The 72,089-nt window shown below is 42.5% G+C and overlaps 1 protein-coding gene across 1 annotated transcript; it reads left to right on the top strand.

Moving 5' to 3' along the window:
• Window positions 1-16,917: 16,917 nt before the first annotated feature.
• On the top strand, window positions 16,918-70,002 carry LOC311222918 (arrestin domain-containing protein 3-like; the record flags this gene model as incomplete). The annotated part of the gene is made up of 5 exons (XM_084307584.1): window positions 16,918-17,202; window positions 54,392-54,433; window positions 54,641-54,701; window positions 58,925-59,081; window positions 69,886-70,002. The coding sequence occupies exons 1-5, from the start codon at window positions 16,962-16,964 to the stop codon at window positions 70,000-70,002; spliced, it is 618 nt and encodes a 205-aa protein (XP_084163710.1). The 5' UTR covers window positions 16,918-16,961.
• Between the last annotated feature and the right edge of the window lie 2,087 nt (window positions 70,003-72,089).

The raw sequence follows: 72,089 nt of genomic DNA, 5'->3' as shown, positions 1-72,089 counted from the left end.
CAGTCTTAGGATAATCAGACCTGTTTTCACAGAGATATCAGCGTGTGCCATATGTGTGTGTGTGTGTGTGCGCTGATCAGGAAATGAGAGAATCGATTTTTCAGCTTGCTTCTCTAGCGTGCATAAGTACACATATACTATCGATAATCTAGCGTTTATTTGAAAACGATTCAGAAATAGGCCGAAAAATGACAACGTTTTTTGTGTATTCCAGAATATTCCAGTAAAGGCCGTTTATCACAGAATCTTTATATTTTCCTGAAATTTTCAAGAAAACGAGGGTTTTTCAAAATGGTATAAAACGGAAATGAACCGATTAAAAAACAATCCGTTTCGACAATGTTGACTGCAAACAAGTCATTGATAAGCGACGGCCAGATTAGACACATAGCCATAATTTAAGACATAGTTTATGCGTTCAAAACGCTATCATTGAAGTGGGTGCTGGCATTCAAACATGTTTTGAGACGGGAACCTGTGGCAACCAAGAAAAAAATACCTGAATATTTTCGAAACTATTATTATTATTTTTCTTTTTAAATAAACACTATTTGAATGAATGAACACATTTTATTTGTATAGATTGAACTTTTCACAGGGAAGAGGAAGGTGGGAGAGGGGTTGAAAATCTGTTATGCAAGAATAGCAGGTCTGATAGATGTTGCTTTCGCGTTTCGCTTAGACCAAGTGGAAAAATAATCAAAACATACATAAAGCTCAATATTGAATAATTTTTTTATTATATATAAAAATATATTAAAAAAAGCCCAATAGCAGAACACAGGGAGAGAGAGAATGGAGCGTTTTAGGTAGGTTTTCATTCCTTTGGGTTCCGAGCAGACAAGGCAATAGAGAATATACAAGAATGTGCGACATTGGACGAGTAGTGACTCTTGCTTGAGTTTCTCAGGAACGCCCGGGCGGGTGGTACGTCAGGAGACAGCGTCGGCCGTGAGTGGTGGTCCTGGGCACAGGGAGAACAGAGGTTAGGACATGGCAGGCAATACAGACAGAGCAGGCAAGCTGGGTACGTCCTCGTACCTAGGTTAGATGGAATAACACTGAGACGATCAGGAGCAGGATCCGCAGGGTTGATATCCGGGCCGGTGATGAGCTGACGACTCTCAGCTGGGCTGATTGTTGCCAGATCACAGCGTGGGGAAGATGGCGTCGGAAGCTGCCCATATAAGGGCGTGGAAGCAGGCGGAGAGATGGAGGCTCTCACCGTGATTGTGACACCATGTGTTTTATTCTGGTAGCAGGTGCCCCAGATCAGGTCCATTCTGGGTCATCTTTGTTGGTTGAAGCCTTGGGGAGGGATGGGGGTAACCTACCACCAGGAGGACTAATAGTTCCAGTTATGAAGGTAGGCAATACAGATGTACATTTGAAGACTCACCATTTAGTGGATATAGTGGCGGGAAATAGGCCCATTGTATTTGAATGTGTAGGTCCCCAGGAAGAGCAGGTCTTATTATGGGAATGTTCTCTCTCCAGTGAGTGGCAGGAGAGTCCCTCTGAGATAGCAGAATTACAGATAGTTAGATAGGGCCTTACAGATAGTCAGGCAAGGCAGGTCAGGCAGCTACTAACAAAATAAGCCCATATGTTTGCAAGGGCAGACTTCAACTTGGGTTGCACTAGTATTCTACAGCATGAGATTGTCATGGTTTTTGCCTTATTTCACCTCTCTGTGAGGGATAGCTGTTAATCCCTGTTCCCTGTGGTTAATTGCCTCATGGGTCGGCAGGTGTGTGGGCTTGATTGCACCTGATGCAGTGCAGCTGTGCCTATGGCCATGTGGAGTCTATTTAAGTTTGGAGATTGCAGTGTCAACTGCTTTTTCATTTTCCTTGTGCTGGCTATACTTTTGGTCAGGCTTCTTATATTTAAGTGTAGTGCTGCCCTATTCAGCATTTAGCCTTCTTTTGTAGCTATACTCGTTTGTCTACTGGCTTAGTTTACACTTTATTTTATAAAGGCTGAGTCCTTTATGGTAGTGTTTTCTTTTGTTCTTTTGGAACTGCCCTTTGCACATACACTCCCTTGGTGGAGGTTTATTGTTTTATGTTTGCAATATAAACTGTTTTTAGGAGTTGCGTTTGTGGCTTATTTATTTTCTCTACAATACCTCTTTAATGAGTGTCGTCCTGTTTTTTTGGACATTACTTATTTTCTTGAACACTCACTTTGAGGCTTCAACCTGTAAATGTTGTTTTTTTCCCCTTCTCCTAAAACGTCTGCGTAAGCAGTTAGTGGTTATCCGTTTTACGTATAACTTTAAGAATCCCTATTATCTGCTCATGACCCACACACACACCCACAGCCCTCACAGAATGAAAAAGCCATGAATGGGTCAGCGGATAATACTGGTCTCGAACGTGCACTTGCTGCACAGCATCAAGAATTACTTTCACATATGGAAGCTATCAAACAATTACAAGAGCAACAAGCCCTCATGGTGATACAGCATGGGGAGATGTATGAAAGGTTGTGCAAGATGGAAGGTTCCATGCGTAATCTGGCTGACAGCATAGCCAATGCACAAGTATCTTCCCAAATATCTCCTAACGTCCCTCAAGCACAACACACAGTACCCCAGCCATTTCCTCGTGAGGCTAAAGTTCAGCTCCCCTCGCGCTTTAGCGGGGAGTCAGGTAAATGCCGTGGTTTTCTGGCACAATGCCAAATAGTGTACAAAGGCCAGCCTTCTCGTTTTCAGTCTGAGGATTCACGTGTTGCCCTAATTCTATCCCTGTTGGAGGGACCTGCCCTCGATTGGGCTTTTCCACTCATACGGGCTCAGGCCCCAGTTTTAAACGACTCACAGGGACTCATGAATGAGATGGAGATCGTTTTTGATCATGAACTCTACAATAAAGAGGTCGCCATGAAGCTGACGCGCATGCGCCAGGGCACCAGTAGTGTAGCTGCGTTTTCCATCGCTTTCAGGACACTGGCTGGGGCTACAGGCTGGCCTGAGGGACCACTCATCACTTTGTTCACCAACACGTTATCTAATCAGGTTAAAGATGCTTTGGCGGTTGTGGGATCTCCAGACAATTTTGACACACTGGTCACTACCGCCATACGTGTTGATAACCGGATCAGAGACCGTGAGCGTGAGAGGCGGGGCCAACATTTTCGTGTGTCGCTGGAGGAGGTTTCGTCCTTTCCTCCACAACCTTCAGTGGCCAGCTCGTCTGAACCTATGCAGGTGGACAGCACTTCTGTGCGTGACTCCAGGCAGACTGGTTCTCATGTGGACTGGTGCCGGTACTGCAGGAGAAAAGGTCACACGAGGGTGGAGTGTCCGAAACTGAAGGGAAACGGTCAGTCTCACTAGTGAGACATCACATCACCCCCTTTCGAACCTTTTTGCCTGTGGTTTTAGGCTGGAATAGGCTGTTAAGGTTGACGCCTTTTTAGACTCAGGGGCAGTGGACAGTTTCATCGATTCTAGATGGGCTGAGGACTCTAAAATACCTGTACATTCCCTCCATAAGCCCTGTAGTGTCACAGCGCTTGATGGACGGCCATTGGGTACAGGCAGTGTCACCAAAAGAACCAATTATTTATCTATGCGGGTTGCTTATGGGAACCATTCTGAGCGCATTCGATTATTTTTGGTGGATTCCCCCACGTATCCCATTGTGCTGGGTCATTCTTGGCTTAGTAAACACAAGCCACAGATAAATTGGGGTGAGGAGAGGGACACTGTCATGTAGTGGGGCTCCCAATGCCATAACCGTTGTTTCCAAATTCCTCAGTCACCCATGAGTTATGATCAGTTTAGTGAGAACGGTTGTGATCCTGTTGAAGCAGTGGGCGGTCTTGGTTTCCAGAGCCCACTCTCTCAACCATTGCACTCCCAGCCATCTGTCGATCAGGATGGGAGTTTGGAATGGGATCCACAGTTTGATTGGGACTCCCTCGGTGAGGACAGTTTAGACAGTTTAGAGGCTCTGTGTGAGGACTTCTCCTCGCTTACTTGTACAGCTGACCCCCTCATGGAGAGCACCAACATCATGAGCGTGGAGTCACACCCGTTACCAGAGGGAGTTCCCACTGTCTATGCTGACCTCAGTGAGGTGTTTAGCAAACAAAGGGTCACCATCCTGCCACCGCACCGACCTTATGATTGCGCCATCGAATTGCAGCCGGGCTCTATTCCCCCTCGTGGTTCCTTGTACTCGTTGTTGGTCCCAGAAAGCGCAGCTATGAACACCTACATCAAGGAGGCTGTGGCTACCGGTTTTATTAGACCTTCCACTTCACCTGCGGGTGCTGGATTCTTTTTTGTGGGAAAAAAGGATGGAGGACTGAGACCCTGCATCGACTACAGAGGTCTGAACAGCATTACAGTAAAAAACCGGTATCCCCTTCCCCTGATGAACTCGGCGTTCGAACGCCTCCAGGGGGCATCCATTTTTACCAAACTTGATCTCCGCAATGCCTACAATCTGGTGCGCATACGCCAAGGGGATGAGTGGAAGACCGCGTTCAACACTCATAATGGTCACTATGAATACCTGGTGATGCCATTTGGTCTTACTAATGCCCCTTCAGTTTTTCAGGCGTTAATCAATGACGTGCTCAGGGAGATGTTGGAAACGTTTGTTTTCGTCTACTTAGATGACATTCTGATTTTCTCCAAGTCCATTTCTGACCATGTCAAACATGTCAGGCAGGTCTTGAGGTGCCTTTTGGATGCACAGTTGTTTGTGAAGGCTGAGAAGTGTGCCTTCCATGTCCGCTCTGTGTCCTTTCTGGGATTCATTGTATCTGAGGGGAGGATTCAAATGGACCCCAAGAAGGTGTCAGCAGTGACAGACTGGCCTACACCCGTCTCGGTCAAGCAGGTGCAACGATTCCTAGGATTTGCAAACTTCTACCGTCGTTTTATTCGTAATTTCAGTTCAGTGGTAGCACCTATCACTGCACTCACCAGGAAGCCAGCACCTTCCCATTTCCAGTGGACTCCCAAGGCTGAGGCAGCGTTCATTGAGCTCAGGAGAAGGTTCAGTTCTGAGCCTATCCTCATTACTCCTAACCCATCCCTGCCATTTATCGTCGAGGTGGATGCTTCTGAGCTTGGAGTCGGAGCTATTCTGTCTCAATGCTCATCGTCCGACGGTAAGGTACACCCATGTGCGTACTATTCACGTGGGCTCTCGCCGGCTGAAAGAAACTATGATGTTGGGGACAGAGAGCTGTTGGTGGTCAAGTTGGCATTGGAGGAGTGGCGCCATTGGCTAGAGGGAGCTGAACACCCATTCACAGTCTGGACAGACCATACAAATTTGGAATATATCCAGGGTGCTCAGAGGAGAAACTCGCGACAGGCTCGCTGGTCACTGTTTTTCTCTCGGTTTAATTTCCTCCTGACGTACCGTCCCGGGTCTAAAAATATCAAACCGGATGCTCTTTCCCGGTTATATGATGGATCAGAGGAGGACCGTCCTCCTGAGCCCATTGTTCCTGCAGGACAGATCCTAGCTCCTGTGACATGGAGCATTGACTCTGCTGTGCGGAGGGCACAACGTTTGGAACCAGATCCGGGTGGGGTGCCCCCGGGTCGGTTATTTGTAACAAACGGCATTCGTTCTCGGGTGTTGAAGTGGGGCCACTCCTCTCGGCTGACGGGACATCCCGGAGTGCACAGAACTCGTGACTTCTTGGCCAGAAGGTTCTGGTGGCCTGGTATGATGAAGGACATTCGGGAATTTGTGGCAGCCTGCCCCGTTTGTGCACGGAACAAAGTTTCTCAACAGTCACCACCAGGGCTGCTTCATCCTTTGCCCATTCCTAGTCGTCCGTGGAGCCACATCGCCATGGATTTTGTGACTGGTCTGCCTCCTTCTGATGGTCACAGCGTCATCATGGTGGTGGTGGATAGGTTCTCCAAAGCAGCTCACTTCATTCCGCTGGTCAAGCTGCCATCTGCTCAGGAGACCGCTCAACTGGTGGTTGACCATGTCTTCCGAATTCATGGCATCTGCCAGGACGTGGTGTCGGACCGTGGACCCCAGTTTACTGCTCGGTTTTGGAAGGCATTCTGTGCTATACTGGGTGCGACGGTTAGCCTGTCATCAGGGTTCCACCCGGAGAGCAATGGGCAAACAGAGCGCACCAACCAGTCTATGGAGAGTACGCTTCGCTGCTTGGCCTCCTCCAATCCGACCACTTGGAGTCACCAACTGGCATGGGCAGAATATGCACATAATTCATTGTGCAATGCATCCACTGGTCTCTCCCCATTTGAGGTTCAGTTTGGGTATCAGCCTCCACTGTTTCCTGAACAGGAGAGGGACGTGGGGGTGCCATCTGCCGAGGCGTTTATCCGTCGGTCTCGGGCGACATGGAAGAGGGTGCGTTCGGCTCTTGTGCGTGCTGCGGCCCGGCACCAGCGGTCGGCGGATGTACACCATCGCCCTGCGCCTTCCTACCGTGTGGGCCAACAGGTGTGGCTTTCCACACGCGACCTTCCATTACGGGTGGAGTCGCGCAAACTCGCTCCCCGTTTTGTGGGCCCTTTCACTATTGTTCGCAAGATAAACCCAGTCACGATGCGTCTTCGGTTACCCTCGTCGATGAGGGTACACCCTACATTTCACGTATCCCGCCTTAAGCCGGTTCGGAGGAGCAGGTTGGTTCCTGCAGAGAAACCTCCACCTCCCCCTCGATTCCTTGATGGCCAACCTGTGTATACTGTACGGCGTATCCTGTCCAGTAGGCGGGTTGGTAGGGGTATACAGTACCTGGTGGACTGGCAGGGTTATGGGCCAGAGGAGCGCACGTGGGTTCCGGCCAGGGACATCTTGGACCCTGAGCTTGTTCGGGAGTTTCGGAGGGTCCGTCTGGAGCCGCCCCCTAGAGGGGGGGTCCTGTCATGGTTTTTGCCTTATTTCACCTTTCTGTGAGGGACAGGTGTCTATTTTTGCTTTATTTCACCTCTCTGTGAGGGATAGCTGTTAATCCCTGTTCCCTGTGGTTAATTGCCTCATGGGTCGGCAGGTGTGTGGGCTTGATTGCACCTGATGCAGTGCAGCTGTGCCTATGGCCATGTGGAGTCTATTTAAGTTTGGAGTGTCAACTGCTTTTTCATTTTCCTTGTGCTGGCTATACTTTTGGTCAGGCTTCTTATATTTAAGTGTAGTGCTGCCCTATTCAGCATTTAGCCTTCTTTTGTAGCTATACTCGTTTTCGTCTACTGGCTTAGTTTGCACTTTATTTTATAAAGGCTGAGTCCTTTATGGTAGTGTTTTCTTTTGTTCTTTTGGAACTGCCCTTTGCACATAAACTCCCTTGGTGGAGGTTTATTGTTTTATGTTTGCAATATAAACTGTTTTTAGGAGTTGCCTTTGTGGCTTATTTGTTTTCTCTACAATACCTCTTTAATGAGTGTCGTCCTGTTTTTTTGGACATTACTTATTTTCTTGAACACTCACTTAGAGGCTTCCACCTGTAAAGGTTGTTTTGTGTTGTTTATTTTTCCCCTTCTCCTAAAACGTCTGCGTAAGCAGTTAGTGGTTATCCGTTTTACGTATAACTTTAAGAATCCCTATTATCTGCTCATGACCCACACACACACCCACAGCCCTCACAGAGATACCCTTAAAGGGGAACTATCTTATAAATGGCCTTTTTGAGTGTTTAGCATTGTTTCCTAGCTATGTGAACTTATATTAATATGATCTATGTCCAAGCGGTTAGGTGGCCGAGCGGAGATTGCGTTCGTCACCAACCCCAGAGCTGTGAGCTGGATTCGCCTGTTCGAATCCAGCTCACAGCTCCGGGGTTGTCACCAGCTTGGCTGGCCGTCTGCACCAATACAATTGGCTGTATTGGAGGGTGGGAGAAGCTGGCGGGGTGGGTCCGGGTCGTTGTAAACAGCGACTCCTACAGTTCGGTCGGGGCGCCTGCTAAGCGCGGATAGGACTTGAGGGGGATAGTGTGGTCCTCCCACACGCTACGCCCTCTCGATGAGAATCCGCGCTGCCAGGTGAAAAGAAGCGGTGATTGGCTGGACGTGTGTCGGAGGAAGCACGTGGTAGCCTCCACTCTCCCAGATGATCTGACTGTGGGGGGTAAGTGCGCAGCGACCAGGAAGGGACTGGGAATTGGCATACGACTAACATTGGGATGGGAGAAAATCGGAGGAAAAATGGAGGGGGAAAAAGACCAATACAAAAAAAAAAAAAAAAAAAAATGATCTATGTCTCTAATTCTCATATTGGCACATTCTTCCAATTCTCCTCTCACAATATTCACCCTCACTGAACTGAGTCATCTGAAAATGTGCTGATTTGTGATGTCAGAAAGACACCGCTGCATGATAATGGCGAGGTACAAGATGAGCTGCACACAGTGGTTGGAGCCCAGGCTCAAAACGGCTTGAGATCTTGAGGTAGAAAAATGCTGTTTTTGAGGACTTGATTAGAAATACAAAACAATGAATAATAAAAAAAAAAAAAATTACAGAGGTGTTCCATAGACTCACAGGAATTGTGTAAAAGTGCCCAAATAGTGAAAGAAATAGTAAAATAGTTCCCCTTTAAGGGGAGACACTACAGGTGAATAGGGTAAAAGAATTAACTAATAGATATCACAATGAAAATTCCCCAGTTGATTACTTATATTAAGACAATACTTTTTTGTATTACAAGTTTTCTGAAATTGTATGTTTAAATATGCAAATGAGGCATTATCTACTTAAATATGCACTAATTTACATATAATTCCAGGACAGAAATCTGAACATTGGATAAAGCCATTTTCAAAATTATAATTTCATTTAGTTGACATATTAGAGCCAAAGGTTATTACAGAGGGGATTTTGGATATCTCTTTTTATCATTCCATAAATCAGAAAATACTCCATTCAGTCAATTTTTATGGTAAAATTCCATATTTCGGCATGTTTTTAGGAATAAAATGTGATATAAATCAGGGTATGAATGCGATATCAACAAACCCTTCTGTAAATACCTTCAGAACATAGATATGAATAGAACTGGAAGGTTTGGTGTATGTGAGTGCTACTGAAGTGGAGATTTCTGGCTCAGAGTATGAGGAAAAACTCTTAAAACTCATTTTTGGGAAAACGCCTTCAAAGTTCTGTATTGTAAAATGCCATACTTTTTTTTTTAAACAGATATTTACAAACACAATATCTAATCAAACCATTAGTAATAGACAACCTAAACACATGCCTGATAACTGAATAATAATAATAATGATGTTATTGAACTGAACAGAACTACACACAGGCTACAAACAGTGTAGTACAGTGTAGTACCCCCTAATAGGCAAAACATATTTAAATAGATATCACTATGAAACTTTCCCAGTTTGTTATGTACATATAAACTAAGAAAAAATATATTGCAAGTTTTCTGAAATGTATGTTTATATATGCAAATGAGGCACTTCCCCATTAAATATGTGCTCATTGCAATAAGGCAAAATGAAGTAAAATAAACAACTAAATGTGTGTTATTGACGTTTTATTGTCATTAGTTTCATAGAAGACATGTTTAGGAAGCAAAATATAACAAAATCTCAAAATCAACAAAAAAAGTATATTTGCCTATTCACCTGCAGTGTCTCGCCTTAACAGATGATGCCCCTGTCAGCCGGCAGTACAGGAGAATACTCCCTAGTCAATACAAAGAAGTTAATAATCACATTGGAGAGCTTTTACAACAAGGTGTGATTAGGGAGAGTAGTAGCCCTTACTCCTCCCCCTTGGTGATTGTGAAGAAGAAGGACGGCTCCATCTGTTGAATGCCAATACCAGAAAAGACTCATTCCCTCGACCACGCATTGAGGAGTCTTTGGATTCCTTGAGTGGCACCAAGTGGTTTTCAACATTGGACTTGACCAGTGTCTACAACCAGGTGGAAGTAGCAGAAAGTAGCAGCTTCTGTACTCTATTCAGTCTCTTTGAGTTATCACGGATGCCCTTGGATGGGCTCTGTAATGCCCCTGGGACCTTTCAAAAGTTGATGGAGAGGATTCTGGGTGATCAGCGGTTCGAATCGCTGTAGCAGAGTGGAGACAAAATATGACTGAGTTGAAATCCTTCCTGGGCTTTGGAGGTTTTTACAGGAGATTTGTGAAGAACTTTGCTACTTTGGCTGCCCCCCTTCATGCACTTTCAGCTTTGGGGTCGCCAAAGAACAAAAAAAAACAGCACTGGGATACTACCTGTTTCAAGTTTGTTTATCATTTGTCACAATAAAATACAGATACTTTATGATGAAATGCTTGTTTCTGTATGAGCCCATGAGTGTGCTTCATACAGTAAAAAAAGGTAAGTAAAAAAGTAATTAAGAAGTAGGTAAAAAGTAAGTAAAGGAATGTTCAATATACATACAATACAGAGTAAAATGGGTAACAGTGAGGTACAATGCAGAAATGAGGTACACAATTTAGGGTAAGGTGCAAATGAGGTATGAATGTAGTGCAAATCTCTTTAATAATAGATAAATATAATTGAGTGTTAAAGTGTCTAAAGTGAGTAAAGTGGGTATTAAGGTGAGTGTTTGTTTAAAGTGAGTGTGTACATGTGGATGTGTGTGCCGTGAGTGTACACATCTGTGAAGATGCTTTTGAGTCTTCAGAAGTCAAGCCTACAGATAGAATAGAATAGAATATACTTTCTCTGCAGGTTTCCAACTTTAGTGTACGAGTGCAGTTGTGGAGAAGCACAACTTGTGTGGCGGGGTGGGCTTTATTGTTGACTGAAGTGTGTGAGCCACTGCTTTATATGTTAGATTAATCAATTGTAGTTTTATCCCTTCTACTAGTATTTTTCCAATTTATTTAACTATTCTGATTCATTGTCTGGTCTTATTGGGATGCTCTGTGTGCCAAAAGCACTGTTGCCATTAATGATTGTGTGTCAGTCTAGATCAGGGGTCAGCAACCTTTTTGACATGAAGTGCCAGTTTGAAATATAGTTGTAACTAGTGTGCCTGTGCCATATCAACAATATTCCATGCATCGTAATTTTTTGTTGTAATGATAATTTTTACATTATTACATCATTATTGTTATTATTATTATTTTATTATTTTTTATTATCTTTTTTCCCCCTCCTTTTTTTCCGATTTTTCTCCCATCCCACTGTTAGTCGTTATGCCAATTCCCAACCCCCTTCCTGGTTGTTGCGCACCCCCCCCTACTGTTGGTCCGGGAGGCCGGAGACTGTCACATGGCCTGGCAGCGCAGATTCTCACCGGGAGAGTGTAACTTGTGGAAGGTCAGGTCACACTACCTTTCTCCAGATCCTACCCTCGCTGTGCAGGCGCCCCGACCGAACTGTAGGGGTCGCTGTCCACAACGCCCAGGACCCACCCACGGCTTCCCTCCCCCTAACTCAGCCAAACGAGTTAGTATAGCGATCAGCCCAAGCCAAGGCAATGCTGACTCTCCGGGAGTCGAGACCGCAGCCTCTTGCATTGGTGACTAGCACAATCTCCGCTACACCACCTGACCGCCCGTTATTGTTATTATTAACAATATTATTATGATGGTTGTATCAACCCTAAATCTGAGTTGGGGCGGGGGTGCAATGCAGACAAACAGTTTTGCTTTACTGAGCTCCGTTATCTGGGGGCTGTAGTTGGTCACTTTAAGCTGCACACCGGAGCATCTTTTAATCCAGCTGTTTGCTGTTCTCTGATATTTTCTGACATTTCGTTGATGCGTCGCTCGACACTTCAAGCTGACATGGGGATATCTTTTATCCTTGATTTGATTGTCTCTTTGTTTGGCAAGCCTTCAAACAAAACATCTGAGCTAGAGAGAAAAGCCTCCTTGATATACTCGCCATCAGTGAATGGCTTTCCACATTTCGCAATGCAATGAGCAATGCGATAGCTTGCTTCAGTTGCGTGGTTTTTAGCAGTCGTGAACACTTTGAGGGTGCTGGCTTGCTTTCCATACCTGGCCACGGCACGTTTAATCGATTCTGCCTTAACTTTTTTGATGCTTCGTCTCAAAATGGCGTTTCACACCTGACGTTCTGCAAACTACATTTTCTAAACATAAAGTACACACAGCACGGTCCTTCTGACACACAAACCCGTAGTCGTCTGTCCACGCGGGCTGGAATGCCAGAATTTCCTTTGCTTAATGTAATGCTTTCTTAGCGGGGGTTGCCATCATGAAAGACGGCACATACAGAATGCAACCGCAGCACTGTGTGATTACCTGGGAACTGCGCGCGGGCGCGGGAGGCCAGCTGACTGCTGACAGCTGAGCTCCATGGGAACATCTGTATAGCTGTCATAGGGGTGTGCAAAACAGTCGACTTACAAAAAAGAACCTGTGGGAGGATTTCAACAAGATAAATGCGACAACAGTGCAAAATATTTCACTATAATATTTCAAAGCGAAGTAAAAAAAGAAATACATTTTTATTTTATTTTTTATGCTGCCCCCTGTGCCAATGAAAATGCCCCCGCGTGCCTAGGGTTGCCTACCCCTGGATCCTTGTTGTAACATCTCTGGAGTAAGACATAAGGATCTAGCCTATAACCACTATGTTGTAACTTATTTTCTATCTAATGTGCCTTGTTCTTAAAAAAAAATATTTATAAATAAAGATTCCATCTCTTTTGATAATTCTGCCATAGACTGGTTGTGTCCAAGGGGTCCTGGACCTGCAGTAATAGTTTAACAAATGTCACATGTTGTCAGAGTCACATATGCAGCAATAACTTGTCATGACGAGGTAGTCATCTTTAGCCTTAACCAGCATGGTTTATTTCACATTTGTACCACTTGACTTGCTCTCAGAGAGAGCTAGACTAGAGCACAGTAGGGCTGTCTTAAATACTTCAAAGCTTCGTTCGATGGGCATGGTATTCGAATATGAAAATAAAATTCGATTATAAAAAATAAAAATAAACAAATCTTTTTTATAATTTTTTTTTGCAGAATCAACTCTGCCTCTCTTTGTTAACTGACAGATTTGTGTTCATTGTGCTGCTTTTATAAAGCCTCAAATGACGGCTTACAATATTTCATGAAAGCAAAGTGTTTTGTTTGTCTAAGATTTAAAAAGGTTTAAACTTTACAGCACTGACAAAATTGAACAAAGTGCTGTACAAGTCCCACAACATAAAATATATTTTTTTTTAAAAAGATTATAATTTTTTTTTATCTTGAAGCTTCGAATTAAAATCGAATCTCTGCCCACGAAGCTTCGAATTCAAAAAAAATATTCGAAGGTCAGCCCTAGAGCACAGAGATATAGAAAGGGGGGGAAACATTCCCTTAGACCGCGTCTCATTCTGCCGACAGCGCCCTCTTGCTGTGGATGATAAGTATCGTGCAGTTACATGCAAACATACATCAATGCTTTACTTATCATCACAGTTACATTGTTGATGCTTAAAATGTCTGAGCTTCCATGTCAACATATATAGTTTTGTTTTTACTTAATAGCGAATGTGAGATCATAGAAAAAATAAAACAAGCGAGCTAGCTGGCTGCTGTCATTGCAAACAGCTAGATATTTCGGAGTTGCAACAGGCTAACGTTGTTTGCAGGAACAAAGGCATTCATTTCTATGCTTGAAATGTCTGAGCTTCCACCTTAAAGGAAAACTCCAAAATTTTGGGAAATTAGCTTATTTAACATCTTCCCTGGAGTTAGACAAGAAGATACATACCTTTTTTGTCTCTGTGCGTGCATTTAGCTTAGGGAACAGTCGCTCCGTTAGCATAGCTTAGCTTCATCACTGGAAGTGAGGCAGGACAGTAGCGTGACGTTCCCTACAGGTTTGTTGATATTCTCATTCCTTCAAAGGATCCGAACTGATTATGGATACCATGACTTAAATCCTCTTACCTTGACGATTAAAAGCCTCCCCAATTTAGAAAACAGTAATCAAATGGCTGGTATTGATAATATACTACTAACTACTGGACGCTCGGAGCTAACCAGAGCTGACGCAGAACAGGAGGATGGTAAACGTTTATTTTGTACATTATCTAACGTTAACACGAACCTAAACTAACGTTACAACTAACCTAAAGTTAGTTTAGGTTCGTGTTAACGTTAGATAATGTACAAAATAAACATTTTCCGCTGCTATAAACATCGCACTTTTATTTTGAAAACCCCAGAAAGGAAGTCATTATATTTGCTTTACCATCCTCCTGTTCTGCGTTAGCTCCGGTTAGCTCCGAGCGTCCAGTATTTAGTAGTATATTATCAATACCAGCCATTGGATTACTGTTTTCTAAATTGGGGAGGCTTTTAATAGTCAAGGTAAGAGGATTTTAAGTCATGGTATCCATAAACTTCAATCGGTTCGGATCCTTTGAAGGAATGAGAATATCAACAAACCTGTAGGGAACGTCACGCTACTGTCCTGCCTCACTTCCAGTGATGAAGCTAAGCTATGCTAACGGAGCGACTGTTCCCTAAGCTAAATGCACGCACAGAGACAAAAAAGGTATGTATCTTCTTGTCTAACTCCAGGGAAGATGTTAAATAAGCTAATTTCCCAAAATGTTGGAGTTTTCCTTTAATGTATGTTTTTGTTTTTAGCTAATAGCAAATCTGTTTGTTGTCTTTGAAAATGCTATATCATGGATACAAATATGAAGTGTAGTTTTTAGATATAATACACATAGGCCTACATGTAATTAAAACAATTATAATAAAGTTCAAGTTTCAAGTTTCAAGTTTCTTTAATAGTTGTCATACAGAAGTACAGAATACTTTCATACAAAATGCTTCTTACTGTTACGCTCCAGAGACTGTGCTAGACAAGATAGTATCAAATAACATAGTATAGCATGTAATTTAGAAGAAGAAAATGAGGTCACAGTGTTCGGTATAGACATATGTACAATGTTCTGAGTTACCATATAATATACAATACTATGCAGTGTACTAATGTACAGTCCTATATAGTGCAAAGCAGAAATGGGATGAGGTACAATTTAGGTACAATTTACAGTAAGGTGTACGAGTTGTAGTGCAATCCTTCATCAATAAATATAAAGTGTGGGGAGTGGGTGCTACAGTGTGTTTGTTTAAAGTGGGTGTGTGCTATAAAGTGTGTGGAGTGGGTGCTACAGTGTGTTTGTTTAAAGTGAGTGTGTGCGTGTGGATGTGTGTGCTATGTGCGTTTGGTGGTTGTTGTTGTGTAGTGTTCATTGTTCGTTTAGCAGCCTGATGGCCTGGGGATAGAAGCTTCTTCTGAGTCTTTCTGTGCTCGCCTTGAGACTCCGGTATCGCTTGCCTGACCGCAGCAGTTCAAAGAGGCAGTTGTTCGGGTGACTGGAGTCTTTAATGATTCTCTTAGCCTTGCCCTTGCAACGCTTGTTGTAAATGTTCTGGAGGGCGGGGAGCCCCCCTCCAATTGTGCGTTCGGCTGAACGTGTCACTCTTTGTAGTCTGCTTCGGTCTTGTGCAGTGCTATTCCCAAACCAGGAGGTGATGTTGCCGGTCAAGATGCTCTCTATTGTACATGAGTAGAAGTTCTTAAGGATCTTCTGACTGACTTGGAACTTCCTTAGGCGCTTTGCCTTATTTGTGTGCTTGCATTTGTATTCCAAACCAGTTCAAATTCAAATATATGTCAGTAGAACTACTCTTTACACCTGCCAATTCATGAACCAAATATAAACATACTGGCTGCCCCACACCCATATAATTATAGAGACCCCACCACTAAAAATAGAAAGAGATACAGTATGTTCTCTCAGTCTCTGAACTCTTGAATTGACTGAGCTCTTGAGGGCTGAGTCTAAAGTGGTCTAAAATGTTCAATCAATCAATCAATCAATCTGGGAACATAGGACCCGGGGAACATAGGACCCGGGGAACATAGACATGCTCCCAGTACAAGTAGGCCTACATTGGAGTTTAATTGTATTTAACTGCATACTGTAAAAGAGAGCCTATGATTTACAGAAATTGTCAACAAGCTTGTTTTCCTTCAGCAAGCCAAACTCTACTACACGAATAGTCGATTACATTAATATGGTCAAGGAATCCTGTTTGTGGCAGAAAGTTTGAGAAAATAAAATCTGGAAGGTTTACATAACCTCACTTGTTTGTACAGTGTCCCCCCCCCCCCCTCCAATGTACAGTAAATTACCGTATGGTTGTCAATATTCCAATGTACAGTCTTGCTTGTACAGTTGTACAGTGTCCCCCCCCCCCAACCCCTCCTACCCAACCCCACCCCCCCCCCCCCCCACCCAACCTCCTCCAATGTACAGTTTTTACGTCAAATGTATATACTCCCTTTTCTGGACTATTTTTGTATCACAAACACTACTGTATTTGCAAATCTGGTATGTCATAAATGTATAGATGTAGCAGTAGGCTACTGTCTATCTGTATGTCATGTATGTCATATGTCCTGATGAATTGAAAATGGGGGACCCTGATGTAAACAAGACGAAAGTCTTTCTCTGGTCTGCATCCCCTTAACAATTGTGTGTATTGAGCTATACTGCATTGTACCCATTCTGCAATCTGTTAATACAATTATCAATCAATCAATCAATCAATCAATCAATCAATCAATCAATCAATCAATCACTCACGTTCGTGGTTCAGCCCATAGATATAGATATCTATGATTCAGCCCCTGACAAACCAACGCGGAAGTCGCAAAACTTTCATATCTAGATGATGATCCCACAGTCCTGGAAGGTCGTTTTCGCTTTTAGCTGCAAAGTCGAAAACGCATCATATTTGTTTACCAAAAATCCCTTACAATATTTGACCACTCCCGTCGCCCAATAATTAGAAACATACAAGTACAAACGTCCTTCTACTATGGGATGGGCTCTCTGGGATCTAGACACAAACGAGTCACGACTCAAAATAACCCCGCGAGCTCAGGCGTTGCCTCTGTGGTCCGTTCTACACAAGTTGAGCGTGCTTTGCAAACTTTAACAGTGCGTTAGATCTGCATTATGACGGATAATATCGTATTGAATTGTAAACCGGTCAATGTAGATTGCACGTTCACTAGTGGTGACTACGTTGTAGGTGATATTACGTTGGAACTGTCCGGAGATTTCAAGATAAATACTCTCTCAGTGAAGTTCAAAGGTAAATCTCTAGCCCAATGGAGCGAGCGTCATGGGAGAACCACGACTTCGTATCATTCCAAGGACAAATACTTCAGCATCACACACTTTTTTATTAAACAAGGTGAGTGGTCATTCGGCAGTTTATTTCAATGTTCCAAACTGTTTATGATTACACCAGTGCTACTACACTTATGATTAATTGAAAATGAGGGACCCTGATGTAAACAAGACGAAAGTCTTTCTCTGGTCTGCATCCCCTTAACAATTGTGTGTATTGAGCTATACTGCATTGTACCCATTCTGCAATCTGTTAATACAATTATCAATCAATCAATCAATCAATCAATCAATCAATCACACAAGTTTTGTTTTGACGTGGCGCGTGCGGAGCCCTTGAAACATAATTATGTTATCGCACGTACGGTACATTCTACTACCAGCTACGCCAGGAACTACAATTGCGCGTGTTGCAATAACACCAAGCACCATGATATGATGTTAATAGCCTATACTTGTTAATAATCGGTATTGACCGTATTGATAACTGACACCCAACTCTGTCAACATTGGCTACGTGTGCCTTTCATGCACCCGATTGGTCTCAAACTCGACCCTGGGTGTTGACTATGGGTGGTCTGTTACTTGTTTATCTCCGTTTTTCAAACAGGAAAAGCATGGCGACTTGATCATAACCCTGACCTTTTTCAGTTTTTCTACCTTAGAACCGGTTCCCTAAAATATGTTCCTGAGTCTGACAACATTTTCAACAACAGATTCGGGTGGAGGAAGTCCACAATTCGAGTAGGGTATATCTGCAGAGCCGCAAGCCCAACGTCTGGGCGGGGCGTCGGGGCTTGTACTCTGTTTGAGGCGGTTCTTCGGGGCTTGTACTCTGTTTAGGCGTGTTCAGTGGTGCAGTGGCAAATTGACAGTAGGTCAAACGCTCCACGCGCGTGCGCGCGCATGCACAGTTTTTTTTGGCTGCTCTCGTCCTGCAGCTGGATACTATTGCCTCACAGCGCGGCCGTCAGCGCGCGGCCCAGAGAGCGCCGCTGGCTCTGCGGCTCTGCAGCTGCATGCTTCTCCGGGAGTCCGGTTGGATAATGCCATGTAAAAAGCGATTGCGCGTACTTCAGCCTCAGTGACTGAGGTATAACGCCGTTATACCGAGTTATACCAGCACTGCACCACTGGGCGTGTTCGAGATAGACCACCGCAACACTTCCGGGATTCTGAAATCAGGGAGGAGATTGCGGGGGGATCATATGAATGAATGTGGACGAGAGCCGTGATGTAAGTGGTTGCCGATACGGCTGTGGGGGTGCTAGAGACATAATCGAATAGACGTTTATGTGCCTCACTCTCCTGAACACGGCGTGACCCATTCCTAATCGATCAGAACTAAATCGGCAGAGAAAAAGCCCATTTTAAAGCACCTATTCCGCATGGACATGCGCAGATTGCCCATGGAGTCTGGACGACACGAGATGACGCACGAATGAATGTGGACTGTTCCATCAGAGGGGCGAGCGTCGGTGGCCAGTGTCCTTTCAGCCGAACAGGATAATTAAAACATTATCCCACTAAATGGCCAGACGCGTCTTATGGCGACATCTACAATTACCTCATTGAGTCTCCAGCAGTGGAGGCAGGGGCGTACCTGACGGCGGGGACATCGGAAAGTGTCCCCCCCACGTTTTACCGTCCAAAGAGCTGAGTCTGACTACCTGTCCTATTATTATGCAAAGAGCAGTAGATGGGGGTCGCATTCTTGCCCTGCATGGGCCAAGTACCCACTCGCTAAAGTACTTGTCTTTGCATAATAATAGCTCGGGTCGTCAGCCTAGGTGTGTGTTAAAATACGTCAAACATATTGTTTACACTGTCTTTCTTCTATTATAACCCTCCCAAATCATATTCAGAAAGTATCACAGAGACTTCTATTGACCAAGGAATTAGTTATTATTTCGCGGTTTATTCACATAACGTTATATTGTTTACACTGTCTTTCTTCTATTATAACCCTCCCAAATCATATTCAGAAAGTATCACAGAGACTTCTATTGACCAAGGAATTAGTTATTATTTCGCGGTTTATTCACATAACGTTATATTGTTTACACTGTCTTTCTTCTAATATAACCCTCCCAAATCATATTCAGAAAGGCACACACAACATATTCCAGTTAACGGTATATTTTTTTAATGATTCGTTATGGCGTAATCAATACTTCCATGCGTATAAATTGCGTTCGCGACCTCCGTGTTTTGGGGGTAGTCATCAGAAACCTCGGATCCGGGATTCGCTCCCATCCGTCGGGCAAGAACTGTGGGTTTTCAGCCTCTCTCTCTGGAGCTTAACGGAGTTTCCTCCGGAGTTTCTGGAGGAGCTTGTCGCGGCTCATGCGCATGCGCACGCTCAACCAATCAGAGGGGCTTCGCTCAACCAATCAGAGAGGGGTCTGCAGAAATGCGGCTACGAAATGTAGAGACGCCACCGAGAGAGAGAGAGAGAGAGAGAGAGAAGGCGGAGGTGGCGAGGGAGCGTTCAGCGGAGAAGTTTACAAATCTGCAGAAATAGAGTTCAACCAATCAGAGAGGGGTCTGCAGAAATGCGGCTACGAAATGTAGAGACGCAGAGGGGGGGGGGGGGGGGGGGTGCGCCCCCTAACCCCCCCCCCCCCATCGACGTCACTCGCCACGCCCCCAAATCTGTCCCTGGCACACATTGAGAGAGAGTTACGCCACTGAGTGGAGGTTTCTCTATGACAACACGTGAAACACAAATTCACTCATAATTCATAATTATTATTTATTTACATATACCTATATATATATATATATATATATATATATATTAGAGCTGGGCCGTTAACGGCGTTAACGTGCTGCGTTAACGCGAGACTAGTATCGCGCGATAATATAATTGACGCCGTTAATCTTTTTCTCAACATTGGGTCTGTATTGTCCTTAAATACTTGCCGTAGTTCACAGCTGTGGTGCCCGGAAGTGATTGCACATATGTACCGGAGCTGTAGTCAGAATAATGTGTTAAACTAAAGTAACTTTAGTGGTCCGGTAATCATTGTTATACAGGTGAGGTTAAGAAGACCTCAGGATATAACACAATTCGGCGATGAGGACGTCTAAATCTGCGCAATGCAAGAAAGAAGAAGTCCGCTGAGAGCTTTGTTTACAATATTAACGTTAGCTTAGCGAGTTAGCATGTTAGCTCACGTTAACCGAGCGGCACTTGAAAACATCTACAAGAGGAGGAAATCCACTTTACACACTAAAGGAAGGATCGACTGGACTATCGTGAGTGTTTACAACAGAAATGGCTTGGGTTATTGGAAATATTGGACCGTTTGATGACAATGTAGAGCAATATGAAATGAAAATGGGATACCCTGATGTTAGCATGTTAGCTCACGTTAATCAGGCGGCACTTGAAAACATCTACAAGAGGAGGAAATCCACTTTACACACTAAAGGAAGGATCGACTGGACTATCGTGAGTGTTTACAACAGAAATGGCTTGGGTTATTGGAAATATTGGACCGTTTGATGACAATGTAGAGCAATATGAAATGAAAATGGGTGATGCCTGATGTAAACAAGACAAACGTCTTTCTCTGGTCTGCATCTCCTTAACAATTGTGTGTATTGAGCTGTACTCCGACTGTAGTAGCTGTTCAGTGTTCTCTTGGATGTGGACCTGAGACTGTAGTAGTTCAGTGTTCTCTTGGAGGTGGACCTGAGACTGTAGTAGCTGTTCAGTGTTCTGTTGGACCTGAGACTGTAGTAGCTGTTCAGTGTTCTCTTGGAGGTGGACCTGAGACTGGTAGCTGTTCAGTGTTCTCTTGGATGTGGACCTGAGACTGTAGTAGCTGTTCAGTGTTCTGTTGGACCTGAGACTGTAGTAGCTGTTCAGTGTTCTGTTGGACCTGAGACTGTAGTAGCTGTTCAGTGTTCTCTTGGATGTGGACCTGAGACTGTAGTAGCTGTTCAGTGTTCTGTTGGACCTGAGACTGTAGTAGCTGTTCAGTGTTCTGTTGGACCTGAGACTGTAGTAGCTGTTCAGTGTTCTCTTGGATGTGGACCTGAGACTGTAGTAGCTGTTCAGTGTTCTCTTGGAGGTGGACCTGAGACTGTAGTAGCTGTTCAGTGTCCTGTTGGACCTGAGACTGTAGTAGCTGTTCAGTGTTCTGTTGGACCTGAGACTGTAGTAGCTGTTCAGTGTCCTGTTGGACCTGAGACTGTAGTAGCTGTTCAGTGTTCTGTTGGACCTGAGACTGTAGTAGCTGTTCAGTGTCCTGTTGGACCTGAGACTGTAGTAGCTGTTCAGTGTCCTGTTGGACCTGAGACTGTAGTAGCTGTTCAGTGTTCTCTTGGAGGTGGACCTGAGACTGTAGTAGCTGTTCAGTGTTCTCTTGGATGTGGACCTGAGACTGTAGCTGTTCAGTGTTCTGTTGGACCTGAGACTGTAGTAGCTGTTCAGTGTTCTCTTGGATGTGGACCTGAGACTGTAGTAGCTGTTCAGTGTTCTCTTGGAGGTGGACCTGAGACTGTAGTAGCTGTTCAGTGTTCTCTTGGAGGTGGACCTGAGACTGTAGTAGCTGTTCAGTGTTCTCTTGGAGGTGGACCTGAGACTGTAGTAGCTGTTCAGTGTTCTCTTGGAGGTGGACCTGAGACTGTAGTATCTGTTCAGTGTTCTCTTGGATGTGGACCTGAGACTGTAGTAGCTGTTCAGTGTTCTCTTCATTCATGGAACTGTTACACTGAGCTTGCACTGAATTTGTTGAGAAACCTGCTTCTGCAGCAGTCTGTGTGTGAGCAACCAGTCAGCAGCATTGTGAATTCAGAGATTCACTAAAAGACACATTGAGAGACAGGTTTGTGTGTGGATTAAGAAATGAAGGTGCACAGAAGAAACTACTGACAGAGTGTGATTTGACACTGGAGAGAGCTGTCAATATCAGTGTAACAATGTTAATGGCATCAAAGGAAGGGCACAGAAAATTACGATAAATCTGGTTTTAAAAGAAACACTGGAAATTACAAAAAGAAGAGACATGTTCATGCTGTTGAACAAGGAGATAGAACAGCTAGTGACTCCTCAGATGAAGAGGAGAGGATACATCTCCTCCTCTGGTCATTATTTGGGTAGAACACACATTTTGAATGCATTTGGCAGATTTTTTTTTTTTTTGAGCCATTTTAATCTAGATTAATCTAGATCAATTCCAGGATTGCAGGTAGATTAATCTAGATTAAAATTTTAATCTATGCCCAGCTCTAATATATATATAATTATATATATATATATATATATTTTTTTAATTATTATTATTTTTTTTATTATAAATTATTATTATGTTTTCCTCTGAAAAAAAAATGCCAGTGAATATTTTTTCTTCAAAAATGGCCAAAATTGACCGCTCTGAGCAGGCCTGCAGAATATCTGCACAGGTTGACTAGGGTTAAATAAATAATAAATAACAGCGAATCAAAATAGGCTATTAATGTCATCTAAGCACGGTCTGTGCAGTTAAACTCTTGCCATTGAATGGGGGATTGAATGATTGACAGCCTTGACAATCCAATAATACACGGAGGTTGAATGATTGGCAGCCTTGCAAATCCAATCAGAGATTGCTGCATCGCACAGTCAAAACGGGTCCAGCTGCAGGTTCGGAGGATAGGTTTAGCTCGGGCCAATCTCAAGTTTCTCAAGTTTCTTTATTAGTTGTCATACAGAAGTACAGAATACTTTTATACAAAATGTAACAGAAAGAAGCATTTTGTATAAAATTATTCTGTACTTCTGTATGACAACTAATAAAGAAACTTGAGAAACTTGAGATTGGCCCGAGCTAAACCTAATCTCCGAACCTGCAGCTGGACCCGTTTTGACTCTGTGAAACATAGCAAGCTAGTAGTTTAGTAAACTGTGTACAGCTATAACAACACAGGCTAAATTAAACTTTGCGCCAACATTAGCAGGGCTGTACGCTAAGCTTTTTCACTAGGGGCACACTTGCCCCTAAATGAGAAATTTAGGGGCAAAGAATATTTTTTAGGGGCAATTTTTTAAATAACTATTTTACCATTATAGTAGGGCTGGGCGATATGGCCTCTAAATGATATCGCGATATTTTTTGGCCATATCACGATACACGATATACATCGCAATATTTTGACATTTCCTCTAAAGCACTTAAAAATGCTTGATTTAACCCTTTGATGCATACAGTCACGCCAATATGATGATTATAATAAGTCCCTGCAACATATGTTTGCATTATTAAACCATGAAGATGCTTTAAAAAATAATTTAATGAATGTACTAAGAGTAGTCTACTGACACACTAATAAAAAATGTATTTACATCTAAGACCATTTATATAAAAACTTTTGGGTGCCTTTTTTTTGCACAGTACTGTGTTTTCTATCCACTTTAGCCAAACACACGCACACACACATATATATATATATATATATATATATATATATATATATATATATATATATATACACACACACACTACTGTGAGAAAATAATAATCACACACACAAAGGGATAATGGCTTATAGCAGACTTAATGATTTTAGAATATTTCAGATAATGAAATTAAATGTTTATCATCAACTATCCAGTTAGTATTTATACTGTCTGTAACGTTTGGCTACTTTAAATCATTGAATGTAGAGAGAGCTGTACTGTATTGTACCCATTCTGCAATCTGTTAATAAAGTTTTCAATCAATCAGAGCGAGAGAGAGAGAGAGAGAGAGAGAGAGAGAGGGGGCGAGAACGAATGAGAGAGCCAGCCCCCCCCCGGGTTTTGTTCTAGTTTCGCGTTTTGATCGTCTAAGCTGCCGTAGGTGATGACGTCACACTCGAATGTAAACAGGAAGCGTTTAACAGACGGAGATGGAAAGTGGAAGGATGATATACAGTAACAGAAACGAATAACCAATAAATATGAAGTTATGTTTAAACTTCTGTTGTCAAGCGTTGTCAATATAACTCACCCCCTTTCCTCCCGAATGGAACTAGTGTTGTGGAGTCCGCTTTGACTGGTGTCCAGGGTTAGCAGCAGCTAACGCTAGTTAGCTTAGCATAATCCTAATGGGTACCGTGGATAGCAGCTAACGTTAGCCCATTGCTCGTGTCAATCAAATTGCATGGTATTAAAGGTCCGCGCTGGTCTGTCTAATGAAATTACAACCGCAACATTATGCCCTGGTTGTAGGCTAATGTTTTATCCAATTTGTATGGATTAATTTAGGAGTAAAATGCGAATGAAGGGTTGCAATCACTACTCGCAAGCTTGCCCCCAGATGATATTTTCCACTCGCACCGGCCAGATTAGGGGGCAATTTGCGACGAGATGCTCGCAGTGTACAGCCCTGATTAGGACCGAAGTATATACCAGCAACTGATCAACATGAAGAAGTGTACTTATGCATCTGGATCAGAAAAAAGTTGTGGATGAAAAAGTAAGTAGGCTACAGTGTTTGTAAAAGCTTGTATGCTAACAGTAGCTAGCCACCTTAGCCTACATCACAATGATTATCACCAAGCTAACTTACTGTACACACTGTAGGGCTGGGCAATTAATCGAAACAGAATCGCGATATCGATTCATAGACCTATGCAATCTCATTTCTAAGTTATGACGATTTTTCTTTTATTAAAAAAAAAGTTATATATATATATATATATTTTTTTTTACTTTTAAAATTATTTTATCTGGGTTGAACATGATTTGTGGAACTCCCTCTGGTGTTGTGGTCATGGTATTCACTGACCTTTGGGAAGTATTTCGACATGCACATGGGTATCTTAGTGGTGTAGTGTATCTTGTAGACCAGGCCCATTGCAAGTTGCTGTACTCTGTTGTCTACTCTAAGCCATCCTAGGTTGTCAAAGTGGGCAGGGGTGAGGTGGGTTTTAGGAGTAAGGTCAAGCAGTAGTCTGACCAGTTTGTTTTGTGATGTTTGTAATCTTGTTTTTAGTGCCTTTGAGGTGCTTTGGTACCATGAGGTGCAAGCATAGTCGTAGTACCCTTGAATGAGTGCTCCTGTTAGAGTCTTCAAGGTATTCTTGTTTACCAGAGAGGAGATCCGGTACAGGAATCTAGTTCGTTGGTTGACTTAGTTTTATTACATTGGATCCCATTTTGTCACAGGAAAGATTTGCCTCTATAGGATGGAACCCAGGTAGGTAATTTCATCTTTCCTTTTAAGATAAGATATTCCTTTATTGATCCCCTTGGGGAAATTCAGGCATCATAGCAGCATGGGGGAAGGGGGGGGGGGGGTACAGGTAGTGAAAACAACACAAGCAGTGTAAACAAATAGGTCAATATAATTTACTATCTAACTAACTGAAATATATTTTCAAAGTGTCACATAAGGTGCAGTATGCATAAGGTAGTGTTATAATTTACTATCTAACTAACTGAAATATACACAATTCATTATTCACAGTATCACAGTATCCACATAAGGTGCAGTATGCATAAGGTAGTGTTATTGTCCTACTTGGGTTCCTATTAGTTCTAGGTTGATGTCTGGCAGCAGTCCCTGCCCACTAGGGCTGTCTTAAATACTTCGAAGCTTCGAAGCTTCGTTCGATGGCACAAGCTTCGAACATTTAAAAAGAAATCGAAGTAAAAAAAAAAAAAAAAAACTGAACAACTTTTTATTTTTTTTTTTTTTTTTTACTTCAGTGTGTGTGTGTGCATGGGGCCATTGGGTGTGGCCGGGGGACAAATACACTGGAGGAAAGTAACCCAGCTCAGCACTGCCCAAATTATATCATCACTATTGCCTGTTTAATAATAATAATAATAATAATGACTTGGATTTATATAGCGCTCTTCATGAGACCCAGAGCGCTTCACAGAGTCCATTATTCGTTCATACACAGTCATACCGGTGGTGGTAAGCTACAATTGCAGCCAGAGCTGCCCTGAGGCAGACTCACGGAAGCGTGGCGAATGATCAACGCCTACGGCCCCTCCGACCACCACCAACATTCATTCACATGCATACACATTCATACGAGGCAAGTAGGTTAAGTGTCTTGCCCAAGGACACAACGGCAGTGGGATGGACATGGGCTTTGAGCGGGATTCAAACCACCAACCCTTCGATCATTGGACGACCCGCTCTACCCCTGAGCCATGCCGCCCCACAGGAGGAGGATGAGGATATCATCCTCAAACACATATACACCACCTACACGCCTATTCTCAGTCCTTGCCCCACAATGGTGGAATGAACTACCCACCCCAGTTAGGACAGCCGAATCCCGTCCAATCTTTCGCCGTCGACTAAAGACGCACTTCTTCAACCATTATCTGAAATAAAATAAAATAAATCTAACCCTAACTAACCTTACTGTCATGCACTTGTCCTAATAAACTAACCTACACTGTAACACGCAACACTTTGATGAATATTGTTACTCAGCTGATAGGGATACAACTCTGTCGTACAGAACCTATAAGTCGCTTTGGATAAAAGCGTCAGCTAAATGACTAAATGTAAATGTGAATGTAAATGCCTTGTAGAATTCCACACATAAGAAAGAAAGATACTGGGATGAATAAACAAAATAGGAAATAAAATGTAGAAATGCATGCAATACATAAATAAATATGAATCTCCATATATGAAATAGAACATTTAGATAAGGTGCTACTGAGATGTTTTGGTGAGTTCTTTGTTTTTTTGTGGAAGTAGCCCTTCTTAAAAATGCATGAACATTCACTGATAATTGGTCTGTAGTGGAGTCTACAAGGTCTACATTGCCGGACCTTGTAGACTGACTGAATGTTTAAGACTGATCTTAAACATTCTTGATTTGGGGGATTGGTAGTTCCCATGAAATCTGAAGTTGTTCAAACGACAACAGCGATCCACCTTGAATTAAATCACAGCCGTGTTGGCTGTGTCACAGTCATGAAAGGGGCTACTTAATTCATTAATCCAATCCACTTTATTTATAGAGCACATTTAAAAACAACAAAGTTTACCAAAGTGCTGTACAAGTCCCACAACAAAAGATAAAAAAAAAAGAATTAATTAATTTTTTTTTTAATTCGAAGCTTTGAATTAAAATCGAAGCTCAGCCCCGAAGCTTCGATTGCCAAAAAAAAATTCGAAGGTCAGCCCTACTGCCCACTGTTGTGGAGCCTGATGGCCACTGGTATGAAGGACTGTCCGAGGCGGTTAGTTGAGTGTCGGGGGGGGGGTATGAGTCTGTGGCTTCCTTGTCACCTTCACCTAATATGTTTTGATCTGGTCAGGTGCGCTGTCACCTAATATGTTTTGATCTGGTCAGGTGCGCTGTCACCTAATTATGATTTCATCTGGTCAGGTGCGCTGTCACCTAATATGTTTTCATCTGGTCAGGTCCGCTGTCACCTAATGTTAATATGTTTTCATCTGTGACCACTGACACACAGTGGGGGATGTTTTAAAAATATAATTTAATATATAATAATTTGTGCTTCACCTAAAAATTTTGTCAGCAGCCTCCACTGGTCTCCAGGTAGACTAATGTTTATATTTAAGTGCAGCGGTCTGTAGCCACTCATATTACCACAGAAGCTCCGCCCTCTGATGGAACAGTCCACATTCATTCGTGCGTCATCTCGCGTCGTCCAGACTCCATGGGCAATCTGCGCATGTCCATGCGGAATAGGTGCTTTAAAATGGGCTTTTTCTCTGCCGATTTAGTTCTGATCGATTAGGAATGGGTCACACCATGTTCAGGAGAGTGAGGCGCATAAACGTCTATTCGATCATGTCTCTAGCACCCCCACAGCCGTATCGGCAACCACTTACATCACGGCTCTCGTCCACATTCATTCATATGCTCCCCCCGCAATCTCCTCCCTGATTTCAATGTAACGCGGAAGTGTAGTGGTCTATTGGCGAGGCAGACGTGGATCTGCGCAGTTTTTACTACGGCCTCGCCAAGCGCGTTGCATGGCGGTTAGAATAGGCGTGTTCGAGATGGGATAGGCGGACGCAGATCTGCGCAGGTTTTACTACGGCCTCGCCAAGCGCGTTGCATGACGGTTAGAATGTTGTCCGACTTGCTCTGAAAATCTGACGAGACGAGGCGCGGAACTCTCGCGGGAGCGAGCCACGCACAGCCTTCAGAGCGAGGCTCCACAGTACCTCTCACGGCACGGGCACACTGCTGACGAATGAACACGGACGGATGGACGGGCGGCTGCCTCTTCACTTCCGCTCCCATGTTAACGGACGATAGTAGGCACACTGGCCGCAAGCGGGAGCGCGCCTCGCGAGCGGCAAGCTATCTTTTCACTTCAATCCTATTCGAGGCGGCGCGGGAGGCGTGCGCCACACGCATTGTCGCTGTCCCAATGTAAATGTGCCTTCCTCGGTGCGCTTCCGCGCGCTCAAGTCGTAGGTCCAGTGTGCCTGACCAGGCGCGCGATCCCACGAGGGAGCCGCGCGTAAAATTCATTCGTTAGCAGTGTGCCTGTGCCGTCAGCCGGCTGCTCCCGGCTGGGAAGCGACTTGCTACGGTCGCGCAAAGCGCCTATTTGCTCAGAAAAGTTGTCAGTCACCAGCCACGTGACAGCCAGGGAGTTATGAGTCGTTTGATTGATTGATTGATTTAAAACTTTATTATGTTATGCGTTATCATCATATCATCATGATAAACTTCAAGCTGTCAGACACACACACACATACACACATGCGTCGTCTGTTTTTATATAATTCTGTTTTGCCTCAATATACACAGTATACATATTGATGCAAAACAGAATTATTCAGCAGTGTGTTGTGTGTGCGTGCGGCCGAAATCCATCTCGAACACGCCTAATGTTGTTCGACGTGCTCTGGAAATCTCACGAGCCGAGGCGCGGAAATCTCACGGGATCGAGCCACGCTCAGCCTTCAGAGCGAGGCTCCACAGTACCTCTCACCCGACTGCGTGTATGCCTTCTACGACGGAACTGCGTTTCCGCGTTCGAGTTTTGCGCTCTGATTGGCCAGGTCATGTGACATGTGCGCCAATCGTGGGACAGCAAGTTCTGCGCCTATTTCCGGGTCTAACAGCCTGCAAACTACCTGGCGTTCTATTGCCATGCTCTAAAACAAACTCTAACCTTAACCAACTTCGAAAGAGTGCCTAAGCTTAACCGTCGGAATCAGGGCAGGCGTTCTATCGCCATGCTCTAAGACAAACTAACCTTAACCAACTTTGAACGAGCGCCTAAGCTTAACCAGTGTAGAAACTTGCGGTCCCATGATTGGGCGTACATGTCACATGACCAGAAATGACCTGGCCAATCAGAGACGCGGAAACGCAGTTCTGTTGTAGAAGGCATTCAGGCCACCCAACTGCTCCGCGTGATTTTTTTCCGTAGCTGCATTTCTCGGAGAAGCTCTCTGATTGGCACTGACTGACGCTCTCTGGTTGGCCACTGACGCGCTTGCCCAATCGCGTGACGAGCTGTGTCTTTGCCCATTTCCACGTCAAACAGCCTGCAAACTACCTGGCGTTCTATCGCCATGCTCTAAGACAAACTCTAACCTTAACCAACTTCGAAAGAGTGCCTAAGCTTAACCGTCGAAAGAACTTGCCGTCACGCTCTAAGACAAACTCTAACCTTAACCAACTTCGAAAGAGTGCCTAAGCTTAACCAGTGTAGAAACAGGCGTCGGTCAATCAGAGAGTGTCTCAGAGAAATGCGGCTACGGAAAAAAATCACGCGACTGCTCCACGCAAATCCATTCTCGAAGACACTCTGACGTCATGAGACCGCCGCCATCTTGGTATGAGGGTAACAAACGGATTTCTACCATCAAATGCATGCGTTGAGCTCCGTTTTTATTACATGTTTTATCACATTTTTGTTCATTTCATAACATTTTCATATGATTTGTTTTGAAAATATTGAGGCCAACATGGCATTTCACTATTTCGAAAGCCTTTCTGGTGATTCTAAGGCGAGATATGAGTCAAAGAAGCTCGCCCTGATTGACTTGACATCATGTCCATACAAAACACCTGCATACTGTACATGGCCATCTCTCAAATACCCAAATTGAAGCTGCTGTGTTACGTTTTGTACTAATAACAAACACAGAAATCCAAAATCGCAAGTTTTATATAATACCAGCTGATGCATCACAGAGGAAAAAGTGGCTGGTGGCTAACGTTCGGCTAACTCCCTCTGGTGTTGTGGTAGCTACATGCTAAGCTAACGTTAATTACATCATATCTAACCGATAGGAGCTTATCTTATCTAATCTTACGTGGTGGTACCACGTGTGCCACTACCCGATCAAACATCCATGTAAGATTAGATAAGATAAGCTCCTATCGGTTCGATATGATATAATTAACGTTAGCTCAGCATGTAGCTATTTGTCTAGGTTAACATAGCTAACGTTAGCTGCCAGCCACTTTTTCCTCTGTGATGGTATAAAACTTGCGATTTGGATTTCTGTTTTTGTCATTAGTACAACGCGTAACACAGCAGCTCTTTGGCATTGTGAAGGACTGAAGAAAATTCCGCTTGATTGTCTTTAATTTGCCGCTTTAACAATCCGTTTCTCCACTAAATGAAGCGTACACAATGTACCAGGCGGGACAGTTTCCCCCCACGCTGCAGTTGCGTAGCAACAACAGACAGGAAGTTGACTTCGAGAATGATGGGGAACGACTTGCTATCGTTAAGCAAAGCGCCCATTGGCTCAGAAAAGTTGTCACCTGGTTGTCACCACCAGCCACACCCACAAGAGGAAGTTATGAGACGTTTGATTGATTGATTGAAAACTTTATTAACCGATTGCAGAATGGGTACATTACAGTACGGGTCCCGTCTGCGTGTAGCTTAATGCCAGCGGAAGAGTGCAAGGCATAAATATAATATATTGATGCAAAACAGAATTATTCAGCAGTGTGTTGTGTGTGTGCGTGTGTGGATACAGATGGTATATAAATATGGTATATTAATACAGTCTAGTGTGATGACAATACATTTGAATCGAATCTAATTGTGCACGCGGCCCTCACATTATAATGAGCTGGACAGGTGTGTATGTGTGTGTGCGAACGTGAACGCGTATCTGCCATGCGAGACTAGGCGAGAGGCTCTCGTCAAATCTGAAGTGGCAGACGTTCTGACTCCTCCCCCGGCTGCACTCGTCTACTCTCGTCTACTTTCGAGGCGAGCTGAAATCAATCTCGAACACGCCTTTTGTCTGTGCGTGGGCGGGGCGTTGGGGCTTGTACCTTGTTTTGTTTCCTGTAAAACCCGGAAGTAGTCAGTTTGTGCTGTTTATTTTTAACCCTAACCCTAACCTTAACCCTAACCCTAACCTGCAACATGGAACACAGAAAGAAATGCAAATGCTGTCGAGTCCTCACTGCTTGTAAAAATAAACAGCACAAACTGACTACTGCACAGTCAAACAGAGTACACGCCCGAATGCACAGTCAAACAGAGTACAAGCCCCGAAGTCCCGCCTCAAACAGAGTACAAGCCCCGAAGCCCCGCCCAGACATTGGGCTTGCGGCTCTGCAGATATCCCCTATTGCACAATTCCTTTACTTAACACTTTCAGCGCACGCCGTTTTAGTTATCCTTGTACTTGCCACCGCTGTAAAAGATCGGGATTTTCACTGTGCATCGCAGTGTTTGCAGGGCTATATCTATATTCTATATTATAGCTATGGAGACAATACTATGGCTCATTTGACATTAACTATCCCTCGTTCAACATGTGAAAAAGAATAAATTTTTTCATGTATACGTTCGTGTGTTATACCGTGGTGAATATTGTATAGTTTCAGAGTGATCCTGGCTAATTCCTGGTAACTGTTATCGAGCGATAAGTGAATTTTGCTAAAAGCGTTTGCGTTGCTCGCCTGGACAGGCTACTATTTCCAAATCAAAGGTATATAATAGGTATTATGTTTCATCATGAATGCATGAAAGGGGGGTCGTTTTTTGATGCTTTGATCGCCAGTAAAAGCATTCATTTTGAATACTGAAGAGTTTATCGCCGGCCACTATAGGGCAGCGTCTTACCAGCATCCAACCGGACATGCCTTGCTCTGTGCTGTTATTGCTGAGCGGCCATCTTAGTTTTCACAGACATTCCTTCACTTCGCCTCGGGTAGAGATGTTCGTTCACTCATTCACATGATATGCTTAACACTTTCAGTGCCACCAGGGGGCGCATGACTTAGTGCTTGAATGCCACCATCGGCGCCAAAGTGTTCACGTTAATATCGCCTAATCTATGTTTTAAATTATGGCTATGTGTCTAATCTGCCCGTCGCTTATCAAAGAATCATTTTCCAGTCAGTGTTGTCAAGGCAGATTGGTTTTTCATCGCTTCATTTCCGTTTGAGAGCATTTTGAAAAGCCCTCGTTTTCAGATGAAAAACAGCCCATTCTGTGATAATCGCCTTTTACTGGAATATTCCAGAACGTTGATATTTGTCAGCCTATTTATGAATAGTTTTCAAATAAACGCTAGATGATCAATAGTATACGCGCACGCACGCGCACAAACATTTTTTTTATTTTTTATTTTTTTATTTTTTATTTTGTTATTTTAATTTTTTTTGTCAGGCCACTGAACTTAGAAGCAGGCCAGGACAGTGTCTCTAGTTGTATTCTAAAATTCTTTTCTATTGTATTCTAAAATGTGACTATATGGTTTTATATTAACACTTTGGTTGCCTAAGGTTAAATTAATGATATACCATAGATTGCCAGCGCTATTTGTCTATGGAGAAAGTCCCCTTCTTTGCAGGGCTATAACTTTTTAAATTCTATTGCTACATTGCCATTATTAGGGCCCATTCAAAGTCCTATATGTATTGTTCATTGTGTAGCAACGTTAAACTTTTTCATTCACATATTCATAGTAAAGTATGGTCTAATGTATAAGTATGTTTTCATCTCTTTCTGCAGCTTTCTCCAGAACGTGATATATAGCCCCAAATGCATTATATTGATGATGAAATACAGTTTGATGGCAATCAGCGCGATATAAAAAATTCCAACTAGACGTACTTCTAGAAGTTACTACACGTCATCTGATGTTGACCGGATGGGCGAGGGGGCGTTTATAATTCCGTGGGCAGTGTTATACCAATCATCTAATGTGGGTCAAATGTTCATCATAGCAGTTAGTGTCGAACACGGTAATATTACACGCTAAAACTCACCCCAGTCTCCGCGGGCCGTTGGGCGATCAGCGTGGGGTAGACAGTTTTCCATTATGGGATGTTGAAATAGTCGGTCCATTTCCAGGTTGTATAATAATATATACGTCCAAATCATGTTGTTTTTTCGAGTTATTTGCAGCGATCGATGTTCACTATGTGAAGACTAGAGTTGTTCCGATACCGATACTGGTATCGGAAAAGCCGCCGATACTGGCTAAAATGCTGGTATCGGTATCGGCGAGTACCCTCTAATGCTGCGCTCCGATACCATATGACGTAATTTATCAACAACACTGTGGTCTGTTGAGTAAGCATTATAAAACAAACGTGTGCTTAATCGATTAAAGTGTCAATGCCATTTGTCATTTTAACAGCAGATACTTTCTTAAATGTCATCGTCCCGACAGAGCGGTGTTGACGGCGAGCTCATGGGTTCGCTTGGTGGCTGGTGTTATTAGCATTGAACGGCTAACCGAAAGCTAGCTTTAACATTACCTTGGCTAAAGTTGGGGCTATTCATATAATCCAGCAATAATGGCTGCAGACCTGCAAGCAAAGTACAGCAAGTTGGCAAAGGAGTATTCCAAGTTAAATCACAATGTCACCAGTAACGTTACAGTCTTCTATGGTCTTCCCATATACCGGTAGCTCATGCTAGCTAACGGTAACGTTGTCATTGCACAATTGCACGTCGCGTACACATTTAATGACATGTTGCGGACAGCCATATCGGCGACAATGTTTAGCTTTTAGTGCCAAATGATAAGAGTCTGAGGCGGAGTCTCAAAAGAGAATGTTGAATATTTATTGTGCAAAAATCAAAACAGATCCGACTGCTACTGAACGGAGCCTTGTAGACAGACTGAGTAGGGTATATCTGCAGAGCCAGTGGGTAGCGAGTGCAGCAACGTATAATGTCCGTGTGGATCATTGGAGTAGGGTATATCTGCAGTGCTGAAGCCCCATACTCATTGATTAATGATACTAATACAAATCTATACAATCACCTGTTGTTGAATAAATACCATTACTTTCTAGTTATGACTAAAAAACAGTATATATAAAACAGTATTTGTTAAAAAAAAAAAAAAAATATTATATTTATAAAAAATTTATATAATATCGTTTTTTTTTTTTTTTATGTATGCACTGGTATCGGATAAGTATCGGTATCGGCCGATACCCAAAGCTTAGGTATCGGAATCGGATCGGAAAGGAAAAAATGGTATCGGAACATCTCTAGTGAAGACGGAGTCTCTCTAACATTAGCGAGTGCCCGGACCCCATATGGAGTGAGTCCTACCGGGTTAAAGGTTGACATCCGGTTTCGATCTGCCGATCGGCCACCAGATGGCGGTCTTGAACCGCTAGAGGATTGAGAGGAGATCACACTTGTGTCTCAGGCCAGCGGAGGGACATTATGAATCCGATCGCAGATTTTTGAAATATTGATATAAAGACGACGTACAGCGTCCCCCGGCAACTTTAGCATGGCCAGCAAAGACGTCTAAAGACGCCCCCTGGCAGTCAAAGTGTTAACTTAATAAATAAACAAAAACGAAAAATCTACTTATTTCAACGAACATTTCAAACTAAATAACAGATTATGCACATAAAACGCTGTAAACAACCGAAGCAACAATAGTATTTTAATGAGGCTATTATTATTATCATTATTATTTTGCAACAAGTTAGCCCTCTCATAAATAGCACATATAAATGAATAACTAACTTGAACTAACTTAATAGGATTGAAGTGATATTTGGCTTAAAAAATCGGTCGCCTGGCAAAAAAAAAAAAAGCCAGACGATGTGCATTGGGCCGCGGCTCTCTGACGCCTTATTTTCTGGGCCCCGGCCTGAAAAGTTTGGGAACCCCTGGGCTAGGGTAGGCTCGCGTGATGCAATATGATTTCAGATCGCAAAAAAATTATAATAATAATTATTCTGAGAAATCTCGTGAGTGAATGAATGAGAACTTTATTTAACAGATTGCAGAATGGGTACAATACAGTACGGCTCAATACACACAATTGTTAAGGGGATGCAGACCTGAGAAAGACGTTTGTCTTGTTTCCATCAGGCAAAGTAAAATATATTGTTGGTTTCCTGTTGGTTGTCAGTTTGGCCATGGGTAGGTAGGGATTTTTTTTTTATTCTTTCCCACGGCGACTATGGATAGGGAATTTCTTTATTTAATTAAAATGTTCACAACAACATGGATGCATGTACTCTGCCAGCATGTTTAATATCCATAATACTAAATGTTTGACTAAGATTTCTATTTAAACTTTATTATAAAAAAATAAATAAAAATCGGATTTTCTTTTTTTTATATATATATTTTTTTAAATTCATAAAATATATTGGGTCGCACCTAAATCGGCAGGGTCGGTCGGCAACCGGAAACCAACTATTAATTTTGTCAGGCCTCAGGGTCCCCCATTTTCAATTCATATAGACATTTATGACATACACAACATACATGACATTTATGGCATAGGGACATATAGGTATTTAGTACTGATACATTTGTGACATAAACGGTATTCAAATATACAGTACTGTTACCCCTAGATCCTGACAGAGTATATACATATGATGGGGAGGGGACTATACATTAGGAGGGGGGGGGTGGGTGGGAGAGAAATATACATGTATATGTATATACATATACAGGAGACTGTCTATTACAGGGGTGGGCAATTATTTTTCCCGGGGGGCCGAATGAGCAACTGAAAATATGTTGGAGGGCCGGGCCAAAATTCCAAACTCAATTATGCATAATATACATTTTATTTCTATATAAAAAGCAGTAAATGGCATTTTTTTGACCCCTGGTAAGAGTGTATGTTATTATTTGGCAATTAAAAGTTGAGGTTAGCTTTCAAAAATATCATTTATTCAAATAGAATTTATTTCCAAAATGATAAACAAAATGTGAAACATTAATAACAAAGGGCATGTATGAAAAAGTGCTATACAAATAAAGTTATTATTTTGAGTTTCATATACTATTGAAACAAGGATTTTCTTAGCTTTCTAAAGACATCACATCATCTTATAGCCAAAATAAACAAGACATGTCACTAGGGATGCCCCCCGGACCCCGGTTCTAAACGGGAACCGGTACTGAATTAGAAAAAACCGGAGTATTAATAAGCTCCGACGTTATCGGTACTGCTATCGATACTCGAGAAAGTATTATTATTATGAGGTTTTTTTTCCAGGAATTTAAACGTTGCAAACTATCTCTCCTCTCTCTGTCTCTGCACGAGAAGCGAGCCGCAGCAAGCCATTACACACACTTGTCGCGAGCCGCTCACACTCACACGGGTAGGGACTGGAGGTGCCTGTCCGTGGCTAGCTACGTTAGCTACGGAGCTAATAGTCAGTTTCGGTGTTGCTGGATGGTGCACTCTAACGTTAACGTTATGCCGAGTTCATACTACACTACACGTATGAGCTCGACATAGCGTTAACGTTACTCCGTTTCCATGAAGTGTTTAATTAGCAGCAATCTGTTGTTGAAAATGTAACGTTAGCGTGGCTAGCTACGTTAGCTACGGAGCTGATAGAGTGTACCATCCAGCAACAACGTTGACGTTATGCCGACTCGCCGAGTTTATACTACACTACACTTATGAACTCGACATAGCGATAACGTTAATCCGTTTCCATGAAGTGTTTAATTAGCAGCAATCTGTTCTGTTGTTGAACATTTAACGTTAGCGTGGCTAGCTACGTTAGCTAATAGAGTGTGCCGTCCAGCAACACTGAAGCTGACTAACGTTAACGTTATGCCGACTCGCCGAGTTCATACTACACTACACGTATGAACTCGACATAGCGTTAACGTTACTCCGTTTCCATGAAGTGTTTAATTAGCAACAATCTGTTCCGTTGTTGAACATTTAACGTTAAGGTAGGTATCCGATGCACTTCCGGCGTGGACAGGAAAACGTCGTGAAATCGTTGTAGTCATTTTGTAGTCTTATTAACTAAAATATTTTAACAAAATAAAAAGCAGCAGCACTATTGCATAACTGAGTCATGTTTGCTATGTATTTCTTTCTTTAGGGGAGTAGGACATTTGTTTCACAGTTTTAGCATGATGTTTTATAGATGGCCAGGTTAAACACAGGTTTTTGTTTTTTAAGAGGGGGGGTTTGATTTGATTGAAGTTTATTTCAAATATGCAACACAACAAACAAATATCAAGTACAGATATAGCCTTAAGCCGTTCAAATAATAATTTATAATTTTTTTTTAAATTTAAATATATTTAAATAATAATCTAAAAGAACCGATAAGAGTATCGATAAAGTACCGAACCGTTAAGCAGTATCGATAAGAGTAGTAGTATCGATAAAATCCTAACGATACCCATCCCTACATGTCACTGTGTAAAGAAAAGTGTCCCAGTAGCCTTTTTTACTTTACATGCCTATATTAAACATTTAATGTTTTCAGAACTGTGCAAAAAAAAGAAAAAAAGTGTCCCATTTCACTTGTTATATTTCCACATTTTAGTGTTCTTCAGCTCTTTTTTTTTCATTCAGTGTGATAAATCCAGTCTCTGTTGAGCTTTAACAAGTCCATCAAAGTCAGGTTGCATGTCTGAGGTGGAGATGCGAAGCACAGCTGCCAGATGTTCATCAGTGAGAGAGGATCTGTACCTGGACTTGGTAAACGTCATGACTAGGGCTGCAACTAATGACTAATTTGGTAGTCGACTAATCTGTCGATTATTTTTTCGATTAGTCGACTAATCGAAAACCAATTATGTAAAAAAAAAAAAAAAAAAGGATATAATTTTTTTTAATTTTTTTTTTTAACTACCTATCTTTGTGAAAGTGGCTTCTCAGCTCTGGTCCAGCTGAAGACAGAGCAGAGGAACAGATTGGACATTGAGCATGACATGGAACAGCTATAAGGGGAGAGGGGGATGAGTCAGATCAGACAGACTTCTACGTCTTTTGTTTGCTGTGTGTGAGAGGAGTCTGTGTGTGTATGTGTGTGTGTCTTACTCTGATCGCTGTGTGAGTGAGAGGAGTGTGTGTACTGTGTAATTTGTGTGTGTGTCTTACTCTGATCGCTGTGTGAGTGAGAGGTGTGTACTGTGTAATTTGTGTATGTGTGTGTGTCTTACTCTGATCGCTGTGTGTGAGTGAGAGGAGTGTGAATGTGTGTGTGTCTTACTCTGATCGCTGTGTGTGAGAGAGAGGAGTGTGAATGTGTGAATGAATGAATGAATGAATGAATGAATGAAAACTTTATTTAACAGATTGCAGAATGGGTACAATACAGTACGGCTCAATACATACAATTGTTAAGGGGATGCAGACCTGAGAAAGACGTTTGTCTTGTTTCCATCAGGGTCCCCCATTTTCAATTCATATAGACATTTATGACATACACAACATACATGACATTTATGGCATAGGGACATATAGGTATTTAGTACTGATACATTTGTGACATAACGGTATTCAAATATACAGTACTGTTACCCTTAGATCCTGACAGAGTATATACATATGATGGGGAGGGGACTGTACATTAGGAGGGGGTGGGTGGGTGGGAGGGAAATATACATACGGCGGGGAGGGAATATATACATGCGGTGGTGAGGAGACTGTCTATTAGGAGGTGGTGGGGGTTTTGGGCATTTACGGTGGCCAGTTTCGAATTGCAGCCTCCCGTAGGTGCTCTTTAAGAGCGGTTTTGAATGTGGGCAGGGATTCACATTCCTTTACAGCTTTGGGTAGGGCGTTCCACATTGTTGTGGCATAATTGCAAAACGTGTTTAGTCCCTTGTTTGAGCCGAATCTGGGTTTAACATGATTTGTTGAGCTTCCTCTGGTGTAGTGGTTGTGGTATTCACTGACCTTTGGGAAGTATTTTGACATGTACATGGGCACCCCGGTCGTATAGTGTATCTTGTAGACCAGGGTGGCTTTCAACGTAACTATCGTAAACACGATTAGCCATGAGTGGCTCTCAAAGTGTTAATGCACTATTACTGTTCATACATATTATATATTATATTATATGCATTATATAGATATATATATATTTATGTTACCATAGGCATAGTGTTATGTATTTATGTTATACGTTGTCAGCTAGGCTTTGACGGTATTACGGTATACCAGGGTATTTCGAGATCCCGCCTGTATGATTCTCAATACCGTGACGTCACAGACTGCTATTACAGACACGGAGTTGATTGTAGTGCACACGCCAGCAGAGGGTTACGTGGCTAATCGTTCCGGGAGCTAACGTCAGTACCTGGCTGGTTGCTGGCTAACTAACGTGGCTAATCGTTCTGAGAGCTAACGTCTCTGCCTGGCTGGTTGCTGGCTATCTAACGTGGCTAATCGTTCTGAGAGCTAACGTCTCTGCCTGGCTGGTTGCTGGCTAACTAACGTGGCTAATCGTTCTGAGATCTAATGTCTCTGCCTGGCTGGTTGCTGGCTAACTAACGCGGCTAATCGTTCTGAGAGCTAACGTCTCTGCCTGGCTGGTTGCGGGCTAACTAACGTGGTTAATCGTTCTGAGAGCTAACATCTCTGCCTGGCTGGTTGCTGGCTAACTAACGTGGCTAATCATTCTGAGAGCTAACATCACTGCCTGTCTGGTTGCTGGCTAACTAACGTGGCTAATCGTTCTGAGAGCCAACATCTCTGCCTGGCTGGTTGCTGGCTAACTAACGTGGCTAATCGTTCTGAGAGCTAACATCACTGCCTGGCTGGTTGCTGGCTAACTAACGTGGCTAATCGTTCTGAGAGCTAACATCTCTGCCTGGCTGGTTGCTGGCTAACTAACGTGGCTAATCGTTCTGAGAGCTAACATCTCTGCCTGGCTGGTTGCTGGCTAACTAACGTGGCTAATCGTTCTGAGAGCTAACATCTCTGCCTGGCTGGTTGCTGGCTAACTAACGTGGCTAATCGTTCTGAGAGCTAACATCTCTGCCTGGCTGGTTGCTGGCTAACTAACGTGGCTAATCGTTCCGGGAGCTAACGTCGGTACCTGGCTGGTTGCTGGCTAACTAACGTGGCTAATCGTTCTGAGAGCTAACATCGGTACCTGGCTGGTTGCTGGCTAACTAACGTGGCTAATCGTTCTGAGAGCTAACGTCGGTACCTGGCTGGTTGCTGGCTAACTAACTGGCTAATCGCTCTGAGAGCTAACGTCAGTACCTGGCTGGCTAACTGGCTATCGTTCTGTGATTTGTTTACTTGGTAACACGGGATGCTAAGGAATTTAGGTTTGAGGTTGAAGAAAGTGCACTTTTAGGTTGAAAGAACGGCCCTAATGTCAACGTGTTTCAATATAAGCGTTATGTATGGTGATAACGAGTATATTGTTAGCTCCGCCCGCCCCCCCCCGCTCCAAACTCTAACCTTAACCAACTTCGAAAGAGTCGCCTAAGCTTAAAGGTAGGGATGCACCGATATATCGGTCGGGTATCGGTATCGGCCGATAAGTGCCTTGTTGACTGCTATCGATAAGCTCAAATGTGCCGATAGCAGTCGCAGATAAATAACCATCAATTTGTGTAGCGTCAAAAGGCAAAAAAAAAAAAGTTCACTCGCGACCTACCTGCACAACGCCCGCCGTCCCCCACACACACACACAAGCTGCATCAGTTACTACTTATGATTAACAAGGCATTCGTTTTGTGGCATTAACGTTATATAGTTAGTGTTACACGGACAATAACATCAGCATATTATTATTACCCATAGCAGCAAGGCATTACTCCGAGTCCGTTCATAGCTCAGTTCCATTCCGTTGCAGCATGAGCTACCGGGAGGCAGAAGACTAACGTTACTGGTGAAAATGTGATTTACGTTGGAATACTCCTTTGCCAACTTGCTGTACTTTGCTTGCAGGTCTGCAGCCATTATTGCTGGATTATGAATAGCCCCAACTTTAGCCAACGTAACGTTATGGCTAAACCTTTAACATTAGTTAACGCTAGCTTTCGGTTAGCTGTTCAATGCTAATAACACAACCAAGCGAACCCATCAGAGCTCCCCATCAACACCGCTCTGTCGGGAGGATGGGATTTAAGAACGTATCTGCTGTTAAAATGACACAAACATTCGTTTTGTGGCATTAACGTTATATAGTTAGTTACACGTTCAATTACATCAGCATAGTATTTACCCGAAGATAGCAAGCAAGCCGTTCATAGCTCGGTTCCATTCCGTACCCAACTACCCATTCTGCAATCTGTTAACTCTTTCAGTGCCACTCACGAGATTTCTCGTTTTTTTTATAGGTGGTTGCGTGCCACTCACGAGATTTCTCGGAATTATTATTATTATTTTTTTTTGCGATCTGAAAAATTATTGCATCACCCGAGCCTACCCGAGTATAGCCGAGCTGCGCCGGTGATCACTGTGGAAAAAAGCGCCCCCTGTCGTCTCCCAGATGACATAAGTGATTTTGGAATGGACTCAATGAAAATGAATGGGGAAAAAAATCCGGTACTCCACATTTTCCAGTTCACTGATCCAGCCGGGGTTACCAGAGTTCATTCTGGAGCCTCAGATCCCCGCGGATCATGGAGATCTACAGTGTCGCGTTGGATCCATACACGTATCGATTTTTTCGAATGGTGATCAGGAATTGGAATATACCAGTTGGATACCATCTGATGTCAGGTAAGGCCTCTATGTTATCAGTGGTAGGATAATCGGAGTAAGTTTGATGAAGTTATAAGCTGTTTTGTGAAATGTCTTCTTTCGGTTTCACTGTAAAAGTCTGTGAGGAAATCAACGGAGCGATTATCAGTGCGCGGCCGTAATGTGCTTGCGTGCACGTATAATATTGATCATCTAGCGTTTATTTGAAAACGATTCATAAAAAGGCCGACGAATATCAACGTTGTGGAATATTCCACTAAAAGACGATTTTCATAGAATGCTCCAGAATGAGCTGTTTTTTATATCAAAACGGGGGCTTTTCTAACTGCTCTGAAACGGAAACGACACGATAAAAAAACAATCTGCCTTCACAGCACTGACTGGAAAATAGTCTTTGATAATGCGATGGGCAGATTAGACACATAGCCATAATTTAAAACATAGATTAGGCGATATTAACGTTAACATTGGCGCCGATGGTGGCATTCAAGCGGTAAAACGGAAAACCAGGCGTGGCACTGAAAGAGTTAATAAAGTTTTCAACCAGACAAATGTATAGAAAGGCTTTGTTTTATTATAACATTTGTTGCAGTAAAATCATTGTGTCTCGTTTGGCCATCCTGTGGAGCGCGCTGGTCGGCGGGCACTGCCGGGCAGCTAACGTATTAGCTTGTTGTGGTTCTGAGTTTGACTCGCATTCTCGCAAGCAGATCAATGGCGGCATGCCCCCGAAGTAGAAAATGAATAAACGCTTGCCGATTGGTGGTAAGAACAGCAGGAGGTGGGTGCTAGCGGTGTGGCGTAATTGGCCGAATCGACTGTCAATCAAAATGGTTCCATTGCATTGGTTGAAAGCTCTGGTTGAGAGAATAGTATCCCGCTGCAGGCCGCCAGAATGGTTCCATTGCATTGGTTGAAAGCTCTGGTTGAGAAAATAGTATCCCTCTGCAGGCCGCCAGACGATACTGGGAGATAGTGATACCATAAACATATTTCTTGATGTTTCCTTTTTTTAAGTAAGTAAAGAGGCCTACAAATACAAACATACACATACAAATATACAGTAGTTTCATTAAAAAAAAATAAAAATAAAAATATTAAAAAAAATTACAAATACTTATTTTTTGCCACAAGTATCGGTATCGGTATCGGCTGATTGTGTTAGTTGAACAATCGGTATCGGTGGCCAATTTTCATATCGGTGCACCCCTATTTAAAGGGGAGATGAAGCATAGCGATAGGAGAGCAATGCGGGGGGGGTTCGTTCAGGTGTGGCTGGTGATGTGAGACGCGCGGCCGCTTGTGTGCACCTCGAGGCGGGGCAGCGTCAGCGCGAGGCAGCCCCCCCCCCCCCCCCCCCGCATCTCTCTCCCAGACCCATCAATAGGTCACCCTAACCCCGCTACATTTCTACCCAATGTCAGGGTATTTTATAACGTTAGCGTTTCATTTCCTAAATATGAGTACATTTTTCTTCTTCTAATGAGCACATAATGTGAGTATAATGTGCAGCTGGTTGAAACGCTGGGATATTAGAGCGAGCCCGCGTCCTGCTACGCTCATAGCGAGGGGGGCGTACTAGCGTAGGTCAGTGGCCAATCAGAGCGCAAAACGGGAACCCGGAAACGGGAACCCGGAAACACGAACGCGTTGGTAAAAGCATATATGCTTCCTGGGCACACCGCTCCCGGTGCCGCAGTCACCACAGACGCTGCCCCAGCCTACTCGGCCGGGCTGCGTGAAGAGGCCGCCTGCACGTTACGAGCCCGAGTCCGGCAGCTGGATATAGGATTTAGACCGTTAATCTATTCCGGCCTTTAGCTTTCCGGTCTGGGGGGGATGAAGAGTTTATCACCGGCCACTAGAGGGCATGCAGCCTCTTACCAGCATCCAACCGGACATGCCTTGCTCTGTGCTGTTATTGCTGAGCGGCCATCTTAGTTTTCACGGACATTCCTTCACTTTACCTCGGGTAGAGACGTTCGTTCACTCATTCACGTGAGATGCTTAACACATTCCCTGCCATAACTTATATCCATCAATATAGGCAGTTTGCCACCACTCTAAGCCTATGGAGATGTTCACCTTCTTTGCAGGGCTATAACTTTTTTAATTGTATTGCTAAATTGACATTACTATGGCCCATTCAACATCGATTATCTATCGTTCAGGATGTAGGAACGTTATACTTTTTAATTCAAACATTCGTACAAAAATACCTTCTAAGGGGAGCTCCAGTAGCTCACCGCGTACCTCGAACGCTATTTCGGCGTCGGGGACAACCGTGCCCGTCACGGATCTGGGGTAGCGAGTTCGACTCCCGGACAAGCCGTACTTTCTCAGAGTGTCTTTCCCCCCATCTGTACCCCCATTCAACCTGTTTCTGTCGGTCATACTTGACCAGAAAAATGCGATAAACGCAAAAAGAACCAGCGGACTGGTCAAAGTAAAAAAAAAAAAATACCTTCTAGAATATAAGTGTTTTTATCATTTTCTGCAGTAATTCCTAGAACGTGAGTTATAGGCCTAAACGCATATATAGATTATCGATTGCCGTTTATTCCCGATACACGCTATATTAAAAAATTCAACTGTATATGATCCTATACGTTATGCGTCATCATGCGCGGAGGAAAGGGGGGGGGGGGGTCGTTTATAATTCCGTGATCGTCAGTAAATGCTTTATGTAGTATGGGTGATATATTAATCAGATCGGTTTGCAGTGAAATGAATGAACAATTGGGCTGAAAATGACGTTAGCGTCCTCTTACCGTGCGTCAATGAGACTGGCGGTGAAAAATCCCAGGTATACGACGCCGATCGCCTAGGTCCATTTCCGGTTTGTATGTTGCAATAAATGCCGAAATCATATCGATTATTAAGTTTATAAAGCGATCCATTATGTACATAGTGTCTGTCGGGAGCCTTTGGCATCTCTGGCGGTCAAAGCATGGCGGGTAATAACGTGTTACAGTGTGAATGGCGGTGGATGTGTTAATTAGGGGTGCAGTGCACCGATGTATCGGTCGGGTATCGGTATCGGCCGATAAGCTCGAATGTGCCGATGGCAGTAGCCGATAAATTCAGTCGCGTCCTGCACAACGGCGCGCCCCCAGTCACCCACACACAAGCTACTGCATCAAAGTTACTACTAAATATTCAACATTCTCTTTTGAGACTCCGCTTCAGACTCTTATCATTTGGCACTAAAAGCTAAACATTGTCACCGATATGGCTGTCCGCAACATGTCATTAATTGTGTACGCGAGGTGGTCGCTCAGTGACGACGCTAACATGGGCTAGGTTAGCTAGCATGAGCTACCGGGAGATGGAAGACTAACGTTACTGGTGAAAATGTGATTTACGTTGGAATACTCCTTTGCCAACTTGCTGTACTTTGCTTGCAGGTCTGCAGCCATTATTGCTGGATTATGAATAGCCCCAACTTTAGCCAAGGTAACGTTATGGCTAAACCTTTAACGTTAGTTAACGCTAGCTTTCGGTTAGCTGTTCAATGCTATTAATAACACAACCAAGCGAACCCATCACCGCTCCCCGTCAAAACACCCCTCTCTCGGGAAGATGGCATTTAAGAAAGTATCTGCTGTTAAAATGACACGTAAACATTCGTTTTGTGGCATTAACGTTAGATAGTTAGTGTTACACGTTCAATAACATCAGCATATTATTTACCCGAACATAGCAAGTAAAGCAAGGCATTACTCCGTTCATAGCTCAGTTCCATTCCGTTGCTCATTCCGTACCCAACTACCCATTCTGCAATCTGTTAATAAAGTTTTCAATCAGACAAATGTATAGAAAGGCTTTGTTTTATTATAACATTTGTTGCAGTAAAATCATTATGTCTCGAGTCGTTTGGTCATCCTGTGTGGAGCGCTGGTCGGCGGGCAGCTAACGTATTAGCTACGTTGTCTGTTGTGGTTCTCGCAAGCAGATCAATTCAATGGCGGCATGCCCGGAAGTAGAAAATGAATAAACGCTGGCCGATTGGTGGTAAGAACAGCAGGAGGTGGGTGCTAGCGGTGTGACGTAATTGGCCGAATCGACTGTCAATCAAAATGGTTCTATTGCATTGGTTGAGAGCTCTGGTTGAGAGAATAGTATCCATCTGCAGGCCGCCAGACCATACTGGGAGAGGGATAGTGCTACATGGCATGGTGGAATTAACACTATGATCGCCGCGGACGAGTTTCACGTCATTCCGAGCCATGCTCATTCTGCCGAAGACGCCGTAACTCGTCTTTGATGTCAATATTTCAAAAATCTGTCATCGAAATCATATTTCCTTTCCGGAGCCCTGAGACACACTGCTGATCTCCTCTCAACTCTCTAGCGGTTCAAGAGCGCCATCTGGTGGCCGATCGGCAGATCGCCAACCGGATATTAACCTTTGAACCGGTAGTGCTCATCCATATGTGGTCCGGCCACTCGCTATAGCTCCCGCGACTCCATCTTGAAACACTGGATAATAGATCGCTCGCCCTAACTCAATAAACAACGTTATTTGGACGTATATACTATTATACAACCTGGAAATGGATCGGGCATTTCTACATCCCATAATAGAAAAAAATCTGTTCCACGCTCATCTGCCAGCGGCGCGAGGAAGCCACGGTAAGATTCAGCGTTATTTTCTAACGTATTCTATACTAACTGATCTGATGAACATATGACCCACTCTGGATGAATCATCTAACGCTGCCCACGGAATTATAAACGATCCCCCGCCCATCCGGTCATCATCAGATGATGCGTAGAAACTTCTAGAACCACGTCCAGTTGAAACTTTTTATCTTGCACAGATTCCTACCAAACTGTATTTGATCATCAATATAATGCATTTAGGGCTATAAATCACGTTCTGAAGAAAGCTGCAGAAAACGATAAAAACATACTTATACTTTAGACCATATTTTAGTATGAATATGTGAATGAAAAAGTTTAACGTTGCTACACCCTGAACAATACATATAGGACATTGAATGGGCCATAATAATGGCAATTTAGCAATAGAATTTAAAAAGTTATAGCCCTGCAAAGAAGGGGAACTTCTCCATAGACAAATAGAGCTGGCGAGGGATGGTAAATTATGAATTTAACCCATGGCGATTAAAGTGTTAATACCATAAACATATTTCTTGATGTTTCCTTTTTTTAAGTAAGTAAAGAGGCCTACAAATACAAACATACACATACAAATATACAGTAGTTAAAAGAAATACAAAAAAATACAAAAAATATATAAAAAAAAAAGAAAATTATATAAACAAATTTTAATTAATACTTTTTTTTTTGTCACAAATATCGGTATCGGCCGATTGTGTTAGTTGAACAATCGTATCGGTATCTGTGGCCAATTTTCATATCGGTCCATCCCTAGTGTTAATGCACTATTACTGTTTATACATATTATATATTATATTATATGCATTATATATATATATATTTAAGTGTTTCCCACAGGATTTTCAGAGAGAGACTATGGGGGGTGAACCTCCGCCCCTCTAGGGGGGTCCTGGGGCATGCACCCCCGGAACTTTTTTTGTTGTTGTACATTTTAAAGTTAAATGCATCAATCTGGTGCACTTTGAGAGCAAAATAAAGAGGCTAGATCTATGATGAACTTTGTGCTCAAAACACAAAATCGACTAGACTAGTGCTTCCCAATCCTCTCCTCGAAGCACCCCAGCCGTTCAATGTATTTGTTAAATTCCACCACCAGCACACCTGATTCAACTTAACTAGCCCTTTATTAGTTTAATCAAGGTGTGCTGGTGGTCGAATTTAACAAATACATGGAACGGCTGGGGTGTCTCGAGGAGAGGTTTGGGAACCACTGGACTAGAGCATACATTTGAGCCATCAAAGAAATTAAGCAAAAGTGGTTACCTGTGTTGAACTGGTTAAATGTTTTGAAAATTAAAAAATATAGTGGATTACTATTACGACTACTACCACTGCCAATACTACTGATACATCCCTATTGGCAAACTTTATATTTAAAAATAATAGTAGCGGGCTGCCACAGTCTGGGTAATTAATGGGAAACCATGTTACCATAGTGTTATTATGTATTTATGTTATACGTTGTCAGCTGAGTTTGCTGTCTTGGTCTGTTTCAGGGTGTCTTCATCTTTGTCAAATATTAAATAGTAAAACTGACACTGAGGAGTGTGTTTCTTCAAATACTACATACGTTGATCGCCTGGATCTATATGAAGTCATTGTAGGATCAAGGTGGAATTGACGTCAGATAGTCCTTACCTTTGATCGGGGTTATTCAAAAAAGAATACTCCAATTGTCTGATCGCGATTTCCAGTATTGATGTCGAGCGGAAGGATAGAACTCCAGACACTATGCGTAATAGGGAGCAGCTTCCCTAAAACGCACAACGTGAGTAGACCGTGTGTAAAAACTAGGGGTGGAACGGTACGCATTAGAACCGTACACCGTTCGGCACAACCTCCACGGTTCGGGGCGTGTGTATTGTTCGGTTCAGGGGATGCGCAAAAAAAGAAATCTTCATTTGCCACGGAGGCGGGAGAGGTGATGCACCGGCTGCTGGCAGCAGCAGCAGGTGCTAGTCAGTTTGTGGAAATGGCAAGCACACAGGGAACAAAATTAACTTTTTGACTTACCAGCCATTTGGTTGGTCGATTTTTAAAACTACCAGCCAGGCAGATTTTTTACCAGCCAAAAATTATAAATAGCTTTTTAGTATATCGCCATGTGTTATTATTACTATATAATACTCTCATATGCTATTTTCAATTAATATCATAAACAACATAAGGAATATTAGCATAATTTTGAGTGGACTGAAGGAATGAGTCTGCGTTAATAGTTTTAAATGCAAATAATTTATTGAAACATAGAAGTGGGGTCGGGACACACACACACACACACACACACACACTGTTTCAACTCACCACCCCTGCATCATATTGTAGTCTAGTCTGTCTTCAAACTTCCACTCCTCTCGAAACTTTCTTTTTCGTCTGAGAAAGGCGCGGTGGGTTTTCTTTTTAGCGGCAGGCTTACTCCTTCCATATGGTTCCACTTCCACATATTTGTAATTGTAACCCATTTAATAATAATAATATTTACATTTATATATTTAATTACCGCATATATATATATATATATATATATATAGGGCAACCAACCTTTTTATATTTATATTTGAATATCAACATTATCTGTCCATCCTCAGTAATCCTCAGTTTACTATAATATACTCCTGACTTCATCGTCTTTCCAAACACACAGAGAAAGGGAGAGTGCCCCCCCCCCCCCCCATTTCCCTTTCCCCAGTCCACACTTTCTGCTGTTCTCTATGGCTCTGCCTCTGATCAGGATTAGCTTGTTAGCTTACGCTAACGTAACATAATAACGTATCACGTAACTTAATATGTGAAAAATAATGAATCTTTCCATTCCATAATCAATAAATCGATTAATCGGTGCGATAATTAAAATTAATGCAATGATTTTGACGGGCGCGATTAATTGTTATTTGCGAGTTTGTTTTAATGAGGCGGAACCAGTACCTCTTGTCAGTCACTCTCCGTGTGGGGGGCCGCTGGCCTTACTACAGAGTACAGCACGGGAGCTCCGTGGGGCAACGCCACATAGCTTAACTACATTTCTCAATAGCGTTGCTCCTTTTAACCAAGTAGTGTTCTTTGTAGTGTAGCTATTTTTAGACCCAAGTAGTTACTCGCTACTGCCCGGAGAAACTGGACTGCTAAATAAAGATTAAAGATCTAGCGTTGACGCTATTCAATGCTATCAACATTAGCTAAATAGCTAACAAACGAAATACAATGCATAGCTACAACACACAATAACGTTAATACAATTACATGCATCATTGTTTACAATGAACGGGTGGGGCTAGTCAAAGGACTGGACACGGGGACAAGTTAAACATGAATTAATTTATTATAACAGGTAGTTTCGAGTCGTGCCTACGCACCACAGGGCTATTCTATTATATACGGCTTTGACGCTTCCTCCTCATCGTTGATTGCCTGTAGTAGCTGCATCTAACGTTAGTAGCTAACGTTAAAACTAACCTAAAGTTAGTTGTTCACCAACAATCTCAACATTTGTTTTATCATTAGCTCAAAAACACAGAACCGGACGAGACAAGTTGTCCGCTCCAGAGCCGTCCGCTCATACGTTCTGCTAGGATAATAACAACAATACTTCCGCTCCGGTCGGTGGGTTTCAAAATAAAAGTCAAAAACACCGGAAAAGACGTTTATTTTGTACAGCGTTTTCCTCCACGAGTACTCGAGTACATCATGTGATCAACCGATCTGGATTATTTTTGCCCATCCCTAGTTTATCCTGTGCTGAAGTCTCCATTCCAATAGAGGTAGTATATATTTTGGTGTTTATTTGATTATTGTTTCACTGCCTTTTTATTTATTACGTTTCCACAGTTTTTTCCTCATACTTTATTAACATTTTGTACATGGTACCGCAAGGTACATTAATAATACATGTACGTTAAAAGGATGACACAAAAAGCCAGACAGAGGGCTTGTTTCCAGTTTCAGTTTGTTTTATAATAAACAATCAAACTGAGCATTTTTTTATTTAGGATATTTAAAATGTCTTCCAATGTTAAATAAAGGTTTATTGCACTTTGAAACTGTTTCCTTGCATTATTATGCTATTATTATATTAGTAAAAAAAAAAAAAAGGTTAATTGAAACCTTTTGGGAAATACATTTCTCAAAAAAAAGAATTCTCAAAACCGCAATAATATTGCTTATCGCAATAATTTTCTGGGACAATTAATCGCCCAGCAAAATGTGTTATCGTGACAGGCCTACCTCAGATAGTCCTTACCTGTAATCGGGAGTATTCCAAAAATAATATTCCAGTTGTTTGATCGCCATCTGGTACATCCAATATCCATTTGGTCCACGGCATAACCCACCACAACATATGGATCAGGGATATTTGACGCGCTTCAATGGAACCTGGGAGAACCGCTCCACTCGCCCGACAAGGAAAAGTGAGACCGGAGACATTTGGCCGTTACACAGGCCAAGATACAAGGTTACAAAGGGTGCTCGATATTGCCGTCTAGCTGGATGCGGCTAGTATTGCACTTTGGCGATCTCCGACTCATTCCCTATGGTAACACCAAGGTCCCTGGATGAATAATGAATAAAAATATCGAATAAAGGAATAAACGTCCAAAACCTGAGAAATCTCTGGTCTGGCGCCCAACCGCTGGTGAGTTAACCCGACTTATCTCGGGTTTGGCCTCCATTGAGTTAAGAACTGACAATCAGGAAATTTAAACATTGTTGACATTGTTTTTTTGTGTTTATTTTAAAGAAAGGAAAGTAGTGCTGGTTGAGCATATGCATACTTTATGTTGATGGCCTTTGTCTATAATGTGGCCACAAAAATAGAAAGGTTTAATTATTTAGTTTGTTTGCACTAAGTTAATACTTTGACAAATGTAGCCTATATTTTTCAGTCAGTTCGGTCTTTGTGTGCCAAACATTATTTATGGCAAACGGCTCAAAACCTTTTTCCTTTTTTTTTTTTTTTATAAATGAGAAGCATGTTTACATTTTTGGAGTGTTACATAAAAAAAATAAAATAAAGAACAACGTATACCGAACCAAACCGAAAACCGTGACCCCCAAACCGTGATACGAACCGAACTGTGGATTTTGTGAACCGTTCTACCCCTAGTAAAAACCCATCATCTACACATCACCACACATCCCACTAACACACTAGCAACGGGATGCAGAAGAGGTCCCAGTCCTAAGGACCGCACGAGAGACGGCTCTCAGTCATGTCCACAAGATAGAACCTGACAAAAGGACCCGGGAAGGACCACAAAGCCGCAGCGCAAGTGTCCTCCACGAGACCCCTGTAAGTAGGCCAGTCCTCCACAAGACTCCTCTAAGCAGGCCAGCAGAGGCCGCCACACCACGGGTGGAATTCTCTGTCTGAGCACAGAAAGGAAACTGGCTGGCGCAGCCTCGCAGCACTTTGGCTTCCGGTGTATCCCTATGGCCTTAGACTATACTCTCAAAATAGTTTTTCAAATGTGATTGGAAGTTGTTAAGTTAGGTGTGTATGAACATACATGTGTGGGTATATGTGACTGGGTCCAGCAGTAAGTAGCTCATGCTGGGAAGTTATATCGTGAGAAAATGAATGTATCTTTAAATTATTTTCATATTTCAGTTTGAATGTTGAACATATTTACTGTAACAGCTAACGGTTATATTATCTCTAAATAGTAAAAACTTTTGTTTAAAAAGGGGCAGAGTAACATTTACATTAGAATCATACGAGTGGTTACCTTGGCTAATCGCCAGCCACTGGCCTTTGTTCTTAAGTTAAAAAAACCAAACATGTGTTTGTGTTGACATGCAACTATGCACCGGGCTATTCAACAGAATCATCAATTTGGTCTAGCGCGTCAAAGCAAGAGCTTAGTAAACTCCAGCTCACTCAAAATAGAGCTGCCCGACTCACTCTTCACTGCTCTATAAGGAATAGTGTGGAGGGAATGCATGCTAGTCTGTCGTGGATGAGGGTGGACGAGAGACTAGCATGCAGTTTGATTCGGTTTTTAAAGAACATTTGTACCTTAGGTAAACCACTCAATTGTATTCTATGCTTTTATCCACCAATGATAGACATGACCATAATACAAGACATGCTTCAAGTAGTCGCTTTACCCTACCTCTCCCTAGAACCAATGCTCTAAAGAAAACTGCAATGTATAGAGCCATAACGAATAGGATCCCATTACATATCATACGGACGGAAAACAAGGACAGTTTCAAAAAGAAACTTAAGGGAGCCATAATCCGGAAGGAAATCAATGTCATGCATGAGTGTAGTTGTAGCCATGTTATGCAAACTTCTTCTGTTTACTTTGTGTGTTTTTCTTTTAAAGGTATGGTGAAATGGATTCACCTATGACCTTTTGTTTGATTTTCTATTGATTATGTATGTGATATATGACTGATTTACACTGAATTTGTATGTGTGGGGCGCCAGGGTGGCGCACCACGTAACTGCACTCGCAGTAACGCATCCGTCCCGGGTTCGACTCCATCCCGGAGGCGTGTAACTGTTCCGCAACAGTAAGTGACTTCCGGGGTAGGCCTGATTGGCCCCGACAGGCACGTGACGCGCAACTTTCTCTGCCGCGCGGCACGCTCCGCGGAGCGGAGCGGCAGAGCTTGCGGAATGATGTAACCGTCCAAATCCGCTATGACTTTCATTCGGCGCTTTAGCTCACCTCGCAGAGCAGCGGTCCTGCGATCCTGCGGTCCGTTGTTGACGAGTTCGAATCCCATCGAATTTATTTTTTTTAACGTGATTTTTTTTTTAACGTGTATTCTTTCGCCGGTTAAGGTTAGGCATGGTTAAGGTTAAGGTTAAGGTTAGGCATTGTTTCGGAGTTGGTTAAGGTTAGAACGGTTAAGTTTAGGCGCTGTTAAGGAGCTGGTTAAGGTTAGAGTTTGTGTTAGAGAATGGCAATATTCTTTCTATGGTTAAGGTTAGGCATGGTTAAGGTTAAGGTTAAGGTTAGGCATTGTTTCGGAGTTGGTTAAGGTTAGAACGGTTAAGTTTAGGCGCTGTTAAGGAGCTGGTTAAGGTTAGAGTTTGTGTTAGAGAATGGCAATAGACAGCCTATTTCCGCGCGACAGCTCTCAGCAGCCTCGTTGCGCGTCCTGAGTTTGCCGCGTCACGTGCCTGTCGGGGCCAATCAGGCCTACCCGGAAGTCACTTACTGTTGCGGAACCGGTACACGCATCCCGGAGACCTATGCTGCACATCTTCCCCCACATCTTCTCCCAACCTTCCTCTCTGCCGGGTCTATCCGAAACAAATAAAGCTGTAAAATGGCAAAAACAAATCTTACGTGTATATCTGTGAGGACCCCAGGAAGAATAGTCAACACGTTGATGATGAGAGACTATGGGGATCCTAATAAACATAAACAGAATCAACTATCAGGATTCTAACTAGTTATGGCTGCTTCTCTGTGTAAGGGACATCCCATAACTGTTGACCTTTTGAGAATCAAGCATACGTTCTTCTAGCTTAATATATTAACAGCTTCAAAATGGCTTTTAAACTTGTGACGTTATAGTTTGGAGCATTGTGAGCAGTTACTTTAATTGTAAAAATGTATTTCCAGGTCCAGTGGTCACACATATGTGCACACACACACACACACACACACACACACACACACACACACACACACACACACACACACACACACACACACACACACACACACACACACACAGGTGCTGGGTTGAATAAGTATTAAACAAGTATTTCATTGTAACTTGTTTTCCTCTCAGATGCAGAACATCAAACAGTCAGAGATCCGAGTGGAAGAGCATGTAAGTGAAAGGAATCTTGTAAGCTTATTGAATTTCAAAGTATGTATTCTAATCTATTCCATGTTGGGGTGGATCTGTATAGTAAATAATGAATGGTATACTCTTCACAGTTACATAAATGTTACATATAAGTATTGAGACATTATAGTTTGACAAATGGCCTACAATAGCCAGACATCTTACGGCAATGCGTCTCTTGCTTCTCAGATAGCAACAGAGTCGGTCCAGGTTCCCATGTCTACCCATTCACTTTTCAGTTCCCAGCGCGGTAAGTTGTCTAAGCACACCTCATATGGTTTATTGCACACAATGTGCAAGATGTCATGACTTTAGAGTAGGCAGTCCTCCTATCTTGTTGAGTGTGAAAGAAGAATGCCACCCATTTTAAGAATCCACACGTATCCCATGTATGCTCTTATGTGCCCTGTGACCTGTGTATTTACCACATGGAGAATTTTTATTTTAATAAGAATTTAGACATTTTCGTTTTCTAAGCAGATATATACTCTTTTTTGCCTGAGCACAGTGATTTCATCACCTCAAAAGCCCTGTTGCTTTTTGAAAAACGACCAGGCAGCAGTGGTTCGGCAAAAAATTGTTGTAACTAGGGCTGCAACTAATGACTATTTTGGTAGTCGACTAATCTGTCTTATTTTTTCGATAAGATTTATTTTTTATTTTTTTTGCACTACCTATCTTTGTGAAAGTGGCTTCTCAGCTCTGGTCCAGCTGAAGACAGAGCAGAGGAACAGATTGGACATTGAGCATGACCTCAGAGTTGCTTTGAGACTCTTGTCAGGACCAAACAACATCCCCAGTTATCCCATTAGTTCCCCCAAACGTATTGTCGGTCTGTTATGTTAAGCTAAGAAGTCTTCAGCTGGCTGGACCAGAGCTGAGAAGCCACTTTCACAAAGATAGGTAGTGCAAAAAAAAAAAAAATTACAATAATAATTAGAATTTTTTTTAATGACTAATCGACGCAACAATTCCTCATCGACGATTTTTTATAATCGACATCGTCGATTATGTCGACTAATCGTTGCAGCCCTAGTTGTAACGGTTGTCATATCGTCACCTTAAACTTCGATGCCCCGAGGGAGTTTCGAACCCGTGGTCTGCCGCACCACGGGTCGACATCACAGACCACTATACCAAGAGGTGAACTCACTGCTTTGCAACGTGTCTGTGTCTTTTAAGGGTGAGTGTGAGTTTAACCCATAGCACCGCTACTCACCCCAGTCATTTCACAACATCTGAAGTCCATCGTGACTGCGCTTCGCGGTACCATCCGTTACACTCACCCCCCCTTAAACTCAGTCCACTCCACCCAAGGCATCCGGGTCGCGGAGCGGAGCGGCAGAGCTTGCGGCATTATGTAGCCGTAATCCCTGATGATTTTCATTAGAAGCTTAGCTCAACTGGCAGCGCTGCGGTCCTGCGGTCCGTTAGTGACAAGTTCGAATCCCTTCAATTTTTTTTTTTTTTTTTTTAACATGCATTCTTTCGCCGGTTAAGTTTAGGCATTAAGGTTAAGGTTAAGGTTAGGCATTGTTTCGGAGTTGATTAAGGTTAGAAGGGTTAAGTTTAGGCGCTGTTAAGGAGCTGGTTAAGGTTAGAGTTTGTCTTAGAGAATGGCAATATTCTTTCGGAGTTGGTTATGGTTAAGGTTAAGGTTAAGGTTAAGGTTAGGCATTGTTTCGGAGTTGGTTATGGTTAGAAGGGTTAAGTTTAGGCGCTGTTAAGGAGCTGGTTAAGGTTAGAGTTTGTCTTAGAGAATGGCAATAGACAGCTTATTTCCGCGCTGCAGCGCGAGGCAATAGACAGCCTATTTCCGTGCTGCAGCTCTCTCGCGCTGCCGTGGTCACATGGGCGTCATGGCCAATCAGAGAAAACGCGGAAGAACATATATAAATTTGATCGTTGATCTGATATGTATTTCTACCCCGATCTATGCTGTATCTGTGTGTGTATGTGTGGCTGTTTTCCGTTGGGTGCAGGAGGTGTGGGGGGGGGGGGGGGGGGGGGGGGGCGCGCTACGAGGGCCATTTCATGTATGCACGAGGAAGGACAATAATGATGCTCTAGCGTTGATTTCAGGAAGATTCGATAATCAGCCGAAAAATGACAACGTGTTTTGTGTATTCCACTAAAGGGCTATTGCGTCTTTCTCTGGAATTACTAGAAATCACCAAAACTATACCCTTATTCAAAACGGTATAAAACGGAAATGTACAGATGAAAAAACTATCCGTTTTGTGATAATCGACGAGTGTATTAGACCTAGGGATGCCCCGATCACGTTTTTTGCCACCGATACCGATCACCGATCGTCGTGAGCCATATCGGCCGATACCGATCGTTTTTGATTAAAAGAAATTAAAATTAATTTTATATCTTTTTTTTTTTTTTTTTTTTTTATATAAAATATATATATTATATAATTAGACTTGTACTTGTATTATCTGCGAGACATCGCCACCACACAACAAGCTCCACTGTCTGTGTGTACTCTAGTAGCCTCCAGCTACGGCCAGGATTCTCCGGAGCTGCAGCTGGACCTATACTCGAGTAGCCTCGAGCTACGGCCAGGATTCTCCGGCGCTGCACCTGGACCCTATTGGTATAACGTTACTTAACTGTGCTCAGCAAGCCCTCAGCTCGAATACGCATCGAATCAGTGTTATAAGACATTGATATCAGGAGCTATCTGTAGCTACTGCTAGCTGGATATATATAACGTTAATACAACGCCTCAGTGAATTATTTAGTTCAATGGGACATTTCGTTTTGAACAGTGAACTAACTTGCGCTAACGAGAGCTAACAGGTATCATACACATCTCTACTATACTTGCTGGAGCGTTTGTTGATGTCAGGAGCTATCGGTACCTGGCCGGCTAGATACCGTTCGGTTAGACAATGCCTCATCATGTATTAAACTAAAAGTGAATAGTTGACTGGGTCATTTTGTAACGGTAGCTAAGCTAACGTTAGCTCAGGGAGACGCCGTCCTCCCGTGTCCCGTCTCACTAGAGTAGACCCGTGTTTACATGCGTGCGGGAGGGGCTGGAGGGATGAGCAGACGCCGCAGCCCCCGGTGTCTGAGACAGATCTCAGCGACAGCGAGTGAGATCGGGTTTGACGATCGGCGAAAATAAAGCATTATCACCCATCACCGATCGCATATTTATACTGATTATCGGCCGATAACGATCGGTGGCCGATCGATCGGGGCATTTAGACCCATAGCCATAATTTAAGATATATTTTAAGCACTCGCAAATCTCCCAGTCCTCCCATTTATTAAAGCGGTGGCGCTCTAGCGCCCTCTCGCGCACTTAAGTGGTGGCGTCCAATGAAAATATATTCCATATATTGATCCTCTTCAATATGTGATTATTAAGCCTGATCGGCCCGGTACCGGGTTGAGATTTATTTCATGTCATAAATAGATCAATACAGTCCGTATTAATCTATAAAATGTAGCCAAGAGTAAAGACCCTAACCCTATCAAAACATTGGTAAAACACTACGTGTGTTTACCAATGATTTTAAATAAAACAAATTATTTTATAAAGATCTCTGCACATTGCATCGGAAACCGGATGATTTAGACGCTAGGAAATAATGCTGTCATGAAATCATTGTAGTCCTAAGAAAGAGGAGACCCAGGGCTTTCGATGGATGTCGACATTTCAGAAAACTACTCTACCCAGCTCACACCAGCCGCTGTTAAAGCTGCAGCTGGCTGACATGTACAAAAAATAATTGACGTTATTTTTGTGATTATATCTCACGGGTCGAACAAACCTGAACGTTATTGCCAGAATTGTTTGTTTACCTTTCTGTGAACGTCTAGAAAAAAAGAACGCGTCGCAATCTGGTGAAAAATTGCGGAGATATGGACATGTAACTGTACTTACAGTAGATTTAATTCAGGGTATTTGCTGCCCTGTAACAGGTGCCTGTTGGTACTAAATCCAGATGTAACTTGAATGAATGAATGAATGAATGAATGAATGAATGAATGAATGAATGAATAGTTTATTTTCGGTCTTTGTTTACAACAAATCAAAAACACACTTGTGTGGACCTACAAAAATTTAAATAAAAAAAACTTGATCCATAGATGTATGACTTGGGCATAATAAGGTAATTTATAGGCCTGGTCAATGTTAGCATGGTGTTATTCACTGTCCAAAAATTATAATTATAATTTATATACTCTTTTGGTTCATTACAATTTACTCATACAAGCAAACAAGCATAGTAACAGACACAATATTTCTGACACTGGGAATACATTCCATGAGGTATATAGATGTCCCTAGATACCAAGAACATGCAAATGGACCTTTTAGAAATGGAGCAATCTTCCATTTACTTGGGTATGTACTTTTAGGCGAATTTTCTGAAAATAGGGCTAGGGCTTAAGAATTCAAGTGTATTTAATAATAAAATAATAACTATTTCTCATTCTTTACATTAGAGACATGCCTTCCTCCCATGATGCTTCTCCGGGGGGGAAAATAGTGTACACACTGGAGGCCAACATGAGCAGATCAATGAGGATGGATAGCAAAGTCACAACTGAGCTCACGTTTGTTTCAAGAGGAGATCTGCTGAACATTGTACCTCTGCTGATGGTAGGGGTCTACTGACACTCTCACTGCTGTCCATGTTAAAATACACACAGATGTCCTGAAAACATTCACTCACTTGCTCTGTGTCTGTTTCTCTCTCTCTCTCCCTTTTTCACACCCATACACGTAAGCCCATTGTGGAGTCAATATGTGCTTAAACAGTTTAAGCCGCCTAGCGCCCTGCAGAAAGCACTTGACCAGTGGATGCCTGAAAAGAGGCTGATCGTCAAAACTCTGGTGACATGCTGAGATAACCTGAGGCGTATACTTTCACAGTCAAGAAAAACAGATTGTCTAACAGAGACTGGAGAAAGGTCAAATGGAACGGTAACTAGGGCTGCTTGATGACGACAAATTATAATCACGATTATTTTGATCAATATTGAAATCACAATTATTAAACACGATTACTCATTGATTTGAGAACATCACACATATCTTTTTCAGTAGGGTTGGGTATTCTTTGGATTTGATCAATTTCGGTTCTGGTTCTGCTTATCGAATCCCTGTTCCAATTCTACACGATATTTGTGGTGGGGGAGAAAATAAAAGATCAAGAACAAAAACTATTCTACCTTTCACTCTTGGCAGATGTAGGCTATAGTTTCTTATGCATTATGACTATATATCTATTTGAATATATTAAAGGAGGTTTATTAAATTCATGCTGTGGATGATAATGCATCTCTTTTGTGAAGCTCAACCAAACGTTCAAGCGTTTGCTGCTGTTAGCCATGTTCCAGGAAAAGTAAACAAGAGTCAGCTGACGCAACCACGTTAGAAGCAAATGCGAGTGAAACTCTCACTGTCGAGCCCTGCATTACGACTGAATTCGTTTTACCTTTCTTCTCAATCAAAGGCTGCCTTTCTGTCATTTTCTATAAGTTACCAAAAACCTTTCAAAATAACTTCAAACGCACCGTGGCTCCCTCCAGAGAGAGATAGTTTTGACAAATTACAAGTTGCGTAATAAACCTTGTGTAGACTGTAGAGTGAGCGGTACAGCAATGTTGTGATTTTGACAGTTGTGTAGTGTGCGCGATACAGCAATATCGGGATTTTGACAGTTGTGTAGTGTGAACGATACAGCAATGTTGTGATTTGGACAGTTGTGTAGTGTGCACGATACAGCAATGTGGTGATTTTTACAGTTTTGTAGTGTGTAGCGATTTGAATTCATATTTCATCAACCGAGTCTACCGTTGGTAAACCTGCCCCACCAGGCGCTCAGATGTGAAAAAAGCGCCCCCTATCGTCTCCCAGATGGTAATGCACCCTTTTGGATTGGACTCAATGAAAATGGATTAGAAAAAAAAACTCCGGAATCCACATTTTACTTCTCACGCATGTAACCGGAGCGATCAGATTCATTGTGGACCCTCAGCACAGTGTGTAATATGTGTTTTACAGTATACGCGTTGGATCAATAAAAGGGTCGATTTTTGGAATGGCGATCAGGAATTGGAATAATCCATTTGGATACCATCTGATCTGATCTATTTGACCAGTCTTAGGATAATCAGACCTGTTTTCACGGCAGGGGTGTACAGTGCGACATATATCTCGCACGTGCTACAGCAACAGCTGTCTGTGCGATGGATGGATTTACTTCAGTAGCACTGGTGCGATAGGGATTCGGTTCATATAGATACTCTTATTTTGAAAATCCTGTAGCGGGTCTCATTTCTGCCCACGCGCAGCTCCAGCTAGGCTCCGAAAGCTAGCAACGTTCAGGTGCATATGATACTCTTATTTTGAAAAAACTCTTGTGACAACTCGACGAGTCGTATCCGCCCTATCCGTGCCACTGCTTCTGCAAGCAGAGCAGCGCGTTGGTCGGTTGGTGCACGTTAACACAGCAGTGCGCCTACACGTCCCGAAATAAGTCCGTGGTGTTTTTTCTTTCTCGCAACGGGTCAAATGCATCTACATGCTTTGCACCGTCGCCATTCCTTTATGCGCACATCGCCCGAAATTAACGTTTATGTACCATTACAATCACTACAACGTTAGCAAGCTAACAAGCTAATCCTGATCACAGGCAGAGCCAGCAGACACAGTGTGGAAAGGGAAATGGGGGGGCACTCTCTCCCCTTCCCTGTGTGTGTGTGCGTGCGTGCGTTTGGAAAGACGATGAAGTCACTAGTCAAGACTCAGGACAGGAGTATATTATAGTAAACTGAGGATGGACAGATAATGATGATATTCAAATACAAGTTTCGAGAGGAGTGGAAGTTTGAAGACAGACTAGAAGACTACAATATGATGCGGGGGTGGTGAGTTGAAACAGTGTGTGTGAATGAATGAAAACTTTATTTAACAGATTGCAGAATGGGTACAGTACGGCTCAATACACACAATTGTTAAGGGGATGCAGACCAGAGAAAGACGTTTGTCTTGTTTACATCAGGGTCCCCCATTGTGTGTGTGTGTGTGTGTGTCCCAACCGACCCCACTTCTATGTTTCAATAAATTATTTGCATTTAAAACTATTAACACTGACTCATTCCTTCAGTCCACTCAAAATTATGCTAATATTCCTTATGTTGTTTATGATATTAATTTAAAATAGCATATGAGAGTATCATAGTAATAATAACACATGGCGATATACTAAATGACAGCCAAACATGGCACTGCAACTAAATAACACAAATACAATAGGCACATTTGTGACTGTTACAAATATAACACGTTTTATACTTGTGCTACAAGATTTTGGCCTGTGCTACAAAACTATCAACCTCTGTAGCACCAGTGCTATGTGCAAAAAAAGTTAACGTACAGCCCTGTTTCACGGAGATATAAGCTTTTCCCCTATATGTGATATGGCTGTTTGACTGTGCGAGCGATCAGGAACTAAGAGAATCGATTCTCAGCTTGCGGCACCAGCGTGCATACGTACACATATACTATCAATAATCTGGCGTTTATTTGAAAACTATTCATAATTAGGCCGAAAAATGACAACGTTCTAGAATATTACAGTACAGGGCGTTTATCACAGATTCTTTTTTCCCCCTTGAAAACGAGGGCTTTTCAAAATGCTATAAAACGGAAATTAACCGATAAAAAAACAATCCGCTTCGACAATGTTGACTGGAAAATGAGTCATTGATAAGCGACGGGCAGATTAGACACATAGCCATAATTTAAAACATCTAGATTAGGCGATATTAATGCTAACATCTAGAGACCTCAAAACTTACTCTAGAGAGGCCTTTAACCTAGAACTGGGGAGCTTGGACTGGTCAGATGAACTCCGTGGTACACAGGTTGAACAAACATGGCTTGGATTCAAAACCAAATTCACAGCAATACTCAACAACATGGCACCCATAAGAACCACCAGGGTTAAAAATCGCGCTGAGCCATGGATGCACACTGAAATACTGGCCGCTATGAAAACCAGAGACAAAAAATGCTCTGAACTTCATAAAAGTCAGACAAAGCTTTCCAAAAGCTCAAACAGTGAATTCCAAGCCCACGTGGTTGAACAAAAAATTCAAAGAAACAGACTAAGAAATGACGTAAACACCATGATCAGAACCGCAAAAAGAAATTTCATCAACGACAAAACTGAGGAAAACAAAAACAAACCCTGCGAACTTTGGAAATTACTCAATAATCAACTAGGCTGAAGTAAAAAAAACTTAAAACCAGATTCTCAAACATAAACATAAAGACGGACAACACGCTCATCACAGACAAGCTGGATGTAGCCAATTACTTAAACATCTTCTTCACAAACATAGCCACAACACTGGTAAACAAACTACCCTCCCACTCAGAGCATTATGAGGTAGAACTCATAGTAGCATACTACAAAAACCTAGGGGTCCACAAAGACAACTTCAAACTTGAAATGGTAACAACCGATGAGGTACTCAAAAAATTGAGCGCCCTCCAACCTAACAAGGCCACTGGCCATGACAACATCCCCTCCAAATTCCTCAGAGACGCAGCAGCCGCCATCACCCCAGTCATCACACACATAATAAACCTCTTTATAAAACAGGGACACGTCCCCAAGGACTTCAACATTGCGAGAGTGACCCCTCTGCACAAAAAGGGCAGCAAATTAGACCCAGGCAACTACCGCCCTGTTTCTATTCTTACCTCCATCTCGAAAGTCATGGAGAAAATAGTCTACGAACAGGTCGAAAAGTACCTGGTGGAAAAAATCTAATCTACGAATTCCAATCTGGCTTCAGAACGTCCCACTCCACTGACGCATGCCTCCTCTATTTGAACGACCACATCAAACAAGAGGTGGACGCGGGCAAATACTGCGGCATGGTCATGCTGGATCTACAAAAGGCCTTCGACACTGTCAATCACTCCATTCTGATTGACAAGCTAAAAGCAATTGGTTTTGATAGCTTATCAGTGAGCTGGATGCAATCCTACCTGGAGGGGAGAGAACAGATGGTAGAGGTAAACGGTACTCTATCCCCCCCCCTCACAGTGAGCTGTAGTGTTCCACAAGGAAGCATACTAGGACCGCTACTCTTCCTAATTTATGCAAATGACATGTCGTCAGCCTGTGACTGCAACTTGTTCCTGTTTGCGGACGACTCAGCCCTGCTGGCAGGGAACGAAACTAAAGCCCGCCGCCCGCCAGGGGCGGTCTGTTTTTACCTTTGGCGCATGACACTTAGAGGGCTGCCCGCCGTGTGGCGTGTAGACGTGTAGTTCATAAGCAGGCCCCTAAAAATATTTGTATGCGAACGGTAAAAATCAATTACGCGCACGCTGTGCGAATACAGATTATAGCCTCTCTCGTCTTTTTTTTCCTCCGCTGCGAGATCGTTAAAAAACTACAAGTCCCACATTGCACTCAAGCCAACGGTCCAATCACAGTAGAGTGAAGTGACTGGTTTCATGGGAAATAAAGCAAATGACCAATCGGAAGCTCTCATTTTTCTTGTTTACTTCCTGAAACTCCGCGATCAGGGCTCTCGTTTTCCGAGACACCAACTTATTATAGTCTCTCTTACCAATAGCAATAGATTTTAGAACACCTAGATTTATCGATAGCAATAGTAATATAACGTTAATGCAACAAAACGAATGCCTTGCTTTGTTAATCATAACGTTGATGCAGTAGCGTATGTCGGTGTGTTGGCTGTAACGGACATGACAATAACATAACGTGTACACATTAAAATTGCGATAATCTATTCTAACATTTTCAAATCGATGCAGTTGAATTTCCCCCTTAGGATCGATGCATTGTTACACCCCTACACCAAAGTCACTGGCCCACTGTGTATCTGTGTGTATAATAACTTGGCTAGCGTTATCAACAGCAGAGGTGGGCAATGGGTCCAGCTGCAGCACCGGAGTGCAAGCGATGTGATGTAATTGGCAGACTCGACTGTCAATCAATGGTCTACCTGACACGCAAACTCAAACAATGTTTCTGTACTGGAGGTGTGATTGATTGATTGATTGAAAACTTTATTAACAGATTGCAGAATGGGTACAATACAGTACAGCTCAATACACACAATTGTTAAGGGGATGCAGACCAGAGAAAGACTTTCGTCTTGTTTACATCAGGGTCCCCCATTTCAATTAATCAGGAAAGTGTACAGTAGGAAAGTGTACAGTATTTCAATAGGCAACCCTGAAAGGATTATTTTTCTAGAAGAGCAACACAGCCAAAACAGACAGTGGAGCTGTTTGCAGATAGCAAGCATTTTGACTTATTGCGTGGTGGCGATGTCTCGCAGATAATACAACTACAAGTATGATTATATAATATATATTTTATTTAAAAAAAAAATGTATATATAAAATATATATTGGCAGGTAAGAAATATGCTTGGCGGGTAGACTCTTCCCATCTACCCGCCACTGGCCGGTGAGTCAAAAAGTTAATTTCGCTCCCTGCCTGCTGGTCTCTGACAAGAACAAGTTGCAGGTTGAAAAAACCCTCAGCTCAGAACTAGGCAAAATCTGCATATGGCTCGCTGATAACAAACTATCATTACATATGGGCAAAACAGAGTCCATTCTCTTCGGTTCAAATAACAAACTCAGCAAGACCGACGGCTTCTCAGTTGCAGTGGGTGACAATATTGTCACAAGGAAAGACGAAATTACCTACCTGGGTTCCATCCTAGAGGCAAATCTTTCCTGTGACAAAATGGCATCCAATGTAATAAAAAAAAGTCAACCAACGAACTAGATTCTTGTACCGGATCTCCTCTCTGGTAAACAAGAATACCCTGAAGACTCTGGCAGGAGCACTCATTCAAGGGTACTACGACTATGCATGCACCTCATGGTACCAAAGCACCTCAAAGGCGCTTAAAACAAAATTACAAACATCACAAAACAAACTGGTCAGACTACTACTTGACCTTACCCCCAGAACCCACCTCACCCCTGCCCACTTTGACAACCTAGGATGGCTTAGAGTAAACGACAGAGTACAGCGACTTGCAATGGGCCTGGTCTACAAGATGCACTATACGACTAAGGTACCCATGTACATGTCAAAATACTTCCCAAAGGTCAGTGAATACCACAACCACTACACCAGAGGAAGCTCAACAAATCATGTTAAACCCAGATTCGGCTCAAACAAGGGACTAAACACGTTTCGCAATTATGCCACATCAATGTGGAACGCCCTACCCAAAGCTGTAAAGGAATGTGAATCCCTACCCACATTCAAAACCGCTCTTAAAGAGCACCTACGGGAGGCTGCAATTCGAAACTGGCCACCGTAAATGCCCAAAACCCCCACCACCTCCTAATAGACAAGTCTCCTCCCCACCGCATGTATATATTCCCTCCCCGCCGTATGTATATTTCTATCCCACCCACCCACCCCCTCCTAATGTACAGTCCCCTCCCCATCATATGTATATACTCTGTCAGAATCTAGGGGTAACAGTACTGTATATTTGAATACCGTTTATGTCACAAATGTATCAGTACTAAATACCTGTATGTCATGTATGTCCCTATGCCATAAATGTCATGTATGTTGTGTATGTCATAAATGTCTATATGAATTGAAAATGGGGGACCCTGATGGAAACAAGACAAACGTCTTTCTCAGGTCTGCATCCCCTTAACAATTGTGTGTATTGAGCCATACTGTATTGTACCCATTCTGCAATCTGTTAAATAAAGTGTTCATTCATTCATTCATTCAACATTGAAGTGGATGGTGGGCATTCAAGCACTAAATGTGCACCCCCTGCTGGGCACTGAAAGTGTTAAATACAGATAGAGAAAACATTTCTTTGTAATAATCACTTTTTGAAATGACGACCAACTAGGATGTGGAAAAAATCTTTAAAAGGTCTTTTAAAATAATTAAAAAGAAATAAATGCTCATAGGAATCCTATTCTCCAGTGAATTCAGGAGACCACCTTTGCATTGGCTTGATTGCATAGTTGTCTACTGCATTTGTAACTGGAGAATGGCTTATCAGGAAAAGTATTGCTGTTTTCTTGTCATACTTGAATTGAGTACCTCAGATTAAGAACCATATAAGCCTGTTTAAGTTTTCAGAGGAACAATATTTTCATAACATAATATCATCTAAAAATGCTAAGTTATGAGTATTGTGTTCACTCATAGTTAAAGACAGTAGAGGTTGAGTAATTTATTATCTAAAGCTGGTAAGTTAGTGTTGTGTTCACTCATAGTTAAAGACAGAGGTTGAGTACTTAATTATCTAAAGATGGTAAGTTAGAGTGTTGTGTTCATTCATAGTTAAAGACAGTAGAGGTTGAGTACTTTATTATCTAAAGATGGTAAGTTAGTGTTGTGTTCATTCATAGTTAAAGACAGTAGAGGTTGAGTACTTTATTATCTAAAGATGGTAAGTTAGTGTTGTGTTCATTCATAGTTAAAGACAGTAGAGGTTGAGTACTTTATTATCTAAAGATGGTAAGTTATTGTGTTCATTCATAGTTAAAGACAGTAGAGGTTGAGTACTTTATTATCTAAAGATGGTAAGTTAGTGTTGTGTTCATTCATAGTTAAAGACAGTAGAGGTTGAGTACTTTATTATCTAAAGATGGTAAGTTAGTGTTGTGTTCATTCATAGTTAAAGACAGTAGAGGTTGAGTAAATTATCTAAAGATGGTAAGTTAGTGTTGTGTTCATTCATAGTTAAAGACAGTAGAGGTTGAGTACTTTATTATCTAAAGATGGTAAGTTAGTGTTGTGTTCATTCATAGTTAAAGACAGTAGAGGTTGAGTACTTGATTATCTAAAGATGGTAAGTTAGTGTTGTGTTCATTCATAGTTAAAGACAGTAGAGGTTGAGTACTTTATTATCTAAAGATGGTAAGTTAGTGTTGTGTTCATTCATAGTTAAAGACAGTAGAGGTTGAGTACTTTATTATCTAAAGATGGTAAGTTATTGTGTTCATTCATAGTTAAAGACAGTAGAGGTTGAGTACTTTATTATCTAAAGATGGTAAGTTAGTGTTGTGTTCATTCATAGTTAAAGACAGTAGAGGTTGAGTACTTTATTATCTAAAGATGGTAAGTTAGTGTTGTGTTCATTCATAGTTAAAGACAGTAGAGGTTGAGTAAATTATCTAAAGATGGTAAGTTAGTGTTGTGTTCATTCATAGTTAAAGACAGTAGAGGTTGAGTACTTTATTATCTAAAGATGGTAAGTTAGTGTTGTGTTCATTCATAGTTAAAGACAGTAGAGGTTGAGTACTTGATTATCTAAAGATGGTAAGTTAGTGTTGTGTTCATTCATAGTTAAAGACAGTAGAGGTTGAGTACTTTATTATCTAAAGATGGTAAGTTAGTGTTGTGTTCATTCATAGTTAAAGACAGTAGAGGTTGAGTACTTTATTATCTAAAGATGGTAAGTTATTGTGTTCATTCATAGTTAAAGACAGTAGAGGTTGAGTACTTTATTATCTAAAGATGGTAAGTTAGTGTTGTGTTCATTCATAGTTAAAGACAGTAGAGGTTGAGTACTTTATTATCTAAAGATGGTAAGTTAGTGTTGTGTTCATTCATAGTTAAAGACAGTAGAGGTTGAGTAAATTATCTAAAGATGGTAAGTTAGTGTTGTGTTCATTCATAGTTAAAGACAGTAGAGGTTGAGTACTTTATTATCTAAAGATGGTAAGTTAGTGTTGTGTTCATTCATAGTTAAAGACAGTAGAGGTTGAGTACTTGATTATCTAAAGATGGTAAGTTAGTGTTGTGTTCATTCATAGTTAAAGACAGTATAGGTTGGGTACTTGATTATCTAAAGATGGTAAGTTAGAGTGTTGTGTTCGTTCATAGTTAAAGACAGACAGGGTGAGTAGTTTCTTCACATCGAGTATCACATTTAGGGGCTTGTTACACTAGTGTTTTTGTGGTCGTTTTTTAAAAACGTTTGAATACGTTTGATGTCCCTTTTACACAGAAATGCGTTTTTTGGCGGATACGTTGTGGCCCTAGCTGAAACGCTAAATTGTGTTTGCGTTTTGGAGTAGCGCCAAAAACTCGCCGACAACAGTCGTGTAGTCTGCACGGAGCCGTTGTTGCGAAAACGCCCATGCGCAGTAGATACCATCTGCGTGCCCTTCCGGTGACAGCAGAGCTGTCCCAAATAGCTGCAGCTACTATGTGTTGTCAAGTTATTGTTATAAGGACCCCAGTCCAAGCTACAACAGTCTGCATTTGTTTGTATTGAGCCGTATTGTATTGTACCCATTATGCAATATGTTAAATAAAGTTTACATCCATTCATTCTGCTAGCATTACCGATTGGTTGGCTAACATGAGCTAGCGTTAGCTATCAGACCATGTTAGCTCAAAGCTCCTCTTTCAACTTAACAAGCATTAAACAAAATGGCCCAGTCATCTATTCACCTTTTGTTTAATACACACAGCGTTGTCTCTAATGTTATCTAACTACTGATAGCTCCCGATATCATCAGTTTGGTGCTGGCTAACTAGCGTGAGCTAACGTTAGCTTCTAGCCACAATGCTATATTGTTATAATGGCATATTCCATTGACGTTAGCATGCAGCTAACTGTAGCTACCGATCTTTTTTTAGACTAAACTATCCGCTCTTGGTGGTCACTTGTGTTGATGTTAGTTTTGTTTCATCAACAAATGACAGGCAGAACACACAGTGAATGTATCCGTTTTGTTTATTGCACTTTTATTAGACTTTGCTGAAAAAGAATTGCTGCATTGGGTAAAATAGGCAAAGATGGTGGCGCCCATAGGCGCCCGCCTTGTTGACATGTTCTTTGCAGGAAGTGTATTGGCACATTCAAGTTCTGATTGGTTGAAATTGCCTTCATGTTCGCCACCTACTGCCACATACTGCCACCTACTGCTTTGGCAGTGTACTACATCACTGTGCTCAGGTGACAAAAACGAAAGTGTGACTCGAGGCTGCTGCGTTGCGGCGAAACTCATCTGACAATGAAACGAAAATGAAACGAAAGGTGTAACCGGCGCCTTAGATTAACTTCACAACTGCAAATACATGGGCTGTTGAAAGAATTTCAAAATGGTTCTTCAGTGCAAGGGTTCAATTATGTACATTAAGAATAAGAATATATTAGTTAAAAATACCCCTTTGTCCTTGGTTGACGGGCTGCCATGCTTCATTTCAAAGGAAGATTTGCTTTTTAAAATGAACAATATGGGATATGTGCCCTCTGATTGTTTGACCAACAACCATCAGATTTCAAATTATGAAAATAACACAAAATAAAAGTGTCCATTGCAATGGATGCTGGGTTCTGAAGGGGTTAATGGTAATGCTACTTTGCATCATTATATCTTTCTTTCTTTTCAGTCTCCACAATACGGGACCAAAGATAAGAAAATGCTTTTCACTTCTGGAACAGTAGCCATGGATGTTAGTCTTGAGAGGATGGGCTACTATCAAGGTGAGTCATTGCAAAACAACTAAAACTAAGATTTAAAAAACACAACTTGGAATCTGAACTGTGAACGTTGGGTATTGTATGTTATTGAAAAGTTGTAATGGAAAATCTGCTATTTTGAACATTCTTACTATGCAAACTAGGGCTGGGTACAAAAAAAATTATTTCCCGATTCTGAATCGATCTTCATTTGAATAGTGATTATCAATTCATAAAATCCCAAGATCAATCTTAAAAAAAAATCCCAATATCCTTCCTGGTTGTTGCGCGCATTGCCCCACTGTTGGTCTGGGGAGGGTGTAGACCAGGGGTCGGCAATTAAGTTTGGCCTCGGGATAGGCATGTTCCATTGGTTCTCCCAGACCATGTGACAATTTCTAGCATTTCCATTGGCTATAGTGACAGACATAGATAATGATTGTGGAAATGCAACAAATCTACGAAACCACTTACTGAGACGTGACATATGCAAACGCCAATGTTCCAATAAAAAGTACATTCATGTAACTGCTTGAGAGTAAATTCTTAATGTAAACATTGATATTTTTAACAATACAACATGTTAGAGGGTTCCTTGAACCATTAAAATTGTATAGCATTGAATCGAATTTAAATCGGAAATCGAATTTATTCGGGACCTTTTGGGAAATCAGTGGCGATACCCAATCCTAATGCAAACAGTAGTGAGGAAACAGTTTCAACAGAGTGTGCCTATGTGTTTTTCTGATCGCTCCTTAAAAAGGTACAGTACTACTAGGAAGATCTAACAACCGATGAAATGGAAGAACATAAGAGTAAAATAAAATAAAAATAATAATAAAATTAATAGAAGTAAAAATAAAAGTAAAAGAAAAATTCAGGCAAAAGCCTTGTTTAAAAAGAAATGTTTTTAGGCCCCTTTTAAAAGCCTTGACGGATTGTGGTGCTCTCAGGTGGATGGGGAGAGCATTCCAAAGTCTGGGTGTGGCAGAGCAGAAGGCTCGATCGCCCATGGTGTGCAGCTTAGTCCTGGGGGCTTTGAGGAGGTAGGCTGTGCCGGAGCGGAGGGAGCGTGAGGAGGACTGGGGGGTGAGTAGTTCCTTGAGATAGGCAGGGGCACCACCGTGTACGCACTGGTGAGTGAGGAGGGAGACTCAATCCTGTGTTCCACGGGGAGCCAGTGAAGGGATCTGAGGATGGGGGTGATGTGATCATATTTGCGCACCCTCATCAGGATCCTAGCAGCGACATTCTGGATAGTTTGCAGTTTTTTAATGCTTTTACTAGGGATCCCGATGAGGAGTGCATTGCAATAGTCCAGCCTGGAGGAAACAAAAGCGTGGACGAGTTTCTCGGAATCTGCCAGGGTGAGTGAGGTCTTGCAGAGGTGTTTGATGTGTGTTTCATATGTGAGGTGGGGGTCCATTTTCACGCCCAAGTTGGTGACAAGGGTGGAGAGGGGAATGTCCTGACCGGAGAAGGAGATGGTGGTGATGATGGTTGACCGGACCTGGTGTGGGGTACCGATCAGCATGGCTTGTGTTTTGGAGCGGTTGACCTGGAGAAACCTGTGGTTCATCCACGCCTTAGTCTCCTCCAGGCAAGCGGTCAGTGTGGGGGGTGATGAAGGTGATGATGGTGTGATCCGGATATATAGCTGGGTGTCACCAGCGTAGCAATGGAACGACACACCGTGCCGGCCGATGATGCGGCCGAGGGGGAGCACGTACAGGGTGAACAGCAGGGGGCCAAGGACGGATCCCTAGGGGACACCGCAGGTGACAGGGTGGTTGGAGGATGTTGCGCCTCCAAGTCCGACCAGCCAAGAGGGACTGGAACAAGCCAAGGGCTAGGTCGCGGAGTCCGACATTGGAGTGGAGACAGTCCAGTAGGATGGAATGATCCACCGTGTCGAAGGCTGCCGATAGGTCGAGAAGGACCAGAATGGATGGGGTTCCAGCATCCGCCGCCATCAGAAGGTTGTTGGTTACCCTGACCAGGGCTGTCTCTGTACTGTGCGCGGAGCGGAACCCAGACTGGAACTTCTCGAAGATGTTGTCGTCTCTGAGGTGTGCTTGGAGCTGCTCCGCAACTACCTTCTCCAGCACCTTGTAGAGGAACGGGAGGTTGGAGA

This window comes from Notolepis coatsorum (assembly GCF_963971535.1).
Source record: "Notolepis coatsorum genome assembly, chromosome: 1".
NCBI lineage: Eukaryota > Metazoa > Chordata > Actinopteri > Aulopiformes > Paralepididae > Notolepis > Notolepis coatsorum.
This window is presented reverse-complemented; position numbering and strand designations above follow the sequence as displayed.